Source organism: Bos taurus, chromosome Y, assembly GCF_002263795.3.
Source record: "Bos taurus isolate L1 Dominette 01449 registration number 42190680 breed Hereford chromosome Y, ARS-UCD2.0, whole genome shotgun sequence".
Taxonomy (NCBI): Eukaryota; Metazoa; Chordata; class Mammalia; order Artiodactyla; family Bovidae; genus Bos; species Bos taurus.
The window spans coordinates 9610050-9677143 of NC_082638.1; the positions used below are offsets into that span (position 1 = coordinate 9610050).

General features: G+C 60.1%; 6 protein-coding genes across 6 annotated transcripts; all 6 read left to right on the forward strand.

Moving 5' to 3' along the window:
• Positions 1 to 2149: 2149 nt before the first annotated feature.
• LOC132344598 (testis-specific Y-encoded protein 1-like) lies at positions 2150 to 4390 on the forward strand. Its single transcript, XM_059884264.1, has 6 exons — positions 2150 to 2273; positions 2356 to 2771; positions 3583 to 3660; positions 3844 to 3955; positions 4051 to 4196; positions 4313 to 4390. Exons 1-6 carry the CDS (start codon positions 2150 to 2152, stop codon positions 4388 to 4390), a joined length of 954 nt encoding a protein of 317 aa, XP_059740247.1.
• Positions 4391 to 17202: 12812 nt separating this feature from the next.
• LOC132344599 (testis-specific Y-encoded protein 1-like) lies at positions 17203 to 19437 on the forward strand. The gene is made up of 6 exons (XM_059884265.1): positions 17203 to 17326; positions 17409 to 17824; positions 18630 to 18707; positions 18891 to 19002; positions 19098 to 19243; positions 19360 to 19437. Exons 1-6 carry the CDS (start codon positions 17203 to 17205, stop codon positions 19435 to 19437), a joined length of 954 nt encoding a protein of 317 aa, XP_059740248.1.
• Positions 19438 to 24724: 5287 nt separating this feature from the next.
• On the forward strand, positions 24725 to 26959 carry LOC132344600 (testis-specific Y-encoded protein 1-like). The gene is made up of 6 exons (XM_059884266.1): positions 24725 to 24848; positions 24931 to 25346; positions 26152 to 26229; positions 26413 to 26524; positions 26620 to 26765; positions 26882 to 26959. The coding sequence occupies exons 1-6, from the start codon at positions 24725 to 24727 to the stop codon at positions 26957 to 26959; spliced, it is 954 nt and encodes a 317-aa protein (XP_059740249.1).
• Positions 26960 to 32246: 5287 nt separating this feature from the next.
• Positions 32247 to 34481, forward strand: LOC132344601 (testis-specific Y-encoded protein 1-like). Its single transcript, XM_059884267.1, has 6 exons — positions 32247 to 32370; positions 32453 to 32868; positions 33674 to 33751; positions 33935 to 34046; positions 34142 to 34287; positions 34404 to 34481. The coding sequence occupies exons 1-6, from the start codon at positions 32247 to 32249 to the stop codon at positions 34479 to 34481; spliced, it is 954 nt and encodes a 317-aa protein (XP_059740250.1).
• A 12820-nt stretch (positions 34482 to 47301) lies between these two features.
• Positions 47302 to 49520, forward strand: LOC132344602 (testis-specific Y-encoded protein 1-like). The gene is made up of 6 exons (XM_059884268.1): positions 47302 to 47425; positions 47508 to 47923; positions 48713 to 48790; positions 48974 to 49085; positions 49181 to 49326; positions 49443 to 49520. The coding sequence occupies exons 1-6, from the start codon at positions 47302 to 47304 to the stop codon at positions 49518 to 49520; spliced, it is 954 nt and encodes a 317-aa protein (XP_059740251.1).
• A 5294-nt stretch (positions 49521 to 54814) lies between these two features.
• LOC132344603 (testis-specific Y-encoded protein 1-like) lies at positions 54815 to 57033 on the forward strand. The gene is made up of 6 exons (XM_059884269.1): positions 54815 to 54938; positions 55021 to 55436; positions 56226 to 56303; positions 56487 to 56598; positions 56694 to 56839; positions 56956 to 57033. Exons 1-6 carry the CDS (start codon positions 54815 to 54817, stop codon positions 57031 to 57033), a joined length of 954 nt encoding a protein of 317 aa, XP_059740252.1.
• Positions 57034 to 67094: the final 10061 nt, after the last annotated feature.

Sequence of the window (67094 nt, forward strand, 5' to 3'; positions counted from 1 at the left end):
CCACATCCCGGTCCCTGCACTGAAGCAGGCTGGGTGCTTCCCATGTTCAAGCCCCGACAAGCACTCCTGAGCCCACATCTCGGGCCCTGCACCGACCCAGTCTGGGTCCTGCCCTTGTTCAAGCCGCTGAACAAATACCCCTGAGCCGGCTTCTCTGTCCCTGCCGTGAACCAGGCCAAGAGCTGCACGTGTTGAAGCCACTGACCAACACTTCTGGGCCTGCATCTGATTCTCAGGCTGGTTCCTGGCCTGAGGTAAGCCCCCAGCAAACAGTATTGAGCCCACAGCTGGCTCCCTGCTCCTGAACTCAACTAAGGTGTGCCCTCCCCTTGTTCAACCACCCTCCCCCCCCCACCCCCCAGGAAACACCACTGTGCCCGCATCTCACTCGCTGCATTGAACCAGGCTGGGTCCTGCGCTTGTTCAAACCCCCGACAAATCCTCCTGAGCCCACCCCTCGGTCCCTGCACTGAACCAGGCTGGATCCTCCCTTTGTTCAAGCCCCTGACAAACACACCTGACACCACCTCTCGGTCCCGTCATCGAGCCAGGCTGGGTCCTGCCCATGATCAAGCAGCCGATAAACACTCCTTGGAGCACATCTCGGTCCCTGCACTGATCCAGGCTGGATCCTGCCCTTGTTCATCCCGACAGACACTCCCGAGGCCACAGCACAGTCCCTGCCATGACCCAGGCTGGGTCCTGCCTTTGTTCAAGCCCCCGACAAACACTCTTGAGCCCACATCTCGGTCCATGCAACTGAATCGGGTCGGCCCTGCCCATGCCCAAGCTCTTTGTAGAACGCATATATCGTGTGTCAGGACTATAGGATGGCTGGTTTAGCTTGATCCTCTTGCTGCTCCAGGCCCCACAGGCTTGGGCCACAGGGCAGGCTGGGATGTGTTCTCACATGGAGAACAGAACCACTTTGAAAGGGCCTCCATAGGGTCGATGGCAGCCGTGCATGTCTCCGACACCGGTGAGTCGTGGGACTTAACGGGGAGCTGTCCTTAGCGTCTCCCTGGCCGGCATTCGCACAAGGTTCAGGGGGGGGTCCCTCATGCCAGCAGAGCGGGCCTCGTTTCTCCCTCTGCGCACAGTGTGGCCACGGCACCTCAGGCTTGTGCAGCTTTCACGTCGGCCCAGCGAGGGAGGGAGGGTCGCCCGTCCCCTTCTGCGCTTCAGCAGTGACCGCCCACTGTTGGCTTTCAAGGTCGAGAAAGCACTCTCCGAACGTGTGGACTAAAACCCTCTGAATTCCCACCGGTGAAACTCACTCAGGACGAGAAGGGCTTGCCTTCACGCCAAGGATAAGCGTCTCTTCTGAGCGCTGGTGTCCACAGAGTTGCAGACGGCAACAGCACTACTTAGAGAGACGGAGACACACAGACACCAGCGCCTGCTACACACGCGGAAGGATTGCCCAACACAGTGCTATGCCAGAAGCAAAGATACAGAGACACAGAGCGAGCGCTGTACACTAAGGCGCTGGTGTTCCCGAACAGTGGAGATCCACTGTAGCACTGTAGGTGGGGTTCTTCCCTACTCCCCTAGCATCCGGACAGCAGCAGGCTCTCTGTCCCTTGAAGAAAAGTATCCAGCCCCTTGGCACCCCTGCGTATCCCTTGGATACTCAAGGAGAGCTCTCAGTTATTGCCAGTCCCAGGGGACACAGGAGTGTGCGGTTCGGACGGCGGACCAGGAACCCGTGCTTGGAATTTCCAGAGCCAGGTCAATGACAGCGCCTGGGGCTAGCCCGGCCACATGCAAAACCCTGTCCCTCCCTGGAGCAGAATCTGGCCACGTGGGGGCGCTGGAGCAGCACAGGAACCCCGGAAGATGCCCTCCGGTCTGGGGGCGTGTCCATAAGAGTGCCGCCCACTACCCTGTCGGCCATTGGTCTAGATTTGGGCCAGCAGTCTGTGCATGGCTCACAGCCTAGGCCCCCGCCTGTTCGCCGGATCTCCTAGGGCCCGTTCACCCCGTCCTGCGTTTCTGGCACCCCTTTCTTCGGCCTCACGCCAACACCCCCACACAGCAGCCCCCGCCTTCTGACAATCCCCCTCACTCCCCGCCCCCAAAAGAGCTAGTCGGTCCCACAGGTTTACTGCAGCCTGGGCCGCCATTACGCCCCACTTGCTGTGCTCTTATGTCGCGTCCCTTCGCCTCTGCCCCAGCTCGGGGTCACCGCCAAGGCCAAGAGGAACGTGAGAGGCGGTCAGAGGAAGGCGGGAGCGTCCCGGGACCCCGCACCTTCCAAGCTGTGAGCCCAGGTACTCAGGGGGCAGGGCCCCGCCCCCACCCCGCAGCCTGCCGTCGTGATGCAGTGCGCAGCTGGGACCTTGTCACCAGCAGTTGTCACGCCAGGCCAAGAGGCCACCCTCTTCAGGGTGGAGGCGGTGGAGGAGGGCGAGGCCCTGGTGGACGGAGACGTGGCGGGGATCGGGCGGGAGTTCCAGCTGCTTGCGGAAGACATCGTGGAGGAGGTGGAGGTTGTGGCGGATGAGGAGCAGGAACAGCGGCCCTCCCAGGAGCTAGAGGAGAAGACGGTGGAGGAGCAGGGCCAGGAAAGGCCCGGAGGCCCTTGTGAGCGCCAGGAGCTGGATGCCCTGCAGGCACTGGCCGCCCTGCAGGTAGAACTGAGCTCTGAGCGTGAGCAAAACCGCAGGGCTTACGTTCAGTTCATGCGCAAGAACCATCAGAGGAGGAAGCGTCACTTGGCTCGGAGGAGCGCCATCATCCAGGGCATCCCTGGCTTCTGGGCCAAAGCTGTATCCTTTGCGCTGCTCCTTGGGGTCCGCTGCTCAGGAGGACGAGGAAGGGGAGAAGGGGCAGGAGCAGGCGGAGGGGGTGGAGGCGAGGGCACAGGAAGGGCGCCGGAGGCCACTGAAGGAAATGCGGTCCTGGGCAATTGGCAGGCTCCAAAGGCACAGCCGAGTAGGGCCTGGGCAGGGCCACAGGTGGACGTGTCGCAGCCATGCCTTTGAGTGTCTCCTTCAGGCCTGCATCTGAGGAGGCGCAGCCCCCGAGGCCTCTAAGTCAACATTGACCAGAGACGGTACACAAGAGCAGCGTTCGCAGACAGTTATTGGTGTAAATGTGGGTGATCCCGGCACATTGCTGGGGCATGTGAGTCATTCACACACACACGCACACACGCACACACGCACACGCACACGCACACGCACACACACACACACGTACACATAAACACACACACACATACCCAAGAAGCCCTTTACTTTCAGACACGGTTTGTCACAAGGACTGCAAGTCTGACCGTATAAGCAGTGACAGGCCACTACCCAGCATACACAGGTCTGGAGGAGCAGAGTAGCGGTCAGAAACAGCCCCTGCTTGGGGAATGCAGATGCACACCATCCCAAGGGGCCCAGAGCCATGAGCGTGTCTGATGGTATGGCAGGTCCTGAGGATATCAGCAGTGGCCGGGCAAGAGGCAGTGCCCGCCAAGCTCCTTGCAGATGCGTGTTCCAGTATCCTTGTTCCACCCCAGACTAGGGCTGATGCTCCTGGCTCTTCTTGGCCGGCATGTGGCCTGAATGGCTCCTTGACCTAAAGCAGATTATGAGCCACCCTCAAGTCTCCGTCCTGATCAGCGACCAAGATCAAGACTTTCTCGGCTACATGATGGACTTGAAGGTCAGTGAGGGAGACTGAGGAAGGGTGGGTATGGGACCTGGCGGGGAGTGGGAGGAACGTGTTAGCCATGTTCCTGTGCTGTGAGACTTTGGAGAGGCATCGGGGAAGCTGATCATGCCTGCCTTGGAGGCAAGCTGAGGCCCCTAGAAGCTTGCACCTTTTCCCTCCTCGCTATCCTGGCAGGTGCAGGTGCGGAGCCATCCGCCGTCCCGCTGCAAGCTGGTCTTTTCCTTTCGGGACAACCCCTACTTCTTGAACTCGGTGATCATTAAGGAGTATTACCTTGACATCACTGGTAAAAGGTGGCTCCCGGGGTGATGAGTGTGGGTGTGCAAGCGTGTGGATGATGCACCTGCGGTGTCCACCCCAGTCTCCCCTGTCTGTCTGCAGGGTACAGGGCACGTCGATCCACTCCAGTCCACTGGTTCTGGGACTTTGGACGGGGAGCCCCCAGCCGCAGGCTGGACACCAGGAGCCTTAACTTTCTCAACTGGCTGTCAGGCCACAACGGCCCAGAATCGAACAGGATTGCTGAGGTGGGGTTGCTTTGGGCTTGCACACAGTTGGTGGTTGATGTTGGAGTTCTTGGCTGCTCATGGGAGGGTTGGGAGCCTGGTCAGCCCCTGGCTGACCTTGCTCGTGTTGCCTGCAGATCATCAGCGAAGACGTGTGGGACGATCCCCTGAAGTACTACTTCAGGGAGGAAGGTTCGTCCATGAGAGACAACTGACAGAAACACATGTGGTGATGGGGTCTGGAGGTAGGCCCCGTAGGGACAGCCGAATAGTAGCTGGGACACAGTACTTTCTTTCGCAAATGGGGATGCTCAGGCTCATGCAAACTGGCTGCAGAGCCAGAGCCTGAGTCAAGCATGCAGCAGGTGACTTGCTGAGACTGGGGGCTGGGGGGGACTCGGTGTGTCCGAGAGCGCAGTAAGTCCCCCTCCAGTCAGCTGTGGTGGCAGCGCGAGAGTCCTAGGTGATACGACTAGAGGCAGGGTGAATTAAGTGCCTGTGTCAGAATCATCTGTCCTTGGGTCCTGCCATTCCCCCGGCGTCCTTCCTCTCACTGAGTTTGAGAATGCCTGGGCCCTTCACTTCCGCCCCTTAACCTAGGATGGCCTGTCATTGAAAGGGCGTCCTGTCCAGGGCCCCAGTGCACCTGTGCGCTGACTTTGGGATCTTGTGTGAATTTCCACATCCAATACTCTGATCTCACCAGCACCACACCTGCTGAGCTTGAAGTTGCTTCAGGGAAAATCCGGACGTCTCTGGGAGGAGGTGGACAGGGAGCCCCAAGGGCAGGACATGGTGCCTAGTGACACCATCTCCGTCATTGCTGGACACGGGTCTTCGGCTCCTGAAACCCCTGTGTTCCCTGTTTGCGTCCGTGTCCACGTGCCAAGCATGTGTGTGTGTACACGCGTGTGCTTGTGTCACCTGTCTTTATGCGGGGGTGTGTGTGTGTGTCCGGCCCAGGGCGGACGCAGAGATGAAGGCGACGGGAGAGGAGGTGACGAGCGACCAGAAGAGGAGGCACGAGGCGTCCCCAGGCTGACGGAGGTTGGTCACCGACTCTCCGCATGACCGTATCCGGGATGGGAATGAGGAAAAGATGGCCAGTGATACCTGCGGACCATGGCTCGAGAAATCCGCAATTAGACCAAATCCAAAACACGCTCGCCACTTCTAACTTGTGGTTGTGTGTGCTTGGACCAGGGAGAGGGAAGTGCATGGTCTGAGGATTCCGCGAGGGCAAATCAGGTGGGGCGGGGCTTTGAAACCGCTGCCTGAGGAGCCCTCAGTCCATGGGGACGTGGGCCGGCCTCTGGAAATGGTGGGCGAGGGTACGGCTGGACCCGGGGTGGAGAGGAGGCCAAGTTCCTGTAGAGAAGAGCAGAGACCCGAAGGAGAAAGAGGCACAGATTGCCTGCTGCACTGGGGACTTGTTCCACACACGGAAGAAGGAGACCCGGGAGGGCCCTGGGCCAGTGCTGCCCAGGATCGGCCCATCGGCCCGCACGCTGTCTCCACGAGGGTGGCACACACTGGCATGATGCGAAACACAACGCAAGATGTGCTAAGCTAGGCTGTCCGTGCAAAACCCCAGGCACGCGAGGAGAGACAGGGTGTGAGCGTGGCAGACGTCCAGGCATTTCCAGCCTCCTCGGCAGGGCAGAAAGGCGAGGGAGGCGCAGGTGTGGGTGTACGTGTGCGTCCCTCTGCCGGAGTGTGCCTGTGAGGGAGGGAAGAGGGAGGAAGCAAGGACGGTGGGCTACTTGCATGTGCCAAGGGACCTCGGGAGAATGGCAGACAGGGAAGCCCCTGGGGGCGGTTGAGAGCCTGCTGGTGGATTTCAGGGCCCAGGGGCTAGGCATTAGCGGCCCTGCCAAAGACACCCCATGGGTCGTGCTCCAAGTCCTGACGTGAATTCCTTCCTTCCTCTGGGGTCTTGCCCCCGGCTGTGACGGGGCGGCCAGAGGGGCTCAGGGGTGCGTCTGCCCCAGACGGAGGTTTCTGGCAGTGTCGCTGGAGCAGAATCTCTGATTCTGTCGTAGGGCATCTGCACCAGATGACACTCAGAGGCACCCTGCCTTCCAGGTGACCGTCTTGGATGTCCCCGGGCCCAAGCGGGGACTGGCTTCCTTGGCATGTGGGCTGTGTAGGCAACAGGGATGCCTGACTGTCGGGAATTCTAGCTGGGCCTAATGAGAGCAACTGAAAGAGAGTCTTGGCATTTAGCAAAGCAGTGAGGCCCGGGTGGTACAAGGCCTCTTGGTGCCTTTGAGGTAGCAAAGCTGCTTTCTGCCCAGGGAGGCATGAGCTGTGGGCCCAGACAGGGCCGGGTGCCCAGGGCAGCATCGGTTCAGGGACTGAGTGCGTCTGGGTAGTGTTAAAGAGAAGGGACGGCGTGTAGGGTTGCCGCCTTACCTTTACGGCCTCAGGTTCCGTGCCTTGTATCGGAAGAGTGCCTGTATCCACGTGCTCCTTCTTCACAAGATTGGATCAGACCCAGGCCTGTCACAGTCTCTTGGGGCCCTTGCAGGCCCGGGCGTCTCTTTGGCCTTTTCCTGCTACAGGGAGACAGGGAGACAGGTGCACTCAGCAAGCTACACAGGTGGGAAGCACAGGGGCCTCACTCGGAGTGTTGTGGGCCCTGACGGCTGGTGGGCTAGCAACAGGGCCACGCCATTGACAAGGAACGACCTAGATAGATGCACACGGAGAAAGCGGTTCTCCAAGTCAGCGGAGGCCAGCGCTCCTTGTTTTCTGGTTCCCTGAGGGAAGGCACAGACAATGGATCCGGCCAACGTGACTGGTACTGTGAAGCTGTCCAAGGTGATGGGAGAAGGCAGAACACAGGCGCCTGTCACTCAGCTGGCCACAGCGAGCAAATCCTGGGTCCTGCCCTTGCCCAACCCCCCGACAAATACTCCTGAGCGCACATCTCGGTTCCTGCACCGAACCAGGCCAGGTCCTGCACTTCTTCAAGCCCCCGACCGACACTCCTGGGCCAGCATCGGACTCTCAGGCTTGTTCCTGGCCTTAGTCAAGCCCCCGGAACACATTCCTGAGCCCACAACGCGCTCTGTACCCCTGAACTATGGTGTGTCCTCCCCTTGTTCAAGCCCCCAGGAAACACTACTGAGCCCGCATCTCACTCGCTGCATTGAACCTGGCTGGCTCCTTGTCTTGTTCAAGCCCCCGACAGATACTCCGGAACCCACATCTCGGTCCCTGCACTGATCCCGGCTGGGTGCTGCCCTTGTTCCCGACCCCGACAAATACTCCTGAGCCCACATCTCGGGCCCTGCACTGAATCGGGTGGGCCCTGCCCATCTTCCAGCCCCGACAAACTCTCCTGAGCCCACATCCCGGTCCCTGCACTGAAGCAGGCTGGGTGCTTCCCATGTTCAAGCCCCGACAAGCACTCCTGAGCCCACATCTCGGGCCCTGCACCGACCCAGTCTGGGTCCTGCCCTTGTTCAAGCCGCTGAACAAATACCCCTGAGCCGGCTTCTCTGTCCCTGCCGTGAACCAGGCCAAGAGCTGCACGTGTTGAAGCCACTGACCAACACTTCTGGGCCTGCATCTGATTCTCAGGCTGGTTCCTGGCCTGAGGTAAGCCCCCAGCAAACAGTATTGAGCCCACAGCTGGCTCCCTGCTCCTGAACTCAACTAAGGTGTGCCCTCCCCTTGTTCAACCACCCTCCCCCCCCCACCCCCCAGGAAACACCACTGTGCCCGCATCTCACTCGCTGCATTGAACCAGGCTGGGTCCTGCGCTTGTTCAAACCCCCGACAAATCCTCCTGAGCCCACCCCTCGGTCCCTGCACTGAACCAGGCTGGATCCTCCCTTTGTTCAAGCCCCTGACAAACACACCTGACACCACCTCTCGGTCCCGTCATCGAGCCAGGCTGGGTCCTGCCCATGATCAAGCAGCCGATAAACACTCCTTGGAGCACATCTCGGTCCCTGCACTGATCCAGGCTGGATCCTGCCCTTGTTCATCCCGACAGACACTCCCGAGGCCACAGCACAGTCCCTGCCATGACCCAGGCTGGGTCCTGCCTTTGTTCAAGCCCCCGAGAAACACTCTTTAACCCACATCTCGGTCCATGCAACTGAATCGGGTCGGCCCTGCCCATGCCCAAGCTCTTTGTAGAACGCATATATCGTGTGTCAGGACTATAGGATGGCTGGTTTAGCTTGATCCTCTTGCTGCTCCAGGCCCCACAGGCTTGGGCCACAGGGCAGGCTAGGATGTGTTCTCACATGGAGAACAGAACCACTTTGAAAGGGCCTCCATAGGGTCGATGGCAGCCGTGCATGTCTCCGACACCGGTGAGTCGTGGGACTTAACGGGGAGCTGTCCTTAGCGTCTCCCTGGCCGGCATTCGCACAAGGTTCAGGGGGGGTCCCTCATGCCAGCAGAGCGGGCCTCGTTTCTCCCTCTGCGCACAGTGTGGCCACGGCACCTCAGGCTTGTGCAGCTTTCACGTCGGCCCAGCAAGGGAGGGAGGGTCGCCCGTCCCCTTCTGCGCTTCAGCAGTGACCGCCCACTGTTGGCTTTCAAGGTCGAGAAAGCACTCTCCGAACGTGTGGACTAAAACCCTCTGAACTCCCACCGGTGAAACTCACTCAGGACGAGAAGGGCTTGCCTTCACGCCAAGGATAAGCGTCTCTTCTGAGCGCTGGTGTCCACAGAGTTGCAGACGGCAACAGCACTACTTAGAGAGACGGAGACACACAGACACCAGCGCCTGCTACACACGCGGAAGGATTGCCCAACACAGTGCTATGCCAGAAGCAAAGATACAGAGACACAGAGCGAGCGCTGTACACTAAGGCGCTGGTGTTCCCGAACAGTGGAGATCCACTGTAGCACTGTAGGTGGGGTTCTTCCCTACTCCCCTAGCATCCGGACAGCAGCAGGCTCTCTGTCCCTTGAAGAAAAGTATCCAGCCCCTTGGCACCCCTGCGTATCCCTTGGATACTCAGGGAGAGCTCTCAGTTATTGCCAGTCCCAGGGGACACAGGAGTGTGCGGTTCGGATGGCGGAGCAGGAACCCGTGCTTGGAATTTCCAGAGCCAGGTCAATGACAGCGCCTGGGGCTAGCCCGGCCACATGCAAAACCCTGTCCCTCCCTGGAGCAGAATCTGGCCACGTGGGGGCGCTGGAGCAGCACAGGAACCCCGGAAGATGCCCTCCGGTCTGGGGGCGTGTCCATAAGAGTGCCGCCCACTACCCTGTCGGCCATTGGTCTAGATTTGGGCCAGCAGTCTGTGCATGGCTCACAGCCTAGGCCCCCGCCTGTTCGCCGGATCTCCTAGGGCCCGTTCACCCCGTCCTGCGTTTCTGGCACCCCTTTCTTCGGCCTCACGCCAACACCCCCACACAGCAGCCCCCGCCTTCTGACAATCCCCCTCACTCCCCGCCCCCAAAAGAGCTAGTCGGTCCCACAGGTTTACTGCAGCCTGGGCCGCCATTACGCCCCACTTGTTGTGCTCTTATGTCGCGTCCCTTCGCCTCTGCCCCAGCTCGGGGTCACCGCCAAGGCCAAGAGGAACGTGAGAGGCGGTCAGAGGAAGGCGGGAGCGTCCCGGGACCCCGCACCTTCCAAGTTGTGAGCCCAGGTACTCAGGGGGCAGGGCCCCGCCCCCACCCCCCCTCCCCCACCCCGCAGCCTGCCGTCGTGATGCAGTGCGCAGCTGGGACCTTGTCACCAGCAGTTGTCACGCCAGGCCAAGAGGCCACCCTCTTCAGGGTGGAGGCGGTGGAGGAGGGCGAGGCCCTGGTGGACGGAGACGTGGCGGGGATCGGGCGGGAGTTCCAGCTGCTTGCGGAAGACATCGTGGAGGAGGTGGAGGTTGTGGCGGATGAGGAGCAGGAACAGCAGCCCTCCCAGGAGCTAGAGGAGAAGACGGTGGAGGAGCAGGGCCAGGAAAGGCCCGGAGGCCCTTGTGAGCGCCAGGAGCTGGATGCCCTGCAGGCACTGGCCGCCCTGCAGGTAGAACTGAGCTCTGAGCGTGAGCAAAACCGCAGGGCTTACGTTCAGTTCATGCGCAAGAACCATCAGAGGAGGAAGCGTCACTTGGCTCGGAGGAGCACCATCATCCAGGGCATCCCTGGCTTCTGGGCCAAAGCTGTATCCTTTGCGCTGCTCCTTGGGGTCCGCTGCTCAGGAGGACGAGGAAGGGGAGAAGGGGCAGGAGCAGGCGGAGGGGGTGGAGGCGAGGGCACAGGAAGGGCGCCGGAGGCCACTGAAGGAAATGCGGTCCTGGGCAATTGGCAGGCTCCAAAGGCACAGCCGAGTAGGGCCTGGGCAGGGCCACAGGTGGACGTGTCGCAGCCATGCCTTTGAGTGTCTCCTTCAGGCCTGCATCTGAGGAGGCGCAGCCCCCGAGGCCTCTAAGTCAACATTGACCAGAGACGGTACACAAGAGCAGCGTTCGCAGACAGTTATTGGTGTAAATGTGGGTGATCCCGGCACATTGCTGGGGCATGTGAGTCATTCACACACACACGCACACACGCACACGCACACGCACACACACACACACGTACACATAAACACACACACACATACCCAAGAAGCCCTTTACTTTCAGACACGGTTTGTCACAAGGACTGCAAGTCTGCCCGTATAAGCAGTGACAGGCCGCTACCCAGCATACACAGGTCTGGAGGAGCAGAGTAGCGGTCAGAAACAGCCCCTGCTTGGGGAATGCAGATGCACACCATCCCAAGGGGCCCAGAGCCATGAGCGTGTCTGATGGTATGGCAGGTCCTGAGGATATCAGCAGTGGCCGGGCAAGAGGCAGTGCCCGCCAAGCTCCTTGCAGATGCGTGTTCCAGTATCCTTGTTCCACCCCAGACTAGGGCTGATGCTCCTGGCTCTTCTTGGCCGGCATGTGGCCTGAATGGCTCCTTGACCTAAAGCAGATTATGAGCCACCCTCAAGTCTCCGTCCTGATCAGCGACCAAGATCAAGACTTTCTCGGCTACATGATGGACTTGAAGGTCAGTGAGGGAGACTGAGGAAGGGTGGGTATGGGACCTGGCGGGGAGTGGGAGGAACGTGTTAGCCATGTTCCTGTGCTGTGAGACTTTGGAGAGGCATCGGGGAAGCTGATCATGCCTGCCTTGGAGGCAAGCTGAGGCCCCTAGAAGCTTGCACCTTTTCCCTCCTCGCTATCCTGGCAGGTGCAGGTGCGGAGCCATCCGCCGTCCCGCTGCAAGCTGGTCTTTTCCTTTCGGGACAACCCCTACTTCTTGAACTCGGTGATCATTAAGGAGTATTACCTTGACATCACTGGTAAAAGGTGGCTCCCGGGGTGATGAGTGTGGGTGTGCAAGCGTGTGGATGATGCACCTGCGGTGTCCACCCCATCTCCCCTGTCTGTCTGCAGGGTACAGGGCACGTCGATCCACTCCAGTCCACTGGTTCTGGGACTTTGGACGGGGAGCCCCCAGCCGCAGGCTGGACACCAGGAGCCTTAACTTTCTCAACTGGCTGTCAGGCCACAACGGCCCAGAATCGAACAGGATTGCTGAGGTGGGGTTGCTTTGGGCTTGCACACAGTTGGTGGTTGATGTTGGAGTTCTTGGCTGCTCATGGGAGGGTTGGGAGCCTGGTCAGCCCCTGGCTGACCTTGCTCGTGTTGCCTGCAGATCATCAGCGAAGACGTGTGGGACGATCCCCTGAAGTACTACCTCAGGGAGGAAGGTTCGTCCATGAGAGACAACTGACAGAAACACATGTGGTGATGGGGTCTGGAGGTAGGCCCCGTAGGGACAGCCGAATAGTAGCTGGGACACAGTACTTTCTTTCGCAAATGGGGATGCTCAGGCTCATGCAAACTGGCTGCAGAGCCAGAGCCTGAGTCAAGCATGCAGCAGGTGACTTGCTGAGACTGGGGGCTGGGGGGGACTCGGTGTGTCCGAGAGCGCAGTAAGTCCCCCTCCAGTCAGCTGTGGTGGCAGCGCGAGAGTCCTAGGTGATACGACTAGAGGCAGGGTGAATTAAGTGCCTGTGTCAGAATCATCTGTCCTTGGGTCCTGCCATTCCCCCGGCGTCCTTCCTCTCACTGAGTTTGAGAATGCCTGGGCCCTTCACTTCCGCCCCTTAACCTAGGATGGCCTGTCATTGAAAGGGCGTCCTGTCCAGGGCCCCAGTGCACCTGTGCGCTGACTTTGGGATCTTGTGTGAATTTCCACATCCAATACTCTGATCTCACCAGCACCACACCTGCTGAGCTTGAAGTTGCTTCAGGGAAAATCCGGACGTCTCTGGGAGGAGGTGGACAGGGAGCCCCAAGGGCAGGACATGGTGCCTAGTGACACCATCTCCGTCATTGCTGGACACGGGTCTTCGGCTCCTGAAACCCCTGTGTTCCCTGTTTGCGTCCGTGTCCACGTGCCAAGCATGTGTGTGTGTACACGCGTGTGCTTGTGTCACCTGTCTTTATGCGGGGGTGTGTGTGTGTGTCCGGCCCAGGGCGGACGCAGAGATGAAGGCGACGGGAGAGGAGGTGACGAGCGACCAGAAGAGGAGGCACGAGGCGTCCCCAGGCTGACGGAGGTTGGTCACCGACTCTCCGCATGACCGTATCCGGGATGGGAATGAGGAAAAGATGGCCAGTGATACCTGCGGACCGTGGCTCGAGAAATCCGCAATTAGACCAAATCCAAAACACGCTCGCCACTTCTAACTTGTGGTTGTGTGTGCTTGGACCAGGGAGAGGGAAGTGCATGGTCTGAGGATTCCGCGAGGGCAAATCAGGTGGGGCGGGGCTTTGAAACCGCTGCCTGAGGAGCCCTCAGTCCATGGGGACGTGGGCCGGCCTCTGGAAATGGTGGGCGAGGGTACGGCTGGACCCGGGGTGGAGAGGAGGCCAAGTTCCTGTAGAGAAGAGCAGAGACCCGAAGGAGAAAGAGGCACAGATTGCCTGCTGCACTGGGGACTTGTTCCACACACGGAAGAAGGAGACCCGGGAGGGCCCTGGGCCAGTGCTGCCCAGGATCGGCCCATCGGCCCGCACGCTGTCTCCACGAGGGTGGCACACACTGGCATGATGCGAAACACAACGCAAGATGTGCTAAGCTAGGCTGTCCGTGCAAAACCCCAGGCACGCGAGGAGAGACAGGGTGTGAGCGTGGCAGACGTCCAGGCATTTCCAGCCTCCTCGGCAGGGCAGAAAGGCGAGGGAGGTGCAGGTGTGGGGGTACGTGTGCGTCCCTCTGCCGGAGTGTGCCTGTGAGGGAGGGAAGAGGGAGGAAGCAAGGACGGTGGGCTACTTGCATGTGCCAAGGGACCTCGGGAGAATGGCAGACAGGGAAGCCCCTGGGGGCGGTTGAGAGCCTGCTGGTGGATTTCAGGGCCCAGGGGCTAGGCATTAGCGGCCCTGCCAAAGACACCCCATGGGTCGTGCTCCAAGTCCTGACGTGAATTCCTTCCTTCCTCTGGGGTCTTGCCCCCGGCTGTGACGGGGCGGCCAGAGGGGCTCAGGGGTGCGTCTGCCCCAGACGGAGGTTTCTGGCAGTGTCGCTGGAGCAGAATCTCTGATTCTGTCGTAGGGCATCTGCACCAGATGACACTCAGAGGCACCCTGCCTTCCAGGTGACCGTCTTGGATGTCCCCGGGCCCAAGCGGGGACTGGCTTCCTTGGCATGTGGGCTGTGTAGGCAAGCAGGGATGCCTGACTGTCGAGAATTCTAGCTGGGCCTAATGAGAGCAACTGAAAGAGAGTCTTGGCATTTAGCAAAGCAGTGAGGCCCGGGTGGTACAAGGCCTCTTGGTGCCTTTGAGGTAGCAAAGCTGCTTTCTGCCCAGGGAGGCATGAGCTGTGGGCCCAGACAGGGCCGGGTGCCCAGGGCAGCATCGGTTCAGGGACTGAGTGCGTCTGGGTAGTGTTAAAGAGAAGGGACGGCGTGTAGGGTTGCCGCCTTACCTTTACGGCCTCAGGTTCCGTGCCTTGTATCGGAAGAGTGCCTGTATCCACGTGCTCCTTCTTCACAAGACTGGATCAGACCCAGGCCTGTCACAGTCTCTTGGGGCCCTTGCAGGCCCGGGCGTCTCTTTGGCCTTTTCCTGCTATAGGGAGACAGGGAGACAGGTGCACTCAGCAAGCTACACAGGTGGGAAGCACAGGGGCCTCACTCGGAGTGTTGTGGGCCCTGACGGCTGGTGGGCTAGCAACAGGGCCACGCCATTGACAAGGAACGACCTAGATAGATGCACACGGAGAAAGCGGTTCTCCAAGTCAGCGGAGGCCAGCGCTCCTTGTTTTCTGGTTCCCTGAGGGAAGGCACAGACAATGGATCCGGCCAACGTGACTGGTACTGTGAAGCTGTCCAAGGTGATGGGAGAAGGCAGAACACAGGCGCCTGTCACTCAGCTGGCCACAGCGAGCAAATCCTGGGTCCTGCCCTTGCCCAAACCCCCGACAAATACTCCTGAGCGCACATCTCGGTTCCTGCACCGAACCAGGCCAGGTCCTGCACTTCTTCAAGCCCCCGACCGACACTCCTGGGCCAGCATCGGACTCTCAGGCTTGTTCCTGGCCTTAGTCAAGCCCCCGGAACACATTCCTGAGCCCACAACGCGCTCTGTACCCCTGAACTACGGTGTGTCCTCCCCTTGTTCAAGCCCCCAGGAAACACTACTGAGCCCGCATCTCACTCGCTGCATTGAACCTGGCTGGCTCCTTGTCTTGTTCAAGCCCCCGACAGATACTCCGGAACCCACATCTCGGTCCCTGCACTGATCCCGGCTGGGTGCTGCCCTTGTTCCCGACCCCGACAAATACTCCTGAGCCCACATCTCGGGCCCTGCACTGAATCGGGTGGGCCCTGCCCATCTTCCAGCCCCGACAAACTCTCCTGAGCCCACATCCCGGTCCCTGCACTGAAGCAGGCTGGGTGCTTCCCATGTTCAAGCCCCGACAAGCACTCCTGAGCCCACATCTCGGGCCCTGCACCGACCCAGTCTGGGTCCTGCCCTTGTTCAAGCCGCTGAACAAATACCCCTGAGCCGGCTTCTCTGTCCCTGCCGTGAACCAGGCCAAGAGCTGCACGTGTTGAAGCCACTGACCAACACTTCTGGGCCTGCATCTGATTCTCAGGCTGGTTCCTGGCCTGAGGTAAGCCCCCAGCAAACAGTATTGAGCCCACAGCTGGCTCCCTGCTCCTGAACTCAACTAAGGTGTGCCCTCCCCTTGTTCAACCACCCTCCCCCCCCCACCCCCCAGGAAACACCACTGTGCCCGCATCTCACTCGCTGCATTGAACCAGGCTGGGTCCTGCGCTTGTTCAAACCCCCGACAAATCCTCCTGAGCCCACCCCTCGGTCCCTGCACTGAACCAGGCTGGATCCTCCCTTTGTTCAAGCCCCTGACAAACACACCTGACACCACCTCTCGGTCCCGTCATCGAGCCAGGCTGGGTCCTGCCCATGATCAAGCAGCCGATAAACACTCCTTGGAGCACATCTCGGTCCCTGCACTGATCCAGGCTGGATCCTGCCCTTGTTCATCCCGACAGACACTCCCGAGGCCACAGCACAGTCCCTGCCATGACCCAGGCTGGGTCCTGCCTTTGTTCAAGCCCCCGACAAACACTCTTGAGCCCACATCTCGGTCCATGCAACTGAATCGGGTCGGCCCTGCCCATGCCCAAGCTCTTTGTAGAACGCATATATCGTGTGTCAGGACTATAGGATGGCTGGTTTAGCTTGATCCTCTTGCTGCTCCAGGCCCCACAGGCTTGGGCCACAGGGCAGGCTGGGATGTGTTCTCACATGGAGAACAGAACCACTTTGAAAGGGCCTCCATAGGGTCGATGGCAGCCGTGCATGTCTCCGACACCGGTGAGTCGTGGGACTTAACGGGGAGCTGTCCTTAGCGTCTCCCTGGCCGGCATTCGCACAAGGTTCAGGGGGGGGTCCCTCATGCCAGCAGAGCGGGCCTCGTTTCTCCCTCTGCGCACAGTGTGGCCACGGCACCTCAGGCTTGTGCAGCTTTCACGTCGGCCCAGCGAGGGAGGGAGGGTCGCCCGTCCCCTTCTGCGCTTCAGCAGTGACCGCCCACTGTTGGCTTTCAAGGTCGAGAAAGCACTCTTCGAACGTGTGGACTAAAACCCTCTGAATTCCCACCGGTGAAACTCACTCAGGACGAGAAGGGCTTGCCTTCACGCCAAGGATAAGCGTCTCTTCTGAGCGCTGGTGTCCACAGAGTTGCAGACGGCAACAGCACTACTTAGAGAGACGGAGACACACAGACACCAGCGCCTGCTACACACGCGGAAGGATTGCCCAACACAGTGCTATGCCAGAAGCAAAGATACAGAGACACAGAGCGAGCGCTGTACACTAAGGCGCTGGTGTTCCCGAACAGTGGAGATCCACTGTAGCACTGTAGGTGGGGTTCTTCCCTACTCCCCTAGCATCCGGACAGCAGCAGGCTCTCTGTCCCTTGAAGAAAAGTATCCAGCCCCTTGGCACCCCTGCGTATCCCTTGGATACTCAAGGAGAGCTCTCAGTTATTGCCAGTCCCAGGGGACACAGGAGTGTGCGGTTCGGACGGCGGACCAGGAACCCGTGCTTGGAATTTCCAGAGCCAGGTCAATGACAGCGCCTGGGGCTAGCCCGGCCACATGCAAAACCCTGTCCCTCCCTGGAGCAGAATCTGGCCACGTGGGGGCGCTGGAGCAGCACAGGAACCCCGGAAGATGCCCTCCGGTCTGGGGGCGTGTCCATAAGAGTGCCGCCCACTACCCTGTCGGCCATTGGTCTAGATTTGGGCCAGCAGTCTGTGCATGGCTCACAGCCTAGGCCCCCGCCTGTTCGCCGGATCTCCTAGGGCCCGTTCACCCCGTCCTGCGTTTCTGGCACCCCTTTCTTCGGCCTCACGCCAACACCCCCACACAGCAGCCCCCGCCTTCTGACAATCCCCCTCACTCCCCGCCCCCAAAAGAGCTAGTCGGTCCCACAGGTTTACTGCAGCCTGGGCCGCCATTACGCCCCACTTGTTGTGCTCTTATGTCGCGTCCCTTCGCCTCTGCCCCAGCTCGGGGTCACCGCCAAGGCCAAGAGGAACGTGAGAGGCGGTCAGAGGAAGGCGGGAGCGTCCCGGGACCCCGCACCTTCCAAGCTGTGAGCCCAGGTACTCAGGGGGCAGGGCCCCGCCCCCACCCCGCAGCCTGCCGTCGTGATGCAGTGCGCAGCTGGGACCTTGTCACCAGCAGTTGTCACGCCAGGCCAAGAGGCCACCCTCTTCAGGGTGGAGGCGGTGGAGGAGGGCGAGGCCCTGGTGGACGGAGACGTGGCGGGGATCGGGCGGGAGTTCCAGCTGCTTGCGGAAGACATCGTGGAGGAGGTGGAGGTTGTGGCGGATGAGGAGCAGGAACAGCGGCCCTCCCAGGAGCTAGAGGAGAAGACGGTGGAGGAGCAGGGCCAGGAAAGGCCCGGAGGCCCTTGTGAGCGCCAGGAGCTGGATGCCCTGCAGGCACTGGCCGCCCTGCAGGTAGAACTGAGCTCTGAGCGTGAGCAAAACCGCAGGGCTTACGTTCAGTTCATGCGCAAGAACCATCAGAGGAGGAAGCGTCACTTGGCTCGGAGGAGCACCATCATCCAGGGCATCCCTGGCTTCTGGGCCAAAGCTGTATCCTTTGCGCTGCTCCTTGGGGTCCGCTGCTCAGGAGGACGAGGAAGGGGAGAAGGGGCAGGAGCAGGCGGAGGGGGTGGAGGCGAGGGCACAGGAAGGGCGCCGGAGGCCACTGAAGGAAATGCGGTCCTGGGCAATTGGCAGGCTCCAAAGGCACAGCCGAGTAGGGCCTGGGCAGGGCCACAGGTGGACGTGTCGCAGCCATGCCTTTGAGTGTCTCCTTCAGGCCTGCATCTGAGGAGGCGCAGCCCCCGAGGCCTCTAAGTCAACATTGACCAGAGACGGTACACAAGAGCAGCGTTCGCAGACAGTTATTGGTGTAAATGTGGGTGATCCCGGCACATTGCTGGGGCATGTGAGTCATTCACACACACACGCACACACGCACACACGCACACGCACACGCACACACACACACACGTACACATAAACACACACACACATACCCAAGAAGCCCTTTACTTTCAGACACGGTTTGTCACAAGGACTGCAAGTCTGACCGTATAAGCAGTGACAGGCCACTACCCAGCATACACAGGTCTGGAGGAGCAGAGTAGCGGTCAGAAACAGCCCCTGCTTGGGGAATGCAGATGCACACCATCCCAAGGGGCCCAGAGCCATGAGCGTGTCTGATGGTATGGCAGGTCCTGAGGATATCAGCAGTGGCCGGGCAAGAGGCAGTGCCCGCCAAGCTCCTTGCAGATGCGTGTTCCAGTATCCTTGTTCCACCCCAGACTAGGGCTGATGCTCCTGGCTCTTCTTGGCCGGCATGTGGCCTGAATGGCTCCTTGACCTAAAGCAGATTATGAGCCACCCTCAAGTCTCCGTCCTGATCAGCGACCAAGATCAAGACTTTCTCGGCTACATGATGGACTTGAAGGTCAGTGAGGGAGACTGAGGAAGGGTGGGTATGGGACCTGGCGGGGAGTGGGAGGAACGTGTTAGCCATGTTCCTGTGCTGTGAGACTTTGGAGAGGCATCGGGGAAGCTGATCATGCCTGCCTTGGAGGCAAGCTGAGGCCCCTAGAAGCTTGCACCTTTTCCCTCCTCGCTATCCTGGCAGGTGCAGGTGCGGAGCCATCCGCCGTCCCGCTGCAAGCTGGTCTTTTCCTTTCGGGACAACCCCTACTTCTTGAACTCGGTGATCATTAAGGAGTATTACCTTGACATCACTGGTAAAAGGTGGCTCCCGGGGTGATGAGTGTGGGTGTGCAAGCGTGTGGATGATGCACCTGCGGTGTCCACCCCAGTCTCCCCTGTCTGTCTGCAGGGTACAGGGCACGTCGATCCACTCCAGTTCACTGGTTCTGGGACTTTGGACGGGGAGCCCCCAGCCGCAGGCTGGACACCAGGAGCCTTAACTTTCTCAACTGGCTGTCAGGCCACAACGGCCCAGAATCGAACAGGATTGCTGAGGTGGGGTTGCTTTGGGCTTGCACACAGTTGGTGGTTGATGTTGGAGTTCTTGGCTGCTCATGGGAGGGTTGGGAGCCTGGTCAGCCCCTGGCTGACCTTGCTCGTGTTGCCTGCAGATCATCAGCGAAGACGTGTGGGACGATCCCCTGAAGTACTACCTCAGGGAGGAAGGTTCGTCCATGAGAGACAACTGACAGAAACACATGTGGTGATGGGGTCTGGAGGTAGGCCCCGTAGGGACAGCCGAATAGTAGCTGGGACACAGTACTTTCTTTCGCAAATGGGGATGCTCAGGCTCATGCAAACTGGCTGCAGAGCCAGAGCCTGAGTCAAGCATGCAGCAGGTGACTTGCTGAGACTGGGGGCTGGGGGGGACTCGGTGTGTCCGAGAGCGCAGTAAGTCCCCCTCCAGTCAGCTGTGGTGGCAGCGCGAGAGTCCTAGGTGATACGACTAGAGGCAGGGTGAATTAAGTGCCTGTGTCAGAATCATCTGTCCTTGGGTCCTGCCATTCCCCCGGCGTCCTTCCTCTCACTGAGTTTGAGAATGCCTGGGCCCTTCACTTCCGCCCCTTAACCTAGGATGGCCTGTCATTGAAAGGGCGTCCTGTCCAGGGCCCCAGTGCACCTGTGCGCTGACTTTGGGATCTTGTGTGAATTTCCACATCCAATACTCTGATCTCACCAGCACCACACCTGCTGAGCTTGAAGTTGCTTCAGGGAAAATCCGGACGTCTCTGGGAGGAGGTGGACAGGGAGCCCCAAGGGCAGGACATGGTGCCTAGTGACACCATCTCCGTCATTGCTGGACACGGGTCTTCGGCTCCTGAAACCCCTGTGTTCCCTGTTTGCGTCCGTGTCCACGTGCCAAGCATGTGTGTGTGTACACGCGTGTGCTTGTGTCACCTGTCTTTATGCGGGGGTGTGTGTGTGTGTCCGGCCCAGGGCGGACGCAGAGATGAAGGCGACGGGAGAGGAGGTGACGAGCGACCAGAAGAGGAGGCACGAGGCGTCCCCAGGCTGACGGAGGTTGGTCACCGACTCTCCGCATGACCGTATCCGGGATGGGAATGAGGAAAAGATGGCCAGTGATACCTGCGGACCGTGGCTCGAGAAATCCGCAATTAGACCAAATCCAAAACACGCTCGCCACTTCTAACTTGTGGTTGTGTGTGCTTGGACCAGGGAGAGGGAAGTGCATGGTCTGAGGATTCCGCGAGGGCAAATCAGGTGGGGCGGGGCTTTGAAACCGCTGCCTGAGGAGCCCTCAGTCCATGGGGACGTGGGCCGGCCTCTGGAAATGGTGGGCGAGGGTACGGCTGGACCCGGGGTGGAGAGGAGGCCAAGTTCCTGTAGAGAAGAGCAGAGACCCGAAGGAGAAAGAGGCACAGATTGCCTGCTGCACTGGGGACTTGTTCCACACACGGAAGAAGGAGACCCGGGAGGGCCCTGGGCCAGTGCTGCCCAGGATCGGCCCATCGGCCCGCACGCTGTCTCCACGAGGGTGGCACACACTGGCATGATGCGAAACACAACGCAAGATGTGCTAAGCTAGGCTGTCCGTGCAAAACCCCAGGCACGCGAGGAGAGACAGGGTGTGAGCGTGGCAGACGTCCAGGCATTTCCAGCCTCCTCGGCAGGGCAGAAAGGCGAGGGAGGTGCAGGTGTGGGGGTACGTGTGCGTCCCTCTGCCGGAGTGTGCCTGTGAGGGAGGGAAGAGGGAGGAAGCAAGGACGGTGGGCTACTTGCATGTGCCAAGGGACCTCGGGAGAATGGCAGACAGGGAAGCCCCTGGGGGCGGTTGAGAGCCTGCTGGTGGATTTCAGGGCCCAGGGGCTAGGCATTAGCGGCCCTGCCAAAGACACCCCATGGGTCGTGCTCCAAGTCCTGACGTGAATTCCTTCCTTCCTCTGGGGTCTTGCCCCCGGCTGTGACGGGGCGGCCAGAGGGGCTCAGGGGTGCGTCTGCCCCAGACGGAGGTTTCTGGCAGTGTCGCTGGAGCAGAATCTCTGATTCTGTCGTAGGGCATCTGCACCAGATGACACTCAGAGGCACCCTGCCTTCCAGGTGACCGTCTTGGATGTCCCCGGGCCCAAGCGGGGACTGGCTTCCTTGGCATGTGGGCTGTGTAGGCAAGCAGGGATGCCTGACTGTCGAGAATTCTAGCTGGGCCTAATGAGAGCAACTGAAAGAGAGTCTTGGCATTTAGCAAAGCAGTGAGGCCCGGGTGGTACAAGGCCTCTTGGTGCCTTTGAGGTAGCAAAGCTGCTTTCTGCCCAGGGAGGCATGAGCTGTGGGCCCAGACAGGGCCGGGTGCCCAGGGCAGCATCGGTTCAGGGACTGAGTGCGTCTGGGTAGTGTTAAAGAGAAGGGACGGCGTGTAGGGTTGCCGCCTTACCTTTACGGCCTCAGGTTCCGTGCCTTGTATCGGAAGAGTGCCTGTATCCACGTGCTCCTTCTTCACAAGACTGGATCAGACCCAGGCCTGTCACAGTCTCTTGGGGCCCTTGCAGGCCCGGGCGTCTCTTTGGCCTTTTCCTGCTATAGGGAGACAGGGAGACAGGTGCACTCAGCAAGCTACACAGGTGGGAAGCACAGGGGCCTCACTCGGAGTGTTGTGGGCCCTGACGGCTGGTGGGCTAGCAACAGGGCCACGCCATTGACAAGGAACGACCTAGATAGATGCACACGGAGAAAGCGGTTCTCCAAGTCAGCGGAGGCCAGCGCTCCTTGTTTTCTGGTTCCCTGAGGGAAGGCACAGACAATGGATCCGGCCAACGTGACTGGTACTGTGAAGCTGTCCAAGGTGATGGGAGAAGGCAGAACACAGGCGCCTGTCACTCAGCTGGCCACAGCGAGCAAATCCTGGGTCCTGCCCTTGCCCAAACCCCCGACAAATACTCCTGAGCGCACATCTCGGTTCCTGCACCGAACCAGGCCAGGTCCTGCACTTCTTCAAGCCCCCGACCGACACTCCTGGGCCAGCATCGGACTCTCAGGCTTGTTCCTGGCCTTAGTCAAGCCCCCGGAACACATTCCTGAGCCCACAACGCGCTCTGTACCCCTGAACTACGGTGTGTCCTCCCCTTGTTCAAGCCCCCAGGAAACACTACTGAGCCCGCATCTCACTCGCTGCATTGAACCTGGCTGGCTCCTTGTCTTGTTCAAGCCCCCGACAGATACTCCGGAACCCACATCTCGGTCCCTGCACTGATCCCGGCTGGGTGCTGCCCTTGTTCCCGACCCCGACAAATACTCCTGAGCCCACATCTCGGGCCCTGCACTGAATCGGGTGGGCCCTGCCCATCTTCCAGCCCCGACAAACTCTCCTGAGCCCACATCCCGGTCCCTGCACTGAAGCAGGCTGGGTGCTTCCCATGTTCAAGCCCCGACAAGCACTCCTGAGCCCACATCTCGGGCCCTGCACCGACCCAGTCTGGGTCCTGCCCTTGTTCAAGCCGCTGAACAAATACCCCTGAGCCGGCTTCTCTGTCCCTGCCGTGAACCAGGCCAAGAGCTGCACGTGTTGAAGCCACTGACCAACACTTCTGGGCCTGCATCTGATTCTCAGGCTGGTTCCTGGCCTGAGGTAAGCCCCCAGCAAACAGTATTGAGCCCACAGCTGGCTCCCTGCTCCTGAACTCAACTAAGGTGTGCCCTCCCCTTGTTCAACCACCCTCCCCCCCCCACCCCCCAGGAAACACCACTGTGCCCGCATCTCACTCGCTGCATTGAACCAGGCTGGGTCCTGCGCTTGTTCAAACCCCCGACAAATCCTCCTGAGCCCACCCCTCGGTCCCTGCACTGAACCAGGCTGGATCCTCCCTTTGTTCAAGCCCCTGACAAACACACCTGACACCACCTCTCGGTCCCGTCATCGAGCCAGGCTGGGTCCTGCCCATGATCAAGCAGCCGATAAACACTCCTTGGAGCACATCTCGGTCCCTGCACTGATCCAGGCTGGATCCTGCCCTTGTTCATCCCGACAGACACTCCCGAGGCCACAGCACAGTCCCTGCCATGACCCAGGCTGGGTCCTGCCTTTGTTCAAGCCCCCGACAAACACTCTTGAGCCCACATCTCGGTCCATGCAACTGAATCGGGTCGGCCCTGCCCATGCCCAAGCTCTTTGTAGAACGCATATATCGTGTGTCAGGACTATAGGATGGCTGGTTTAGCTTGATCCTCTTGCTGCTCCAGGCCCCACAGGCTTGGGCCACAGGGCAGGCTGGGATGTGTTCTCACATGGAGAACAGAACCACTTTGAAAGGGCCTCCATAGGGTCGATGGCAGCCGTGCATGTCTCCGACACCGGTGAGTCGTGGGACTTAACGGGGAGCTGTCCTTAGCGTCTCCCTGGCCGGCATTCGCACAAGGTTCAGGGGGGGGTCCCTCATGCCAGCAGAGCGGGCCTCGTTTCTCCCTCTGCGCACAGTGTGGCCACGGCACCTCAGGCTTGTGCAGCTTTCACGTCGGCCCAGCGAGGGAGGGAGGGTCGCCCGTCCCCTTCTGCGCTTCAGCAGTGACCGCCCACTGTTGGCTTTCAAGGTCGAGAAAGCACTCTTCGAACGTGTGGACTAAAACCCTCTGAATTCCCACCGGTGAAACTCACTCAGGACGAGAAGGGCTTGCCTTCACGCCAAGGATAAGCGTCTCTTCTGAGCGCTGGTGTCCACAGAGTTGCAGACGGCAACAGCACTACTTAGAGAGACGGAGACACACAGACACCAGCGCCTGCTACACACGCGGAAGGATTGCCCAACACAGTGCTATGCCAGAAGCAAAGATACAGAGACACAGAGCGAGCGCTGTACACTAAGGCGCTGGTGTTCCCGAACAGTGGAGATCCACTGTAGCACTGTAGGTGGGGTTCTTCCCTACTCCCCTAGCATCCGGACAGCAGCAGGCTCTCTGTCCCTTGAAGAAAAGTATCCAGCCCCTTGGCACCCCTGCGTATCCCTTGGATACTCAAGGAGAGCTCTCAGTTATTGCCAGTCCCAGGGGACACAGGAGTGTGCGGTTCGGACGGCGGACCAGGAACCCGTGCTTGGAATTTCCAGAGCCAGGTCAATGACAGCGCCTGGGGCTAGCCCGGCCACATGCAAAACCCTGTCCCTCCCTGGAGCAGAATCTGGCCACGTGGGGGCGCTGGAGCAGCACAGGAACCCCGGAAGATGCCCTCCGGTCTGGGGGCGTGTCCATAAGAGTGCCGCCCACTACCCTGTCGGCCATTGGTCTAGATTTGGGCCAGCAGTCTGTGCATGGCTCACAGCCTAGGCCCCCGCCTGTTCGCCGGATCTCCTAGGGCCCGTTCACCCCGTCCTGCGTTTCTGGCACCCCTTTCTTCGGCCTCACGCCAACACCCCCACACAGCAGCCCCCGCCTTCTGACAATCCCCCTCACTCCCCGCCCCCAAAAGAGCTAGTCGGTCCCACAGGTTTACTGCAGCCTGGGCCGCCATTACGCCCCACTTGTTGTGCTCTTATGTCGCGTCCCTTCGCCTCTGCCCCAGCTCGGGGTCACCGCCAAGGCCAAGAGGAACGTGAGAGGCGGTCAGAGGAAGGCGGGAGCGTCCCGGGACCCCGCACCTTCCAAGCTGTGAGCCCAGGTACTCAGGGGGCAGGGCCCCGCCCCCACCCCGCAGCCTGCCGTCGTGATGCAGTGCGCAGCTGGGACCTTGTCACCAGCAGTTGTCACGCCAGGCCAAGAGGCCACCCTCTTCAGGGTGGAGGCGGTGGAGGAGGGCGAGGCCCTGGTGGACGGAGACGTGGCGGGGATCGGGCGGGAGTTCCAGCTGCTTGCGGAAGACATCGTGGAGGAGGTGGAGGTTGTGGCGGATGAGGAGCAGGAACAGCGGCCCTCCCAGGAGCTAGAGGAGAAGACGGTGGAGGAGCAGGGCCAGGAAAGGCCCGGAGGCCCTTGTGAGCGCCAGGAGCTGGATGCCCTGCAGGCACTGGCCGCCCTGCAGGTAGAACTGAGCTCTGAGCGTGAGCAAAACCGCAGGGCTTACGTTCAGTTCATGCGCAAGAACCATCAGAGGAGGAAGCGTCACTTGGCTCGGAGGAGCACCATCATCCAGGGCATCCCTGGCTTCTGGGCCAAAGCTGTATCCTTTGCGCTGCTCCTTGGGGTCCGCTGCTCAGGAGGACGAGGAAGGGGAGAAGGGGCAGGAGCAGGCGGAGGGGGTGGAGGCGAGGGCACAGGAAGGGCGCCGGAGGCCACTGAAGGAAATGCGGTCCTGGGCAATTGGCAGGCTCCAAAGGCACAGCCGAGTAGGGCCTGGGCAGGGCCACAGGTGGACGTGTCGCAGCCATGCCTTTGAGTGTCTCCTTCAGGCCTGCATCTGAGGAGGCGCAGCCCCCGAGGCCTCTAAGTCAACATTGACCAGAGACGGTACACAAGAGCAGCGTTCGCAGACAGTTATTGGTGTAAATGTGGGTGATCCCGGCACATTGCTGGGGCATGTGAGTCATTCACACACACACGCACACACGCACACACGCACACGCACACGCACACACACACACACGTACACATAAACACACACACACATACCCAAGAAGCCCTTTACTTTCAGACACGGTTTGTCACAAGGACTGCAAGTCTGACCGTATAAGCAGTGACAGGCCACTACCCAGCATACACAGGTCTGGAGGAGCAGAGTAGCGGTCAGAAACAGCCCCTGCTTGGGGAATGCAGATGCACACCATCCCAAGGGGCCCAGAGCCATGAGCGTGTCTGATGGTATGGCAGGTCCTGAGGATATCAGCAGTGGCCGGGCAAGAGGCAGTGCCCGCCAAGCTCCTTGCAGATGCGTGTTCCAGTATCCTTGTTCCACCCCAGACTAGGGCTGATGCTCCTGGCTCTTCTTGGCCGGCATGTGGCCTGAATGGCTCCTTGACCTAAAGCAGATTATGAGCCACCCTCAAGTCTCCGTCCTGATCAGCGACCAAGATCAAGACTTTCTCGGCTACATGATGGACTTGAAGGTCAGTGAGGGAGACTGAGGAAGGGTGGGTATGGGACCTGGCGGGGAGTGGGAGGAACGTGTTAGCCATGTTCCTGTGCTGTGAGACTTTGGAGAGGCATCGGGGAAGCTGATCATGCCTGCCTTGGAGGCAAGCTGAGGCCCCTAGAAGCTTGCACCTTTTCCCTCCTCGCTATCCTGGCAGGTGCAGGTGCGGAGCCATCCGCCGTCCCGCTGCAAGCTGGTCTTTTCCTTTCGGGACAACCCCTACTTCTTGAACTCGGTGATCATTAAGGAGTATTACCTTGACATCACTGGTAAAAGGTGGCTCCCGGGGTGATGAGTGTGGGTGTGCAAGCGTGTGGATGATGCACCTGCGGTGTCCACCCCAGTCTCCCCTGTCTGTCTGCAGGGTACAGGGCACGTCGATCCACTCCAGTTCACTGGTTCTGGGACTTTGGACGGGGAGCCCCCAGCCGCAGGCTGGACACCAGGAGCCTTAACTTTCTCAACTGGCTGTCAGGCCACAACGGCCCAGAATCGAACAGGATTGCTGAGGTGGGGTTGCTTTGGGCTTGCACACAGTTGGTGGTTGATGTTGGAGTTCTTGGCTGCTCATGGGAGGGTTGGGAGCCTGGTCAGCCCCTGGCTGACCTTGCTCGTGTTGCCTGCAGATCATCAGCGAAGACGTGTGGGACGATCCCCTGAAGTACTACCTCAGGGAGGAAGGTTCGTCCATGAGAGACAACTGACAGAAACACATGTGGTGATGGGGTCTGGAGGTAGGCCCCGTAGGGACAGCCGAATAGTAGCTGGGACACAGTACTTTCTTTCGCAAATGGGGATGCTCAGGCTCATGCAAACTGGCTGCAGAGCCAGAGCCTGAGTCAAGCATGCAGCAGGTGACTTGCTGAGACTGGGGGCTGGGGGGGACTCGGTGTGTCCGAGAGCGCAGTAAGTCCCCCTCCAGTCAGCTGTGGTGGCAGCGCGAGAGTCCTAGGTGATACGACTAGAGGCAGGGTGAATTAAGTGCCTGTGTCAGAATCATCTGTCCTTGGGTCCTGCCATTCCCCCGGCGTCCTTCCTCTCACTGAGTTTGAGAATGCCTGGGCCCTTCACTTCCGCCCCTTAACCTAGGATGGCCTGTCATTGAAAGGGCGTCCTGTCCAGGGCCCCAGTGCACCTGTGCGCTGACTTTGGGATCTTGTGTGAATTTCCACATCCAATACTCTGATCTCACCAGCACCACACCTGCTGAGCTTGAAGTTGCTTCAGGGAAAATCCGGACGTCTCTGGGAGGAGGTGGACAGGGAGCCCCAAGGGCAGGACATGGTGCCTAGTGACACCATCTCCGTCATTGCTGGACACGGGTCTTCGGCTCCTGAAACCCCTGTGTTCCCTGTTTGCGTCCGTGTCCACGTGCCAAGCATGTGTGTGTGTACACGCGTGTGCTTGTGTCACCTGTCTTTATGCGGGGGTGTGTGTGTGTGTCCGGCCCAGGGCGGACGCAGAGATGAAGGCGACGGGAGAGGAGGTGACGAGCGACCAGAAGAGGAGGCACGAGGCGTCCCCAGGCTGACGGAGGTTGGTCACCGACTCTCCGCATGACCGTATCCGGGATGGGAATGAGGAAAAGATGGCCAGTGATACCTGCGGACCGTGGCTCGAGAAATCCGCAATTAGACCAAATCCAAAACACGCTCGCCACTTCTAACTTGTGGTTGTGTGTGCTTGGACCAGGGAGAGGGAAGTGCATGGTCTGAGGATTCCGCGAGGGCAAATCAGGTGGGGCGGGGCTTTGAAACCGCTGCCTGAGGAGCCCTCAGTCCATGGGGACGTGGGCCGGCCTCTGGAAATGGTGGGCGAGGGTACGGCTGGACCCGGGGTGGAGAGGAGGCCAAGTTCCTGTAGAGAAGAGCAGAGACCCGAAGGAGAAAGAGGCACAGATTGCCTGCTGCACTGGGGACTTGTTCCACACACGGAAGAAGGAGACCCGGGAGGGCCCTGGGCCAGTGCTGCCCAGGATCGGCCCATCGGCCCGCACGCTGTCTCCACGAGGGTGGCACACACTGGCATGATGTGAAACACAACGCAAGATGTGCTAAGCTAGGCTGTCCGTGCAAAACCCCAGGCACGCGAGGAGAGACAGGGTGTGAGCGTGGCAGACGTCCAGGCATTTCCAGCCTCCTCGGCAGGGCAGAAAGGCGAGGGAGGTGCAGGTGTGGGGGTACGTGTGCGTCCCTCTGCCGGAGTGTGCCTGTGAGGGAGGGAAGAGGGAGGAAGCAAGGACGGTGGGCTACTTGCATGTGCCAAGGGACCTCGGGAGAATGGCAGACAGGGAAGCCCCTGGGGGCGGTTGAGAGCCTGCTGGTGGATTTCAGGGCCCAGGGGCTAGGCATTAGCGGCCCTGCCAAAGACACCCCATGGGTCGTGCTCCAAGTCCTGACGTGAATTCCTTCCTTCCTCTGGGGTCTTGCCCCCGGCTGTGACGGGGCGGCCAGAGGGGCTCAGGGGTGCGTCTGCCCCAGACGGAGGTTTCTGGCAGTGTCGCTGGAGCAGAATCTCTGATTCTGTCGTAGGGCATCTGCACCAGATGACACTCAGAGGCACCCTGCCTTCCAGGTGACCGTCTTGGATGTCCCCGGGCCCAAGCGGGGACTGGCTTCCTTGGCATGTGGGCTGTGTAGGCAAGCAGGGATGCCTGACTGTCGAGAATTCTAGCTGGGCCTAATGAGAGCAACTGAAAGAGAGTCTTGGCATTTAGCAAAGCAGTGAGGCCCGGGTGGTACAAGGCCTCTTGGTGCCTTTGAGGTAGCAAAGCTGCTTTCTGCCCAGGGAGGCATGAGCTGTGGGCCCAGACAGGGCCGGGTGCCCAGGGCAGCATCGGTTCAGGGACTGAGTGCGTCTGGGTAGTGTTAAAGAGAAGGGACGGCGTGTAGGGTTGCCGCCTTACCTTTACGGCCTCAGGTTCCGTGCCTTGTATCGGAAGAGTGCCTGTATCCACGTGCTCCTTCTTCACAAGACTGGATCAGACCCAGGCCTGTCACAGTCTCTTGGGGCCCTTGCAGGCCCGGGCGTCTCTTTGGCCTTTTCCTGCTATAGGGAGACAGGGAGACAGGTGCACTCAGCAAGCTACACAGGTGGGAAGCACAGGGGCCTCACTCGGAGTGTTGTGGGCCCTGACGGCTGGTGGGCTAGCAACAGGGCCACGCCATTGACAAGGAACGACCTAGATAGATGCACACGGAGAAAGCGGTTCTCCAAGTCAGCGGAGGCCAGCGCTCCTTGTTTTCTGGTTCCCTGAGGGAAGGCACAGACAATGGATCCGGCCAACGTGACTGGTACTGTGAAGCTGTCCAAGGTGATGGGAGAAGGCAGAACACAGGCGCCTGTCACTCAGCTGGCCACAGCGAGCAAATCCTGGGTCCTGCCCTTGCCCAAACCCCCGACAAATACTCCTGAGCGCACATCTCGGTTCCTGCACCGAACCAGGCCAGGTCCTGCACTTCTTCAAGCCCCCGACCGACACTCCTGGGCCAGCATCGGACTCTCAGGCTTGTTCCTGGCCTTAGTCAAGCCCCCGGAACACATTCCTGAGCCCACAACGCGCTCTGTACCCCTGAACTACGGTGTGTCCTCCCCTTGTTCAAGCCCCCAGGAAACACTACTGAGCCCGCATCTCACTCGCTGCATTGAACCTGGCTGGCTCCTTGTCTTGTTCAAGCCCCCGACAGATACTCCGGAACCCACATCTCGGTCCCTGCACTGATCCCGGCTGGGTGCTGCCCTTGTTCCCGACCCCGACAAATACTCCTGAGCCCACATCTCGGGCCCTGCACTGAATCGGGTGGGCCCTGCCCATCTTCCAGCCCCGACAAACTCTCCTGAGCCCACATCCCGGTCCCTGCACTGAAGCAGGCTGGGTGCTTCCCATGTTCAAGCCCCGACAAGCACTCCTGAGCCCACATCTCGGGCCCTGCACCGACCCAGTCTGGGTCCTGCCCTTGTTCAAGCCGCTGAACAAATACCCCTGAGCCGGCTTCTCTGTCCCTGCCGTGAACCAGGCCAAGAGCTGCACGTGTTGAAGCCACTGACCAACACTTCTGGGCCTGCATCTGATTCTCAGGCTGGTTCCTGGCCTGAGGTAAGCCCCCAGCAAACAGTATTGAGCCCACAGCTGGCTCCCTGCTCCTGAACTCAACTAAGGTGTGCCCTCCCCTTGTTCAACCACCCTCCCCCCCCCACCCCCCAGGAAACACCACTGTGCCCGCATCTCACTCGCTGCATTGAACCAGGCTGGGTCCTGCGCTTGTTCAAACCCCCGACAAATCCTCCTGAGCCCACCCCTCGGTCCCTGCACTGAACCAGGCTGGATCCTCCCTTTGTTCAAGCCCCTGACAAACACACCTGACACCACCTCTCGGTCCCGTCATCGAGCCAGGCTGGGCCCTGCCCATGATCAAGCAGCCGATAAACACTCCTTGGAGCACATCTCGGTCCCTGCACTGATCCAGGCTGGATCCTGCCCTTGTTCATCCCGACAGACACTCCCGAGGCCACAGCACAGTCCCTGCCATGACCCAGGCTGGGTCCTGCCTTTGTTCAAGCCCCCGACAAACACTCTTGAGCCCACATCTCGGTCCATGCAACTGAATCGGGTCGGCCCTGCCCATGCCCAAGCTCTTTGTAGAACGCATATATCGTGTGTCAGGACTATAGGATGGCTGGTTTAGCTTGATCCTCTTGCTGCTCCAGGCCCCACAGGCTTGGGCCACAGGGCAGGCTGGGATGTGTTCTCACATGGAGAACAGAACCACTTTGAAAGGGCCTCCATAGGGTCGATGGCAGCCGTGCATGTCTCCGACACCGGTGAGTCGTGGGACTTAACGGGGAGCTGTCCTTAGCGTCTCCCTGGCCGGCATTCGCACAAGGTTCAGGGGGGGGTCCCTCATGCCAGCAGAGCGGGCCTCGTTTCTCCCTCTGCGCACAGTGTGGCCACGGCACCTCAGGCTTGTGCAGCTTTCACGTCGGCCCAGCGAGGGAGGGAGGGTCGCCCGTCCCCTTCTGCGCTTCAGCAGTGACCGCCCACTGTTGGCTTTCAAGGTCGAGAAAGCACTCTTCGAACGTGTGGACTAAAACCCTCTGAATTCCCACCGGTGAAACTCACTCAGGACGAGAAGGGCTTGCCTTCACGCCAAGGATAAGCGTCTCTTCTGAGCGCTGGTGTCCACAGAGTTGCAGACGGCAACAGCACTACTTAGAGAGACGGAGACACACAGACACCAGCGCCTGCTACACACGCGGAAGGATTGCCCAACACAGTGCTATGCCAGAAGCAAAGATACAGAGACACAGAGCGAGCGCTGTACACTAAGGCGCTGGTGTTCCCGAACAGTGGAGATCCACTGTAGCACTGTAGGTGGGGTTCTTCCCTACTCCCCTAGCATCCGGACAGCAGCAGGCTCTCTGTCCCTTGAAGAAAAGTATCCAGCCCCTTGGCACCCCTGCGTATCCCTTGGATACTCAAGGAGAGCTCTCAGTTATTGCCAGTCCCAGGGGACACAGGAGTGTGCGGTTCGGACGGCGGACCAGGAACCCGTGCTTGGAATTTCCAGAGCCAGGTCAATGATAGCGCCTGGGGCTAGCCCGGCCACATGCAAAACCCTGTCCCTCCCTGGAGCAGAATCTGGCCACGTGGGGGCGCTGGAGCAGCACAGGAACCCCGGAAGATGCCCTCCGGTCTGGGGGCGTGTCCATAAGAGTGCCGCCCACTACCCTGTCGGCCATTGGTCTAGATTTGGGCCAGCAGTCTGTGCATGGCTCACAGCCTAGGCCCCCGCCTGTTCGCCGGATCTCCTAGGGCCCGTTCACCCCGTCCTGCGTTTCTGGCACCCCTTTCTTCGGCCTCACGCCAACACCCCCACACAGCAGCCCCCGCCTTCTGACAATCCCCCTCACTCCCCGCCCCCAAAAGAGCTAGTCGGTCCCACAGGTTTACTGCAGCCTGGGCCGCCATTACGCCCCACTTGTTGTGCTCTTATGTCGCGTCCCTTCGCCTCTGCCCCAGCTCGGGGTCACCGCCAAGGCCAAGAGGAACGTGAGAGGCGGTCAGAGGAAGGCGGGAGCGTCCCGGGACCCCGCACCTTCCAAGCTGTGAGCCCAGGTACTCAGGGGGCAGGGCCCCGCCCCCACCCCGCAGCCTGCCGTCGTGATGCAGTGCGCAGCTGGGACCTTGTCACCAGCAGTTGTCACGCCAGGCCAAGAGGCCACCCTCTTCAGGGTGGAGGCGGTGGAGGAGGGCGAGGCCCTGGTGGACGGAGACGTGGCGGGGATCGGGCGGGAGTTCCAGCTGCTTGCGGAAGACATCGTGGAGGAGGTGGAGGTTGTGGCGGATGAGGAGCAGGAACAGCGGCCCTCCCAGGAGCTAGAGGAGAAGACGGTGGAGGAGCAGGGCCAGGAAAGGCCCGGAGGCCCTTGTGAGCGCCAGGAGCTGGATGCCCTGCAGGCACTGGCCGCCCTGCAGGTAGAACTGAGCTCTGAGCGTGAGCAAAACCGCAGGGCTTACGTTCAGTTCATGCGCAAGAACCATCAGAGGAGGAAGCGTCACTTGGCTCGGAGGAGCGCCATCATCCAGGGCATCCCTGGCTTCTGGGCCAAAGCTGTATCCTTTGCGCTGCTCCTTGGGGTCCGCTGCTCAGGAGGACGAGGAAGGGGAGAAGGGGCAGGAGCAGGCGGAGGGGGTGGAGGCGAGGGCACAGGAAGGGCGCCGGAGGCCACTGAAGGAAATGCGGTCCTGGGCAATTGGCAGGCTCCAAAGGCACAGCCGAGTAGGGCCTGGGCAGGGCCACAGGTGGACGTGTCGCAGCCATGCCTTTGAGTGTCTCCTTCAGGCCTGCATCTGAGGAGGCGCAGCCCCCGAGGCCTCTAAGTCAACATTGACCAGAGACGGTACACAAGAGCAGCGTTCGCAGACAGTTATTGGTGTAAATGTGGGTGATCCCGGCACATTGCTGGGGCATGTGAGTCATTCACACACACACGCACACACGCACACACGCACACGCACACGCACACACACACACACGTACACATAAACACACACACACATACCCAAGAAGCCCTTTACTTTCAGACACGGTTTGTCACAAGGACTGCAAGTCTGACCGTATAAGCAGTGACAGGCCACTACCCAGCATACACAGGTCTGGAGGAGCAGAGTAGCGGTCAGAAACAGCCCCTGCTTGGGGAATGCAGATGCACACCATCCCAAGGGGCCCAGAGCCATGAGCGTGTCTGATGGTATGGCAGGTCCTGAGGATATCAGCAGTGGCCGGGCAAGAGGCAGTGCCCGCCAAGCTCCTTGCAGATGCGTGTTCCAGTATCCTTGTTCCACCCCAGACTAGGGCTGATGCTCCTGGCTCTTCTTGGCCGGCATGTGGCCTGAATGGCTCCTTGACCTAAAGCAGATTATGAGCCACCCTCAAGTCTCCGTCCTGATCAGCGACCAAGATCAAGACTTTCTCGGCTACATGATGGACTTGAAGGTCAGTGAGGGAGACTGAGGAAGGGTGGGTATGGGACCTGGCGGGGAGTGGGAGGAACGTGTTAGCCATGTTCCTGTGCTGTGAGACTTTGGAGAGGCATCGGGGAAGCTGATCATGCCTGCCTTGGAGGCAAGCTGAGGCCCCTAGAAGCTTGCACCTTTTCCCTCCTCGCTATCCTGGCAGGTGCAGGTGCGGAGCCATCCGCCGTCCCGCTGCAAGCTGGTCTTTTCCTTTCGGGACAACCCCTACTTCTTGAACTCGGTGATCATTAAGGAGTATTACCTTGACATCACTGGTAAAAGGTGGCTCCCGGGGTGATGAGTGTGGGTGTGCAAGCGTGTGGATGATGCACCTGCGGTGTCCACCCCAGTCTCCCCTGTCTGTCTGCAGGGTACAGGGCACGTCGATCCACTCCAGTCCACTGGTTCTGGGACTTTGGACGGGGAGCCCCCAGCCGCAGGCTGGACACCAGGAGCCTTAACTTTCTCAACTGGCTGTCAGGCCACAACGGCCCAGAATCGAACAGGATTGCTGAGGTGGGGTTGCTTTGGGCTTGCACACAGTTGGTGGTTGATGTTGGAGTTCTTGGCTGCTCATGGGAGGGTTGGGAGCCTGGTCAGCCCCTGGCTGACCTTGCTCGTGTTGCCTGCAGATCATCAGCGAAGACGTGTGGGACGATCCCCTGAAGTACTACCTCAGGGAGGAAGGTTCGTCCATGAGAGACAACTGACAGAAACACATGTGGTGATGGGGTCTGGAGGTAGGCCCCGTAGGGACAGCCGAATAGTAGCTGGGACACAGTACTTTCTTTCGCAAATGGGGATGCTCAGGCTCATGCAAACTGGCTGCAGAGCCAGAGCCTGAGTCAAGCATGCAGCAGGTGACTTGCTGAGACTGGGGGCTGGGGGGGACTCGGTGTGTCCGAGAGCGCAGTAAGTCCCCCTCCAGTCAGCTGTGGTGGCAGCGCGAGAGTCCTAGGTGATACGACTAGAGGCAGGGTGAATTAAGTGCCTGTGTCAGAATCATCTGTCCTTGGGTCCTGCCATTCCCCCGGCGTCCTTCCTCTCACTGAGTTTGAGAATGCCTGGGCCCTTCACTTCCGCCCCTTAACCTAGGATGGCCTGTCATTGAAAGGGCGTCCTGTCCAGGGCCCCAGTGCACCTGTGCGCTGACTTTGGGATCTTGTGTGAATTTCCACATCCAATACTCTGATCTCACCAGCACCACACCTGCTGAGCTTGAAGTTGCTTCAGGGAAAATCCGGACGTCTCTGGGAGGAGGTGGACAGGGAGCCCCAAGGGCAGGACATGGTGCCTAGTGACACCATCTCCGTCATTGCTGGACACGGGTCTTCGGCTCCTGAAACCCCTGTGTTCCCTGTTTGCGTCCGTGTCCACGTGCCAAGCATGTGTGTGTGTACACGCGTGTGCTTGTGTCACCTGTCTTTATGCGGGGGTGTGTGTGTGTGTCCGGCCCAGGGCGGACGCAGAGATGAAGGCGACGGGAGAGGAGGTGACGAGCGACCAGAAGAGGAGGCACGAGGCGTCCCCAGGCTGACGGAGGTTGGTCACCGACTCTCCGCATGACCGTATCCGGGATGGGAATGAGGAAAAGATGGCCAGTGATACCTGCGGACCATGGCTCGAGAAATCCGCAATTAGACCAAATCCAAAACACGCTCGCCACTTCTAACTTGTGGTTGTGTGTGCTTGGACCAGGGAGAGGGAAGTGCATGGTCTGAGGATTCCGCGAGGGCAAATCAGGTGGGGCGGGGCTTTGAAACCGCTGCCTGAGGAGCCCTCAGTCCATGGGGACGTGGGCCGGCCTCTGGAAATGGTGGGCGAGGGTACGGCTGGACCCGGGGTGGAGAGGAGGCCAAGTTCCTGTAGAGAAGAGCAGAGACCCGAAGGAGAAAGAGGCACAGATTGCCTGCTGCACTGGGGACTTGTTCCACACACGGAAGAAGGAGACCCGGGAGGGCCCTGGGCCAGTGCTGCCCAGGATCGGCCCATCGGCCCGCACGCTGTCTCCACGAGGGTGGCACACACTGGCATGATGCGAAACACAACGCAAGATGTGCTAAGCTAGGCTGTCCGTGCAAAACCACAGGCACGCGAGGAGAGACAGAGTGTGAGCGTGGCAGACGTCCAGGCATTTCCAGCCTCCTCGGCAGGGCAGAAAGGCGAGGGAGGCGCAGGTGTGGGTGTACGTGTGCGTCCCTCTGCCGGAGTGTGCCTGTGAGGGAGGGAAGAGGGAGGAAGCAAGGACGGTGGGCTACTTGCATGTGCCAAGGGACCTCGGGAGAATGGCAGACAGGGAAGCCCCTGGGGGCGGTTGAGAGCCTGCTGGTGGATTTCAGGGCCCAGGGGCTAGGCATTAGCGGCCCTGCCAAAGACACCCCATGGGTCGTGCTCCAAGTCCTGACGTGAATTCCTTCCTTCCTCTGGGGTCTTGCCCCCGGCTGTGACGGGGCGGCCAGAGGGGCTCAGGGGTGCGTCTGCCCCAGACGGAGGTTTCTGGCAGTGTCGCTGGAGCAGAATCTCTGATTCTGTCGTAGGGCATCTGCACCAGATGACACTCAGAGGCACCCTGCCTTCCAGGTGACCGTCTTGGATGTCCCCGGGCCCAAGCGGGGACTGGCTTCCTTGGCATGTGGGCTGTGTAGGCAACAGGGATGCCTGACTGTCGGGAATTCTAGCTGGGCCTAATGAGAGCAACTGAAAGAGAGTCTTGGCATTTAGCAAAGCAGTGAGGCCCGGGTGGTACAAGGCCTCTTGGTGCCTTTGAGGTAGCAAAGCTGCTTTCTGCCCAGGGAGGCATGAGCTGTGGGCCCAGACAGGGCCGGGTGCCCAGGGCAGCATCGGTTCAGGGACTGAGTGCGTCTGGGTAGTGTTAAAGAGAAGGGACGGCGTGTAGGGTTGCCGCCTTACCTTTACGGCCTCAGGTTCCGTGCCTTGTATCGGAAGAGTGCCTGTATCCACGTGCTCCTTCTTCACAAGATTGGATCAGACCCAGGCCTGTCACAGTCTCTTGGGGCCCTTGCAGGCCCGGGCGTCTCTTTGGCCTTTTCCTGCTACAGGGAGACAGGGAGACAGGTGCACTCAGCAAGCTACACAGGTGGGAAGCACAGGGGCCTCACTCGGAGTGTTGTGGGCCCTGACGGCTGGTGGGCTAGCAACAGGGCCACGCCATTGACAAGGAACGACCTAGATAGATGCACACGGAGAAAGCGGTTCTCCAAGTCAGCGGAGGCCAGCGCTCCTTGTTTTCTGGTTCCCTGAGGGAAGGCACAGACAATGGATCCGGCCAACGTGACTGGTACTGTGAAGCTGTCCAAGGTGATGGGAGAAGGCAGAACACAGGCGCCTGTCACTCAGCTGGCCACAGCGAGCAAATCCTGGGTCCTGCCCTTGCCCAACCCCCCGACAAATACTCCTGAGCGCACATCTCGGTTCCTGCACCGAACCAGGCCAGGTCCTGCACTTCTTCAAGCCCCCGACCGACACTCCTGGGCCAGCATCGGACTCTCAGGCTTGTTCCTGGCCTTAGTCAAGCCCCCGGAACACATTCCTGAGCCCACAACGCGCTCTGTACCCCTGAACTATGGTGTGTCCTCCCCTTGTTCAAGCCCCCAGGAAACACTACTGAGCCCGCATCTCACTCGCTGCATTGAACCTGGCTGGCTCCTTGTCTTGTTCAAGCCCCCGACAGATACTCCGGAACCCACATCTCGGTCCCTGCACTGATCCCGGCTGGGTGCTGCCCTTGTTCCCGACCCCGACAAATACTCCTGAGCCCACATCTCGGGCCCTGCACTGAATCGGGTGGGCCCTGCCCATCTTCCAGCCCCGACAAACTCTCCTGAGCCCACATCCCGGTCCCTGCACTGAAGCAGGCTGGGTGCTTCCCATGTTCAAGCCCCGACAAGCACTCCTGAGCCCACATCTCGGGCCCTGCACCGACCCAGTCTGGGTCCTGCCCTTGTTCAAGCCGCTGAACAAATACCCCTGAGCCGGCTTCTCTGTCCCTGCCGTGAACCAGGCCAAGAGCTGCACGTGTTGAAGCCACTGACCAACACTTCTGGGCCTGCATCTGATTCTCAGGCTGGTTCCTGGCCTGAGGTAAGCCCCCAGCAAACAGTATTGAGCCCACAGCTGGCTCCCTGCTCCTGAACTCAACTAAGGTGTGCCCTCCCCTTGTTCAACCACCCTCCCCCCCCCACCCCCCAGGAAACACCACTGTGCCCGCATCTCACTCGCTGCATTGAACCAGGCTGGGTCCTGCGCTTGTTCAAACCCCCGACAAATCCTCCTGAGCCCACCCCTCGGTCCCTGCACTGAACCAGGCTGGATCCTCCCTTTGTTCAAGCCCCTGACAAACACACCTGACACCACCTCTCGGTCCCGTCATCGAGCCAGGCTGGGTCCTGCCCATGATCAAGCAGCCGATAAACACTCCTTGGAGCACATCTCGGTCCCTGCACTGATCCAGGCTGGATCCTGCCCTTGTTCATCCCGACAGACACTCCCGAGGCCACAGCACAGTCCCTGCCATGACCCAGGCTGGGTCCTGCCTTTGTTCAAGCCCCCGAGAAACACTCTTTAACCCACATCTCGGTCCATGCAACTGAATCGGGTCGGCCCTGCCCATGCCCAAGCTCTTTGTAGAACGCATATATCGTGTGTCAGGACTATAGGATGGCTGGTTTAGCTTGATCCTCTTGCTGCTCCAGGCCCCACAGGCTTGGGCCACAGGGCAGGCTGGGATGTGTTCTCACATGGAGAACAGAACCACTTTGAAAGGGCCTCCATAGGGTCGATGGCAGCCGTGCATGTCTCCGACACCGGTGAGTCGTGGGACTTAACGGGGAGCTGTCCTTAGCGTCTCCCTGGCCGGCATTCGCACAAGGTTCAGGGGGGGTCCCTCATGCCAGCAGAGCGGGCCTCGTTTCTCCCTCTGCGCACAGTGTGGCCACGGCACCTCAGGCTTGTGCAGCTTTCACGTCGGCCCAGCAAGGGAGGGAGGGTCGCCCGTCCCCTTCTGCGCTTCAGCAGTGACCGCCCACTGTTGGCTTTCAAGGTCGAGAAAGCACTCTCCGAACGTGTGGACTAAAACCCTCTGAACTCCCACCGGTGAAACTCACTCAGGACGAGAAGGGCTTGCCTTCACGCCAAGGATAAGCGTCTCTTCTGAGCGCTGGTGTCCACAGAGTTGCAGACGGCAACAGCACTACTTAGAGAGACGGAGACACACAGACACCAGCGCCTGCTACACACGCGGAAGGATTGCCCAACACAGTGCTATGCCAGAAGCAAAGATACAGAGACACAGAGCGAGCGCTGTACACTAAGGCGCTGGTGTTCCCGAACAGTGGAGATCCACTGTAGCACTGTAGGTGGGGTTCTTCCCTACTCCCCTAGCATCCGGACAGCAGCAGGCTCTCTGTCCCTTGAAGAAAAGTATCCAGCCCCTTGGCACCCCTGCGTATCCCTTGGATACTCAGGGAGAGCTCTCAGTTATTGCCAGTCCCAGGGGACACAGGAGTGTGCGGTTCGGATGGCGGAGCAGGAACCCGTGCTTGGAATTTCCAGAGCCAGGTCAATGACAGCGCCTGGGGCTAGCCCGGCCACATGCAAAACCCTGTCCCTCCCTGGAGCAGAATCTGGCCACGTGGGGGCGCTGGAGCAGCACAGGAACCCCGGAAGATGCCCTCCGGTCTGGGGGCGTGTCCATAAGAGTGCCGCCCACTACCCTGTCGGCCATTGGTCTAGATTTGGGCCAGCAGTCTGTGCATGGCTCACAGCCTAGGCCCCCGCCTGTTCGCCGGATCTCCTAGGGCCCGTTCACCCCGTCCTGCGTTTCTGGCACCCCTTTCTTCGGCCTCACGCCAACACCCCCACACAGCAGCCCCCGCCTTCTGACAATCCCCCTCACTCCCCGCCCCCAAAAGAGCTAGTCGGTCCCACAGGTTTACTGCAGCCTGGGCCGCCATTACGCCCCACTTGTTGTGCTCTTATGTCGCGTCCCTTCGCCTCTGCCCCAGCTCGGGGTCACCGCCAAGGCCAAGAGGAACGTGAGAGGCGGTCAGAGGAAGGCGGGAGCGTCCCGGGACCCCGCACCTTCCAAGCTGTGAGCCCAGGTACTCAGGGGGCAGGGCCCCGCCCCCACCCCCCCTCCCCCACCCCGCAGCCTGCCGTCGTGATGCAGTGCGCAGCTGGGACCTTGTCACCAGCAGTTGTCACGCCAGGCCAAGAGGCCACCCTCTTCAGGGTGGAGGCGGTGGAGGAGGGCGAGGCCCTGGTGGACGGAGACGTGGCGGGGATCGGGCGGGAGTTCCAGCTGCTTGCGGAAGACATCGTGGAGGAGGTGGAGGTTGTGGCGGATGAGGAGCAGGAACAGCAGCCCTCCCAGGAGCTAGAGGAGAAGACGGTGGAGGAGCAGGGCCAGGAAAGGCCCGGAGGCCCTTGTGAGCGCCAGGAGCTGGATGCCCTGCAGGCACTGGCCGCCCTGCAGGTAGAACTGAGCTCTGAGCGTGAGCAAAACCGCAGGGCTTACGTTCAGTTCATGCGCAAGAACCATCAGAGGAGGAAGCGTCACTTGGCTCGGAGGAGCGCCATCATCCAGGGCATCCCTGGCTTCTGGGCCAAAGCTGTATCCTTTGCGCTGCTCCTTGGGGTCCGCTGCTCAGGAGGACGAGGAAGGGGAGAAGGGGCAGGAGCAGGCGGAGGGGGTGGAGGCGAGGGCACAGGAAGGGCGCCGGAGGCCACTGAAGGAAATGCGGTCCTGGGCAATTGGCAGGCTCCAAAGGCACAGCCGAGTAGGGCCTGGGCAGGGCCACAGGTGGACGTGTCGCAGCCATGCCTTTGAGTGTCTCCTTCAGGCCTGCATCTGAGGAGGCGCAGCCCCCGAGGCCTCTAAGTCAACATTGACCAGAGACGGTACACAAGAGCAGCGTTCGCAGACAGTTATTGGTGTAAATGTGGGTGATCCCGGCACATTGCTGGGGCATGTGAGTCATTCACACACACACGCACACACGCACACGCACACGCACACACACACACACGTACACATAAACACACACACACATACCCAAGAAGCCCTTTACTTTCAGACACGGTTTGTCACAAGGACTGCAAGTCTGCCCGTATAAGCAGTGACAGGCCGCTACCCAGCATACACAGGTCTGGAGGAGCAGAGTAGCGGTCAGAAACAGCCCCTGCTTGGGGAATGCAGATGCACACCATCCCAAGGGGCCCAGAGCCATGAGCGTGTCTGATGGTATGGCAGGTCCTGAGGATATCAGCAGTGGCCGGGCAAGAGGCAGTGCCCGCCAAGCTCCTTGCAGATGCGTGTTCCAGTATCCTTGTTCCACCCCAGACTAGGGCTGATGCTCCTGGCTCTTCTTGGCCGGCATGTGGCCTGAATGGCTCCTTGACCTAAAGCAGATTATGAGCCACCCTCAAGTCTCCGTCCTGATCAGCGACCAAGATCAAGACTTTCTCGGCTACATGATGGACTTGAAGGTCAGTGAGGGAGACTGAGGAAGGGTGGGTATGGGACCTGGCGGGGAGTGGGAGGAACGTGTTAGCCATGTTCCTGTGCTGTGAGACTTTGGAGAGGCATCGGGGAAGCTGATCATGCCTGCCTTGGAGGCAAGCTGAGGCCCCTAGAAGCTTGCACCTTTTCCCTCCTCGCTATCCTGGCAGGTGCAGGTGCGGAGCCATCCGCCGTCCCGCTGCAAGCTGGTCTTTTCCTTTCGGGACAACCCCTACTTCTTGAACTCGGTGATCATTAAGGAGTATTACCTTGACATCACTGGTAAAAGGTGGCTCCCGGGGTGATGAGTGTGGGTGTGCAAGCGTGTGGATGATGCACCTGCGGTGTCCACCCCAGTCTCCCCTGTCTGTCTGCAGGGTACAGGGCACGTCGATCCACTCCAGTCCACTGGTTCTGGGACTTTGGACGGGGAGCCCCCAGCCGCAGGCTGGACACCAGGAGCCTTAACTTTCTCAACTGGCTGTCAGGCCACAACGGCCCAGAATCGAACAGGATTGCTGAGGTGGGGTTGCTTTGGGCTTGCACACAGTTTGTGGTTGATGTTGGAGTTCTTGGCTGCTCATGGGAGGGTTGGGAGCCTGGTCAGCCCCTGGCTGACCTTGCTCGTGTTGCCTGCAGATCATCAGCGAAGACGTGTGGGACGATCCCCTGAAGTACTACCTCAGGGAGGAAGGTTCGTCCATGAGAGACAACTGACAGAAACACATGTGGTGATGGGGTCTGGAGGTAGGCCCCGTAGGGACAGCCGAATAGTAGCTGGGACACAGTACTTCCTTTCGCAAATGGGGATGCTCAGGCTCATGCAAACTGGCTGCAGAGCCAGAGCCTGAGTCAAGCATGCAGCAGGTGACTTGCTGAGACTGGGGGCTGGGGGGGACTCGGTGTGTCCGAGAGCGCAGTAAGTCCCCCTCCAGTCAGCTGTGGTGGCAGCGCGAGAGTCCTAGGTGATACGACTAGAGGCAGGGTGAATTAAGTGCCTGTGTCAGAATCATCTGTCCTTGGGTCCTGCCATTCCCCCGGCGTCCTTCCTCTCACTGAGTTTGAGAATGCCTGGGCCCTTCACTTCCGCCCCTTAACCTAGGATGGCCTGTCATTGAAAGGGCGTCCTGTCCAGGGCCCCAGTGCACCTGTGCGCTGACTTTGGGATCTTGTGTGAATTTCCACATCCAATACTCTGATCTCACCAGCACCACACCTGCTGAGCTTGAAGTTGCTTCAGGGAAAATCCGGACGTCTCTGGGAGGAGGTGGACAGGGAGCCCCAAGGGCAGGACATGGTGCCTAGTGACACCATCTCCGTCATTGCTGGACACGGGTCTTCGGCTCCTGAAACCCCTGTGTTCCCTGTTTGCGTCCGTGTCCACGTGCCAAGCATGTGTGTGTGTACACGCGTGTGCTTGTGTCACCTGTCTTTATGCGGGGGTGTGTGTGTGTGTCCGGCCCAGGGCGGACGCAGAGATGAAGGCGACGGGAGAGGAGGTGACGAGCGACCAGAAGAGGAGGCACGAGGCGTCCCCAGGCTGACGGAGGTTGGTCACCGACTCTCCGCATGACCGTATCCGGGATGGGAATGAGGAAAAGATGGCCAGTGATACCTGCGGACCGTGGCTCGAGAAATCCGCAATTAGACCAAATCCAAAACACGCTCGCCACTTCTAACTTGTGGTTGTGTGTGCTTGGACCAGGGAGAGGGAAGTGCATGGTCTGAGGATTCCGCGAGGGCAAATCAGGTGGGGCGGGGCTTTGAAACCGCTGCCTGAGGAGCCCTCAGTCCATGGGGACGTGGGCCGGCCTCTGGAAATGGTGGGCGAGGGTACGGCTGGACCCGGGGTGGAGAGGAGGCCAAGTTCCTGTAGAGAAGAGCAGAGACCCGAAGGAGAAAGAGGCACAGATTGCCTGCTGCACTGGGGACTTGTTCCACACACGGAAGAAGGAGACCCGGGAGGGCCCTGGGCCAGTGCTGCCCAGGATCGGCCCATCGGCCCGCACGCTGTCTCCACGAGGGTGGCACACACTGGCATGATGCGAAACACAACGCAAGATGTGCTAAGCTAGGCTGTCCGTGCAAAACCCCAGGCACGCGAGGAGAGACAGGGTGTGAGCGTGGCAGACGTCCAGGCATTTCCAGCCTCCTCGGCAGGGCAGAAAGGCGAGGGAGGCGCAGGTGTGGGTGTACGTGTGCGTCCCTCTGCCGGAGTGTGCCTGTGAGGGAGGGAAGAGGGAGGAAGCAAGGACGGTGGGCTACTTGCATGTGCCAAGGGACCTCGGGAGAATGGCAGACAGGGAAGCCCCTGGGGGCGGTTGAGAGCCTGCTGGTGGATTTCAGGGCCCAGGGGCTAGGCATTAGCGGCCCTGCCAAAGACACCCCATGGGTCGTGCTCCAAGTCCTGACGTGAATTCCTTCCTTCCTCTGGGGTCTTGCCCCCGGCTGTGGGGGGCGGGGGGGGCGGCCAGAAGGGCTAAGGGGTGCGTCTGCCCCAGACGGAGGTTTCTGGCAGTGTCGCTGGAGCAGAATCTCTGATTCTGTCGTAGGGCATCTGCACCAGATGACACTCAGAGGCACCCTGCCTTCCAGGTGACCGTCTTGGATGTCCCCGGGCCCAAGCGGGGACTGGCTTCCTTGGCATGTGGGCTGTGTAGGCAAGCAGGGATGCCTGACTGTCGGGAATTCTAGCTGGGCCTAATGAGAGCAACTGAAAGAGAGTCTTGGCATTTAGCAAAGCAGTGAGGCCCGGGTGGTACAAGGCCTCTTGGTGCCTTTGAGGTAGCAAAGCTGCTTTCTGCCCAGGGAGGCATGAGCTGTGGGCCCAGACAGGGCCGGGTGCCCAGGGCAGCATCGGTTCAGGGACTGAGTGCGTCTGGGTAGTGTTAAAGAGAAGGGACGGCGTGTAGGGTTGCCGCCTTACCTTTACGGCCTCAGGTTCCGTGCCTTGTATCGGAAGAGTGCCTGTATCCACGTGCTCCTTCTTCACAAGATTGGATCAGACCCAGGCCTGTCACAGTCTCTTGGGGCCCTTGCAGGCCCGGGCGTCTCTTTGGCCTTTTCCTGCTACAGGGAGACAGGGAGACAGGTGCACTCAGCAAGCTACACAGGTGGGAAGCACAGGGGCCTCACTCGGAGTGTTGTGGGCCCTGACGGCTGGTGGGCTAGCAACAGGGCCACGCCATTGACAAGGAACGACCTAGATAGATGCACACGGAGAAAGCGGTTCTCCAAGTCAGCGGAGGCCAGCGCTCCTTGTTTTCTGGTTCCCTGAGGGAAGGCACAGACAATGGATCCGGCCAACGTGACTGGTACTGTGAAGCTGTCCAAGGTGATGGGAGAAGGCAGAACACAGGCGCCTGTCACTCAGCTGGCCACAGCGAGCAAATCCTGGGTCCTGCCCTTGCCCAAACCCCCGACAAATACTCCTGAGCGCACATCTCGGTTCCTGCACCGAACCAGGCCAGGTCCTGCACTTCTTCAAGCCCCCGACCGACACTCCTGGGCCAGCATCGGACTCTCAGGCTTGTTCCTGGCCTTAGTCAAGCCCCCGGAACACATTCCTGAGCCCACAACGCGCTCTGTACCCCTGAACTACGGTGTGTCCTCCCCTTGTTCAAGCCCCCAGGAAACACTACTGAGCCCGCATCTCACTCGCTGCATTGAACCTGGCTGGCTCCTTGTCTTGTTCAAGCCCCCGACAGATACTCCGGAACCCACATCTCGGTCCCTGCACTGATCCCGGCTGGGTGCTGCCCTTGTTCCCGACCCCGACAAATACTCCTGAGCCCACATCTCGGGCCCTGCACTGAATCGGGTGGGCCCTGCCCATCTTCCAGCCCCGACAAACTCTCCTGAGCCCACATCCCGGTCCCTGCACTGAAGCAGGCTGGGTGCTTCCCATGTTCAAGCCCCGACAAGCACTCCTGAGCCCACATCTCGGGCCCTGCACCGACCCAGTCTGGGTCCTGCCCTTGTTCAAGCCGCTGAACAAATACCCCTGAGCCGGCTTCTCTGTCCCTGCCGTGAACCAGGCCAAGAGCTGCACGTGTTGAAGCCACTGACCAACACTTCTGGGCCTGCCTCTGATTCTCAGGCTGGTTCCTGGCCTGAGGTAAGCCCCCAGCAAACAGTATTGAGCCCACAGCTGGCTCCCTGCTCCTGAACTCAACTAAGGTGTGCCCTCCCCTTGTTCAACCACCCTCCCCCCCCCACCCCCCAGGAAACACCACTGTGCCCGCATCTCACTCGCTGCATTGAACCAGGCTGGGTCCTGCGCTTGTTCAAACCCCCGACAAATCCTCCTGAGCCCACCCCTCGGTCCCTGCACTGAACCAGGCTGGATCCTCCCTTTGTTCAAGCCCCTGACAAACACACCTGACACCACCTCTCGGTCCCGTCATCGAGCCAGGCTGGGTCCTGCCCATGATCAAGCAGCCGATAAACACTCCTTGGAGCACATCTCGGTCCCTGCACTGATCCAGGCTGGATCCTGCCCTTGTTCATCCCGACAGACACTCCCGAGGCCACAGCACAGTCCCTGCCATGACCCAGGCTGGGTCCTGCCTTTGTTCAAGCCCCCGAGAAACACTCTTTAACCCACATCTCGGTCCATGCAACTGAATCGGGTCGGCCCTGCCCATGCCCAAGCTCTTTGTAGAACGCATATATCGTGTGTCAGGACTATAGGATGGCTGGTTTAGCTTGATCCTCTTGCTGCTCCAGGCCCCACAGGCTTGGGCCACAGGGCAGGCTAGGATGTGTTCTCACATGGAGAACAGAACCACTTTGAAAGGGCCTCCATAGGGTCGATGGCAGCCGTGCATGTCTCCGACACCGGTGAGTCGTGGGACTTAACGGGGAGCTGTCCTTAGCGTCTCCCTGGCCGGCATTCGCACAAGGTTCAGGGGGGGTCCCTCATGCCAGCAGAGCGGGCCTCGTTTCTCCCTCTGCGCACAGTGTGGCCACGGCACCTCAGGCTTGTGCAGCTTTCACGTCGGCCCAGCGAGGGAGGGAGGGTCGCCCGTCCCCTTCTGCGCTTCAGCAGTGACCGCCCACTGTTGGCTTTCAAGGTCGAGAAAGCACTCTCCGAACGTGTGGACTAAAACCCTCTGAACTCCCACCGGTGAAACTCACTCAGGACGAGAAGGGCTTGCCTTCACGCCAAGGATAAGCGTCTCTTCTGAGCGCTGGTGTCCACAGAGTTGCAGACGGCAACAGCACTACTTAGAGAGACGGAGACACACAGACACCAGCGCCTGCTACACACGCGGAAGGATTGCCCAACACAGTGCTATGCCAGAAGCAAAGATACAGAGACACAGAGCGAGCGCTGTACACTAAGGCGCTGGTGTTCCCGAACAGTGGAGATCCACTGTAGCACTGTAGGTGGGGTTCTTCCCTACTCCCCTAGCATCCGGACAGCAGCAGGCTCTCTGTCCCTTGAAGAAAAGTATCCAGCCCCTTGGCACCCCTGCGTATCCCTTGGATACTCAGGGAGAGCTCTCAGTTATTGCCAGTCCCAGGGGACACAGGAGTGTGCGGTTCGGATGGCGGAGCAGGAACCCGTGCTTGGAATTTCCAGAGCCAGGTCAATGACAGCGCCTGGGGCTAGCCCGGCCACATGCAAAACCCTGTCCCTCCCTGGAGCAGAATCTGGCCACGTGGGGGCGCTGGAGCAGCACAGGAACCCCGGAAGATGCCCTCCGGTCTGGGGGCGTGTCCATAAGAGTGCCGCCCACTACCCTGTCGGCCATTGGTCTAGATTTGGGCCAGCAGTCTGTGCATGGCTCACAGCCTAGGCCCCCGCCTGTTCGCCGGATCTCCTAGGGCCCGTTCACCCCGTCCTGCGTTTCTGGCACCCCTTTCTTCGGCCTCACGCCAACACCCCCACACAGCAGCCCCCGCCTTCTGACAATCCCCCTCACTCCCCGCCCCCAAAAGAGCTAGTCGGTCCCACAGGTTTACTGCAGCCTGGGCCGCCATTACGCCCCACTTGTTGTGCTCTTATGTCGCGTCCCTTCGCCTCTGCCCCAGCTCGGGGTCACCGCCAAGGCCAAGAGGAACGTGAGAGGCGGTCAGAGGAAGGCGGGAGCGTCCCGGGACCCCGCACCTTCCAAGCTGTGAGCCCAGGTACTCAGGGGGCAGGGCCCCGCCCCCACCCCGCAGCCTGCCGTCGTGATGCAGTGCGCAGCTGGGACCTTGTCACCAGCAGTTGTCACGCCAGGCCAAGAGGCCACCCTCTTCAGGGTGGAGGCGGTGGAGGAGGGCGAGGCCCTGGTGGACGGAGACGTGGCGGGGATCGGGCGGGAGTTCCAGCTGCTTGCGGAAGACATCGTGGAGGAGGTGGAGGTTGTGGCGGATGAGGAGCAGGAACAGCGGCCCTCCCAGGAGCTAGAGGAGAAGACGGTGGAGGAGCAGGGCCAGGAAAGGCCCGGAGGCCCTTGTGAGCGCCAGGAGCTGGATGCCCTGCAGGCACTGGCCGCCCTGCAGGTAGAACTGAGCTCTGAGCGTGAGCAAAACCGCAGGGCTTACGTTCAGTTCATGCGCAAGAACCATCAGAGGAGGAAGCGTCACTTGGCTCGGAGGAGCGCCATCATCCAGGGCATCCCTGGCTTCTGGGCCAAAGCTGTATCCTTTGCGCTGCTCCTTGGGGTCCGCTGCTCAGGAGGACGAGGAAGGGGAGAAGGGGCAGGAGCAGGCGGAGGGGGTGGAGGCGAGGGCACAGGAAGGGCGCCGGAGGCCACTGAAGGAAATGCGGTCCTGGGCAATTGGCAGGCTCCAAAGGCACAGCCGAGTAGGGCCTGGGCAGGGCCACAGGTGGACGTGTCGCAGCCATGCCTTTGAGTGTCTCCTTCAGGCCTGCATCTGAGGAGGCGCAGCCCCCGAGGCCTCTAAGTCAACATTGACCAGAGACGGTACACAAGAGCAGCGTTCGCAGACAGTTATTGGTGTAAATGTGGGTGATCCCGGCACATTGCTGGGGCATGTGAGTCATTCACACACACACGCACACGCACACGCAAACACACACACACGTACACATAAACACACACACACATACCCAAGAAGCCCTTTACTTTCAGACACGGTTTGTCACAAGGACTGCAAGTCTGCCCGTATAAGCAGTGACAGGCCGCTACCCAGCATACACAGGTCTGGAGGAGCAGAGTAGCGGTCAGAAACAGCCCCTGCTTGGGGAATGCAGATGCACACCATCCCAAGGGGCCCAGAGCCATGAGCGTGTCTGATGGTATGGCAGGTCCTGAGGATATCAGCAGTGGCCGGGCAAGAGGCAGTGCCCACCAAGCTCCTTGCAGATGCGTGTTCCAGTATCCTTGTTCCACCCCAGACTAGGGCTGATGCTCCTGGCTCTTCTTGGCCGGCATGTGGCCTGAATGGCTCCTTGACCTAAAGCAGATTATGAGCCACCCTCAAGTCTCCGTCCTGATCAGCGACCAAGATCAAGACTTTCTCGGCTACATGATGGACTTGAAGGTCAGTGAGGGAGACTGAGGAAGGGTGGGTATGGGACCTGGCGGGGAGTGGGAGGAACGTGTTAGCCATGTTCCTGTGCTGTGAGACTTTGGAGAGGCATCGGGGAAGCTGATCATGCCTGCCTTGGAGGCAAGCTGAGGCCCCTAGAAGCTTGCACCTTTTCCCTCCTCGCTATCCTGGCAGGTGCAGGTGCGGAGCCATCCGCCGTCCCGCTGCAAGCTGGTCTTTTCCTTTCGGGACAACCCCTACTTCTTGAACTCGGTGATCATTAAGGAGTATTACCTTGACATCACTGGTAAAAGGTGGCTCCCGGGGTGATGAGTGTGGGTGTGCAAGCGTGTGGATGATGCACCTGCGGTGTCCACCCCAGTCTCCCCTGTCTGTCTGCAGGGTACAGGGCACGTCGATCCACTCCAGTCCACTGGTTCTGGGACTTTGAACGGGGAGCCCCCAGCCGCAGGCTGGACACCAGGAGCCTTAACTTTCTCAACTGGCTGTCAGGCCACAACGGCCCAGAATCGAACAGGATTGCTGAGGTGGGGTTGCTTTGGGCTTGCACACAGTTGGTGGTTGATGTTGGAGTTCTTGGCTGCTCATGGGAGGGTTGGGAGCCTGGTCAGCCCCTGGCTGACCTTGCTCGTGTTGCCTGCAGATCATCAGCGAAGACGTGTGGGACGATCCCCTGAAGTACTACCTCAGGGAGGAAGGTTCGTCCATGAGAGACAACTGACAGAAACACATGTGGTGATGGGGTCTGGAGGTAGGCCCCGTAGGGACAGCCGAATAGTAGCTGGGACACAGTACTTCCTTTCGCAAATGGGGATGCTCAGGCTCATGCAAACTGGCTGCAGAGCCAGAGCCTGAGTCAAGCATGCAGCAGGTGACTTGCTGAGACTGGGGGCTGGGGGGGACTCGGTGTGTCCGAGAGCGCAGTAAGTCCCCCTCCAGTCAGCTGTGGTGGCAGCGCGAGAGTCCTAGGTGATACGACTAGAGGCAGGGTGAATTAAGTGCCTGTGTCAGAATCATCTGTCCTTGGGTCCTGCCATTCCCCCGGCGTCCTTCCTCTCACTGAGTTTGAGAATGCCTGGGCCCTTCACTTCCGCCCCTTAACCTAGGATGGCCTGTCATTGAAAGGGCGTCCTGTCCAGGGCCCCAGTGCACCTGTGCGCTGACTTTGGGATCTTGTGTGAATTTCCACATCCAATACTCTGATCTCACCAGCACCACACCTGCTGAGCTTGAAGTTGCTTCAGGGAAAATCCGGACGTCTCTGGGAGGAGGTGGACAGGGAGCCCCAAGGGCAGGACATGGTGCCTAGTGACACCATCTCCGTCATTGCTGGACACGGGTCTTCGGCTCCTGAAACCCCTGTGTTCCCTGTTTGCGTCCGTGTCCACGTGCCAAGCATGTGTGTGTGTACACGCGTGTGCTTGTGTCACCTGTCTTTATGCGGGGGTGTGTGTGTGTGTCCGGCCCAGGGCGGACGCAGAGATGAAGGCGACGGGAGAGGAGGTGACGAGCGACCAGAAGAGGAGGCACGAGGCGTCCCCAGGCTGACGGAGGTTGGTCACCGACTCTCCGCATGACCGTATCCGGGATGGGAATGAGGAAAAGATGGCCAGTGATACCTGCGGACCGTAGCTCGAGAAATCCGCAATTAGACCAAATCCAAAACACGCTCGCCACTTCTAACTTGTGGTTGTGTGTGCTTGGACCAGGGAGAGGGAAGTGCATGGTCTGAGGATTCCGCGAGGGCAAATCAGGTGGGGCGGGGCTTTGAAACCGCTGCCTGAGGAGCCCTCAGTCCATGGGGACGTGGGCCGGCCTCTGGAAATGGTGGGCGAGGGTACGGCTGGACCCGGGGTGGAGAGGAGGCCAAGTTCCTGTAGAGAAGAGCAGAGACCCGAAGGAGAAAGAGGCACAGATTGCCTGCTGCACTGGGGACTTGTTCCACACACGGAAGAAGGAGACCCGGGAGGGCCCTGGGCCAGTGCTGCCCAGGATCGGCCCATCGGCCCGCACGCTGTCTCCACGAGGGTGGCACACACTGGCATGATGCGAAACACAACGCAAGATGTGCTAAGCTAGGCTGTCCGTGCAAAACCCCAGGCACGCGAGGAGAGACAGGGTGTGAGCGTGGCAGACGTCCAGGCATTTCCAGCCTCCTCGGCAGGGCAGAAAGGCGAGGGAGGCGCAGGTGTGGGTGTACGTGTGCGTCCCTCTGCCGGAGTGTGCCTGTGAGGGAGGGAAGAGGGAGGAAGCAAGGACGGTGGGCTACTTGCATGTGCCAAGGGACCTCGGGAGAATGGCAGACAGGGAAGCCCCTGGGGGCGGTTGAGAGCCTGCTGGTGGATTTCAGGGCCCAGGGGCTAGGCATTAGCGGCCCTGCCAAAGACACCCCATGGGTCGTGCTCCAAGTCCTGACGTGAATTCCTTCCTTCCTCTGGGGTCTTGCCCCCGGCTGTGGGGGGCGGGGGGGGCGGCCAGAAGGGCTAAGGGGTGCGTCTGCCCCAGACGGAGGTTTCTGGCAGTGTCGCTGGAGCAGAATCTCTGATTCTGTCGTAGGGCATCTGCACCAGATGACACTCAGAGGCACCCTGCCTTCCAGGTGACCGTCTTGGATGTCCCCGGGCCCAAGCGGGGACTGGCTTCCTTGGCATGTGGGCTGTGTAGGCAACAGGGATGCCTGACTGTCGGGAATTCTAGCTGGGCCTAATGAGAGCAACTGAAAGAGAGTCTTGGCATTTAGCAAAGCAGTGAGGCCCGGGTGGTACAAGGCCTCTTGGTGCCTTTGAGGTAGCAAAGCTGCTTTCTGCCCAGGGAGGCATGAGCTGTGGGCCCAGACAGGGCCGGGTGCCCAGGGCAGCATCGGTTCAGGGACTGAGTGCGTCTGGGTAGTGTTAAAGAGAAGGGACGGCGTGTAGGGTTGCCGCCTTACCTTTACGGCCTCAGGTTCCGTGCCTTGTATCGGAAGAGTGCCTGTATCCACGTGCTCCTTCTTCACAAGATTGGATCAGACCCAGGCCTGTCACAGTCTCTTGGGGCCCTTGCAGGCCCGGGCGTCTCTTTGGCCTTTTCCTGCTACAGGGAGACAGGGAGACAGGTGCACTCAGCAAGCTACACAGGTGGGAAGCACAGGGGCCTCACTCGGAGTGTTGTGGGCCCTGACGGCTGGTGGGCTAGCAACAGGGCCACGCCATTGACAAGGAACGACCTAGATAGATGCACACGGAGAAAGCGGTTCTCCAAGTCAGCGGAGGCCAGCGCTCCTTGTTTTCTGGTTCCCTGAGGGAAGGCACAGACAATGGATCCGGCCAACGTGACTGGTACTGTGAAGCTGTCCAAGGTGATGGGAGAAGGCAGAACACAGGCGCCTGTCACTCAGCTGGCCACAGCGAGCAAATCCTGGGTCCTGCCCTTGCCCAAACCCCCGACAAATACTCCTGAGCGCACATCTCAGTTCCTGCACCGAACCAGGCCAGGTCCTGCACTTCTTCAAGCCCCCGACCGACACTCCTGGGCCAGCATCGGACTCTCAGGCTTGTTCCTGGCCTTAGTCAAGCCCCCGGAACACATTCCTGAGCCCACAACGCGCTCTGTACCCCTGAACTACGGTGTGTCCTCCCCTTGTTCAAGCCCCCAGGAAACACTACTGAGCCCGCATCTCACTCGCTGCATTGAACCTGGCTGGCTCCTTGTCTTGTTCAAGCCCCCGACAGATACTCCGGAACCCACATCTCGGTCCCTGCACTGATCCCGGCTGGGTGCTGCCCTTGTTCCCGACCCCGACAAATACTCCTGAGCCCACATCTCGGGCCCTGCACTGAATCGGGTGGGCCCTGCCCATCTTCCAGCCCCGACAAACTCTCCTGAGCCCACATCCCGGTCCCTGCACTGAAGCAGGCTGGGTGCTTCCCATGTTCAAGCCCCGACAAGCACTCCTGAGCCCACATCTCGGGCCCTGCACCGACCCAGTCTGGGTCCTGCCCTTGTTCAAGCCGCTGAACAAATACCCCTGAGCCGGCTTCTCTGTCCCTGCCGTGAACCAGGCCAAGAGCTGCACGTGTTGAAGCCACTGACCAACACTTCTGGGCCTGCCTCTGATTCTCAGGCTGGTTCCTGGCCTGAGGTAAGCCCCCAGCAAACAGTATTGAGCCCACAGCTGGCTCCCTGCTCCTGAACTCAACTAAGGTGTGCCCTCCCCTTGTTCAACCACCCTCCCCCCCCCCACCCCCCAGGAAACACCACTGTGCCCGCATCTCACTCGCTGCATTGAACCAGGCTGGGTCCTGCGCTTGTTCAAACCCCCGACAAATCCTCCTGAGCCCACCCCTCGGTCCCTGCACTGAACCAGGCTGGATCCTCCCTTTGTTCAAGCCCCTGACAAACACACCTGACACCACCTCTCGGTCCCGTCATCGAGCCAGGCTGGGTCCTGCCCATGATCAAGCAGCCGATAAACACTCCTTGGAGCACATCTCGGTCCCTGCACTGATCCAGGCTGGATCCTGCCCTTGTTCATCCCGACAGACACTCCCGAGGCCACAGCACAGTCCCTGCCATGACCCAGGCTGGGTCCTGCCTTTGTTCAAGCCCCCGAGAAACACTCTTTAACCCACATCTCGGTCCATGCAACTGAATCGGGTCGGCCCTGCCCATGCCCAAGCTCTTTGTAGAACGCATATATCGTGTGTCAGGACTATAGGATGGCTGGTTTAGCTTGATCCTCTTGCTGCTCCAGGCCCCACAGGCTTGGGCCACAGGGCAGGCTAGGATGTGTTCTCACATGGAGAACAGAACCACTTTGAAAGGGCCTCCATAGGGTCGATGGCAGCCGTGCATGTCTCCGACACCGGTGAGTCGTGGGACTTAACGGGGAGCTGTCCTTAGCGTCTCCCTGGCCGGCATTCGCACAAGGTTCAGGGGGGGTCCCTCATGCCAGCAGAGCGGGCCTCGTTTCTCCCTCTGCGCACAGTGTGGCCACGGCACCTCAGGCTTGTGCAGCTTTCACGTCGGCCCAGCGAGGGAGGGAGGGTCGCCCGTCCCCTTCTGCGCTTCAGCAGTGACCGCCCACTGTTGGCTTTCAAGGTCGAGAAAGCACTCTCCGAACGTGTGGACTAAAACCCTCTGAACTCCCACCGGTGAAACTCACTCAGGACGAGAAGGGCTTGCCTTCACGCCAAGGATAAGCGTCTCTTCTGAGCGCTGGTGTCCACAGAGTTGCAGACGGCAACAGCACTACTTAGAGAGACGGAGACACACAGACACCAGCGCCTGCTACACACGCGGAAGGATTGCCCAACACAGTGCTATGCCAGAAGCAAAGATACAGAGACACAGAGCGAGCGCTGTACACTAAGGCGCTGGTGTTCCCGAACAGTGGAGATCCACTGTAGCACTGTAGGTGGGGTTCTTCCCTACTCCCCTAGCATCCGGACAGCAGCAGGCTCTCTGTCCCTTGAAGAAAAGTATCCAGCCCCTTGGCACCCCTGCGTATCCCTTGGATACTCAGGGAGAGCTCTCAGTTATTGCCAGTCCCAGGGGACACAGGAGTGTGCGGTTCGGATGGCGGAGCAGGAACCCGTGCTTGGAATTTCCAGAGCCAGGTCAATGACAGCGCCTGGGGCTAGCCCGGCCACATGCAAAACCCTGTCCCTCCCTGGAGCAGAATCTGGCCACGTGGGGGCGCTGGAGCAGCACAGGAACCCCGGAAGATGCCCTCCGGTCTGGGGGCGTGTCCATAAGAGTGCCGCCCACTACCCTGTCGGCCATTGGTCTAGATTTGGGCCAGCAGTCTGTGCATGGCTCACAGCCTAGGCCCCCGCCTGTTCGCCGGATCTCCTAGGGCCCGTTCACCCCGTCCTGCGTTTCTGGCACCCCTTTCTTCGGCCTCACGCCAACACCCCCACACAGCAGCCCCCGCCTTCTGACAATCCCCCTCACTCCCCGCCCCCAAAAGAGCTAGTCGGTCCCACAGGTTTACTGCAGGCTGGGCCGCCATTACGCCCCACTTGTTGTGCTCTTATGTCGCGTCCCTTCGCCTCTGCCCCAGCTCGGGGTCACCGCCAAGGCCAAGAGGAACGTGAGAGGCGGTCAGAGGAAGGCGGGAGCGTCCCGGGACCCCGCACCTTCCAAGTTGTGAGCCCAGGTACTCAGGGGGCAGGGCCCCGCCCCCACCCCGCAGCCTGCCGTCGTGATGCAGTGCGCAGCTGGGACCTTGTCACCAGCAGTTGTCACGCCAGGCCAAGAGGCCACCCTCTTCAGGGTGGAGGCGGTGGAGGAGGGCGAGGCCCTGGTGGACGGAGACGTGGCGGGGATCGGGCGGGAGTTCCAGCTGCTTGCGGAAGACATCATGGAGGAGGTGGAGGTTGTGGCGGATGAGGAGCAGGAACAGCGGCCCTCCCAGGAGCTAGAGGAGAAGACGGTGGAGGAGCAGGGCCAGGAAAGGCCCGGAGGCCCTTGTGAGCGCCAGGAGCTGGATGCCCTGCAGGCACTGGCCGCCCTGCAGGTAGAACTGAGCTCTGAGCGTGAGCAAAACCGCAGGGCTTACGTTCAGTTCATGCGCAAGAACCATCAGAGGAGGAAGCGTCACTTGGCTCGGAGGAGCGCCATCATCCAGGGCATCCCTGGCTTCTGGGCCAAAGCTGTATCCTTTGCGCTGCTCCTTGGGGTCCGCTGCTCAGGAGGACGAGGAAGGGGAGAAGGGGCAGGAGCAGGCGGAGGGGGTGGAGGCGAGGGCACAGGAAGGGCGCCGGAGGCCACTGAAGGAAATGCGGTCCTGGGCAATTGGCAGGCTCCAAAGGCACAGCCGAGTAGGGCCTGGGCAGGGCCACAGGTGGACGTGTCGCAGCCATGCCTTTGAGTGTCTCCTTCAGGCCTGCATCTGAGGAGGCGCAGCCCCCGAGGCCTCTAAGTCAACATTGACCAGAGACGGTACACAAGAGCAGCGTTCGCAGACAGTTATTGGTGTAAATGTGGGTGATCCCGGCACATTGCTGGGGCATGTGAGTCATTCACACACACACGCACACGCACACGCAAACACACACACACGTACACATAAACACACACACACATACCCAAGAAGCCCTTTACTTTCAGACACGGTTTGTCACAAGGACTGCAAGTCTGCCCGTATAAGCAGTGACAGGCCGCTACCCAGCATACACAGGTCTGGAGGAGCAGAGTAGCGGTCAGAAACAGCCCCTGCTTGGGGAATGCAGATGCACACCATCCCAAGGGGCCCAGAGCCATGAGCGTGTCTGATGGTATGGCAGGTCCTGAGGATATCAGCAGTGGCCGGGCAAGAGGCAGTGCCCGCCAAGCTCCTTGCAGATGCGTGTTCCAGTATCCTTGTTCCACCCCAGACTAGGGCTGATGCTCCTGGCTCTTCTTGGCCGGCATGTGGCCTGAATGGCTCCTTGACCTAAAGCAGATTATGAGCCACCCTCAAGTCTCCGTCCTGATCAGCGACCAAGATCAAGACTTTCTCGGCTACATGATGGACTTGAAGGTCAGTGAGGGAGACTGAGGAAGGGTGGGTATGGGACCTGGCGGGGAGTGGGAGGAACGTGTTAGCCATGTTCCTGTGCTGTGAGACTTTGGAGAGGCATCGGGGAAGCTGATCATGCCTGCCTTGGAGGCAAGCTGAGGCCCCTAGAAGCTTGCACCTTTTCCCTCCTCGCTATCCTGGCAGGTGCAGGTGCGGAGCCATCCGCCGTCCCGCTGCAAGCTGGTCTTTTCCTTTCGGGACAACCCCTACTTCTTGAACTCGGTGATCATTAAGGAGTATTACCTTGACATCACTGGTAAAAGGTGGCTCCCGGGGTGATGAGTGTGGGTGTGCAAGCGTGTGGATGATGCACCTGCGGTGTCCACCCCAGTCTCCCCTGTCTGTCTGCAGGGTACAGGGCACGTCGATCCACTCCAGTCCACTGGTTCTGGGACTTTGGACGGGGAGCCCCCAGCCGCAGGCTGGACACCAGGAGCCTTAACTTTCTCAAATGGCTGTCAGGCCACAACGGCCCAGAATCGAACAGGATTGCTGAGGTGGGGTTGCTTTGGGCTTGCACACAGTTGGTGGTTGATGTTGGAGTTCTTGGCTGCTCATGGGAGGGTTGGGAGCCTGGTCAGCCCCTGGCTGACCTTGCTCGTGTTGCCTGCAGATCATCAGCGAAGACGTGTGGGACGATCCCCTGAAGTACTACCTCAGGGAGGAAGGTTCGTCCATGAGAGACAACTGACAGAAACACATGTGGTGATGGGGTCTGGAGGTAGGCCCCGTAGGGACAGCCGAATAGTAGCTGGGACACAGTACTTTCTTTCGCAAATGGGGATGCTCAGGCTCATGCAAACTGGCTGCAGAGCCAGAGCCTGAGTCAAGCATGCAGCAGGTGACTTGCTGAGACTGGGGGCTGGGGGGGACTCGGTGTGTCCGAGAGCGCAGTAAGTCCCCCTCCAGTCAGCTGTGGTGGCAGCGCGAGAGTCCTAGGTGATACGACTAGAGGCAGGGTGAATTAAGTGCCTGTGTCAGAATCATCTGTCCTTGGGTCCTGCCATTCCCCCGGCGTCCTTCCTCTCACTGAGTTTGAGAATGCCTGGGCCCTTCACTTCCGCCCCTTAACCTAGGATGGCCTGTCATTGAAAGGGCGTCCTGTCCAGGGCCCCAGTGCACCTGTGCGCTGACTTTGGGATCTTGTGTGAATTTCCACATCCAATACTCTGATCTCACCAGCACCACACCTGCTGAGCTTGAAGTTGCTTCAGGGAAAATCCGGACGTCTCTGGGAGGAGGTGGACAGGGAGCCCCAAGGGCAGGACATGGTGCCTAGTGACACCATCTCCGTCATTGCTGGACACGGGTCTTCGGCTCCTGAAACCCCTGTGTTCCCTGTTTGCGTCCGTGTCCACGTGCCAAGCATGTGTGTGTGTACACGCGTGTGCTTGTGTCACCTGTCTTTATGCGGGGGTGTGTGTGTGTGTCCGGCCCAGGGCGGACGCAGAGATGAAGGCGACGGGAGAGGAGGTGACGAGCGACCAGAAGAGGAGGCACGAGGCGTCCCCAGGCTGACGGAGGTTGGTCACCGACTCTCCGCATGACCGTATCCGGGATGGGAATGAGGAAAAGATGGCCAGTGATACCTGCGGACCGTGGCTCGAGAAATCCGCAATTAGACCAAATCCAAAACACGCTCGCCACTTCTAACTTGTGGTTGTGTGTGCTTGGACCAGGGAGAGGGAAGTGCATGGTCTGAGGATTCCGCGAGGGCAAATCAGGTGGGGCGGGGCTTTGAAACCGCTGCCTGAGGAGCCCTCAGTCCATGGGGACGTGGGCCGGCCTCTGGAAATGGTGGGCGAGGGTACGGCTGGACCCGGGGTGGAGAGGAGGCCAAGTTCCTGTAGAGAAGAGCAGAGACCCGAAGGAGAAAGAGGCACAGATTGCCTGCTGCACTGGGGACTTGTTCCACACACGGAAGAAGGAGACCCGGGAGGGCCCTGGGCCAGTGCTGCCCAGGATCGGCCCATCGGCCCGCACGCTGTCTCCACGAGGGTGGCACACACTGGCATGATGCGAAACACAACGCAAGATGTGCTAAGCTAGGCTGTCTGTGCAAAACCACAGGCACGCGAGGAGAGACAGGGTGTGAGCGTGGCAGACGTCCAGGCATTTCCAGCCTCCTCGGCAGGGCAGAAAGGCGAGGGAGGCGCAGGTGTGGGTGTACGTGTGCGTCCCTCTGCCGGAGTGTGCCTGTGAGGGAGGGAAGAGGGAGGAAGCAAGGACGGTGGGCTACTTGCATGTGCCAAGGGACCTCGGGAGAATGGCAGACAGGGAAGCCCCTGGGGGCGGTTGAGAGCCTGCTGGTGGATTTCAGGGCCCAGGGGCTAGGCATTAGCGGCCCTGCCAAAGACACCCCATGGGTCGTGCTCCAAGTCCTGACGTGAATTCCTTCCTTCCTCTGGGGTCTTGCCCCCGGCTGTGGGGGGCGGGGGGGGGGGGCCAGAGGGGCTAAGGGGCGCGTCTGCCCCAGACGGAGGTTTCTGGCAGCGTCGCTGGAGCAGAATCTCTGATTCTGTCGTAGGGCATCTGCACCAGATGACACTCAGAGGCACCCTGCCTTCCAGGTGACCGTCTTGGATGTCCCCGGGCCCAAGCGGGGACTGGCTTCCTTGGCATGTGGGCTGTGTAGGCAAGCAGGGATGCCTGACTGTCGGGAATTCTAGCTGGGCCTAATGAGAGCAACTGAAAGAGAGTCTTGGCATTTAGCAAAGCAGTGAGGCCCGGGTGGTACAAGGCCTCTTGGTGCCTTTGAGGTAGCAAAGCTGCTTTCTGCCCAGGGAGGCATGAGCTGTGGGCCCAGACAGGGCCGGGTGCCCAGGGCAGCATCGGTTCAGGGACTGAGTGCGTCTGGGTAGTGTTAAAGAGAAGGGACGGCGTGTAGGGTTGCCGCCTTACCTTTACGGCCTCAGGTTCCGTGCCTTGTATCGGAAGAGTGCCTGTATCCACGTGCTCCTTCTTCACAAGATTGGATCAGACCCAGGCCTGTCACAGTCTCTTGGGGCCCTTGCAGGCCCGGGCGTCTCTTTGGCCTTTTCCTGCTACAGGGAGACAGGGAGACAGGTGCACTCAGCAAGCTACACAGGTGGGAAGCACAGGGGCCTCACTCGGAGTGTTGTGGGCCCTGACGGCTGGTGGGCTAGCAACAGGGCCACGCCATTGACAAGGAACGACCTAGATAGATGCACACGGAGAAAGCGGTTCTCCAAGTCAGCGGAGGCCAGCGCTCCTTGTTTTCTGGTTCCCTGAGGGAAGGCACAGACAATGGATCCGGCCAACGTGACTGGTACTGTGAAGCTGTCCAAGGTGATGGGAGAAGGCAGAACACAGGCGCCTGTCACTCAGCTGGCCACAGCGAGCAAATCCTGGGTCCTGCCCTTGCCCAAACCCCCGACAAATACCCCTGAGCGCACATCTCGGTTCCCTGCACCGAACCAGGCCAGGTCCTGCACTTCTTCAAGCCCCCGACCGACACTCCTGGGCCAGCATTGGACTCTCAGGCTTGTTCCTGGCCTTAGTCAAGCCCCCGGAACACATTCCTGAGCCCACAACGCGCTCTGTACCCCTGAACTACGGTGTGTCCTCCCCTTGTTCAAGCCCCCAGGAAACACTACTGAGCCCGCATCTCACTCGCTGCATTGAACCTGGCTGGCTCCTTGTCTTGTTCAAGCCCCCGACAGATACTCCGGAACCCACATCTCGGTCCCTGCACTGATCCCGGCTGGGTGCTGCCCTTGTTCCCGACCCCGACAAATACTCCTGAGCCCACATCTCGGGCCCTGCACTGAATCGGGTGGGCCCTGCCCATCTTCCAGCCCCGACAAACTCTCCTGAGCCCACATCCCGGTCCCTGCACTGAAGCAGGCTGGGTGCTTCCCATGTTCAAGCCCCGACAAGCACTCCTGAGCCCACATCTCGGGCCCTGCACCGACCCAGTCTGGGTCCTGCCCTTGTTCAAGCCGCTGAACAAATACCCCTGAGCCGGCTTCTCTGTCCCTGCCGTGAACCAGGCCAGGAGCTGCACGTGTTGAAGCCACTGACCAACACTTCTGGGCCTGCCTCTGATTCTCAGGCTGGTTCCTGGCCTGAGGTAAGCCCCCAGCAAACAGTATTGAGCCCACAGCTGGCTCCCTGCTCCTGAACTCAACTAAGGTGTGTCCTCCCCTTGTTCAACCACACTCCCCCCCCCACCCCCCAGGAAACACCACTGTGCCCGCATCTCACTCGCTGCATTGAACCAGGCTGGGTCCTGCGCTTGTTCAACCCCCCGACAAATCCTCCTGAGCCCACCCCTCGGTCCCTGCACTGAACCAGGCTGGATCCTCCCTTTGTTCAAGCCCCTGACAAACACACCTGACACCACCTCTCGGTCCCGTCATCGAGCCAGGCTGGGTCCTGCCCATGATCAAGCAGCCGATAAACACTCCTTGGAGCACATCTCGGTCCCTGCACTGATCCAGGGTGGATCCTGCCCTTGTTCATCCCGACAGACACTCCCGAGGCCACAGCACAGTCCCTGCCATGACCCAGGCTGGGTCCTGCCTTTGTTCAAGCCCCCGACAAACACTCTTGAGCCCACATCTCGGTCCATGCAACTGAATCGGGTCGGCCCTGCCCATGCCCAAGCTCTTTGTAGAACGCATATATCGTGTGTCAGGACTATAGGATGGCTGGTTTAGCTTGATCCTCTTGCTGCTCCAGGCCCCACAGGCTTGGGCCACAGGGCAGGCTGGGATGTGTTCTCACATGGAGAACAGAACCACTTTGAAAGGGCCTCCATAGGGTCGATGGCAGCCGTGCATGTCTCCGACACCGGTGAGTCGTGGGACTTAACGGGGAGCTGTCCTTAGCGTCTCCCTGGCCGGCATTCGCACAAGGTTCAGGGGGGGTCCCTCATGCCAGCAGAGCGGGCCTCGTTTCTCCCTCTGCGCACAGTGTGGCCACGGCACCTCAGGCTTGTGCAGCTTTCACGTCGGCCCAGCGAGGGAGGGAGGGTCGCCCGTCCCCTTCTGCGCTTCAGCAGTGACCGCCCACTGTTGGCTTTCAAGGTCGAGAAAGCACTCTCTGAACGTGTGGACTAAAACCCTCTGAACTCCCACCGGTGAAACTCACTCAGGACGAGAAGGGCTTGCCTTCACGCCAAGGATAAGCGTCTCTTCTGAGCGCTGGTGTCCACAGAGTTGCAGACGGCAACAGCACTACTTAGAGAGACGGAGACACACAGACACCAGCGCCTGCTACACACGCGGAAGGATTGCCCAACACAGTGCTATGCCAGAAGCAAAGATACAGAGACACAGAGCGAGCGCTGTACACTAAGGCGCTGGTGTTCCCGAACAGTGGAGATCCACTGTAGCACTGTAGGTGGGGTTCTTCCCTACTCCCCTAGCATCCGGACAGCAGCAGGCTCTCTGTCCCTTGAAGAAAAGTATCCAGCCCCTTGGCACCCCTGCGTATCCCTTGGATACTCAGGGAGAGCTCTCAGTTATTGCCAGTCCCAGGGGACACAGGAGTGTGCGGTTCGGATGGCGGAGCAGGAACCCGTGCTTGGAATTTCCAGAGCCAGGTCAATGACAGCGCCTGGGGCTAGCCCGGCCACATGCAAAACCCTGTCCCTCCCTGGAGCAGAATCTGGCCACGTGGGGGCGCTGGAGCAGCACAGGAACCCCGGAAGATGCCCTCCGGTCTGGGGGCGTGTCCATAAGAGTGCCGCCCACTACCCTGTCGGCCATTGGTCTAGATTTGGGCCAGCAGTCTGTGCATGGCTCATAGCCTAGGCCCCCGCCTGTTCGCCGGATCTCCTAGGGCCCGTTCACCCCGTCCTGCGTTTCTGGCACCCCTTTCTTCGGCCTCACGCCAACACCCCCACACAGCAGCCCCCGCCTTCTGACAATCCCCCTCACTCCCCGCCCCCAAAAGAGCTAGTCGGTCCCACAGGTTTACTGCAGCCTGGGCCGCCATTACGCCCCACTTGTTGTGCTCTTATGTCGCGTCCCTTCGCCTCTGCCCCAGCTCGGGGTCACCGCCAAGGCCAAGAGGAACGTGAGAGGCGGTCAGAGGAAGGCGGGAGCGTCCCGGGACCCCGCACCTTCCAAGTTGTGAGCCCAGGTACTCAGGGGGCAGGGCCCCGCCCCCACCCCCCCTCCCCCACCCCGCAGCCTGCCGTCGTGATGCAGTGCGCAGCTGGGACCTTGTCACCAGCAGTTGTCACGCCAGGCCAAGAGGCCACCCTCTTCAGGGTGGAGGCGGTGGAGGAGGGCGAGGCCCTGGTGGACGGAGACGTGGCGGGGATCGGGCAGGAGTTCCAGCTGCTTGCGGAAGACATCGTGGAGGAGGTGGAGGTTGTGGCGGATGAGGAGCAGGAACAGCGGCCCTCCCAGGAGCTAGAGGAGAAGACGGTGGAGGAGCAGGGCCAGGAAAGGCCCGGAGGCCCTTGTGAGCGCCAGGAGCTGGATGCCCTGCAGGCACTGGCCGCCCTGCAGGTAGAACTGAGCTCTGAGCGTGAGCAAAACCGCAGGGCTTACGTTCAGTTCATGCGCAAGAACCATCAGAGGAGGAAGCGTCACTTGGCTCGGAGGAGCGCCATCATCCAGGGCATCCCTGGCTTCTGGGCCAAAGCTGTATCCTTTGCGCTGCTCCTTGGGGTCCGCTGCTCAGGCGGACGAGGAAGGGGAGAAGGGGCAGGAGCAGGCGGAGGGGGTGGAGGCGAGGGCACAGGAAGGGCGCCGGAGGCCACTGAAGGAAATGCGGTCCTGGGCAATTGGCAGGCTCCAAAGGCACAGCCGAGTAGGGCCTGGGCAGGGCCACAGGTGGACGTGTCGCAGCCATGCCTTTGAGTGTCTCCTTCAGGCCTGCATCTGAGGAGGCGCAGCCCCCGAGGCCTCTAAGTCAACATTGACCAGAGACGGTACACAAGAGCAGCGTTCGCAGACAGTTATTGGTGTAAATGTGGGTGATCCCGGCACATTGCTGGGGCATGTGAGTCATTCACACACACACGCACACACGCACACGCACACGCACACACACACACACGTACACATAAACACACACACACATACCCAAGAAGCCCTTTACTTTCAGACACGGTTTGTCACAAGGACTGCAAGTCTGACCGTATAAGCAGTGACAGGCCACTACCCAGCATACACAGGTCTGGAGGAGCAGAGTAGCGGTCAGAAACAGCCCCTGCTTGGGGAATGCAGATGCACACCATCCCAAGGGGCCCAGAGCCATGAGCGTGTCTGATGGTATGGCAGGTCCTGAGGATATCAGCAGTGGCCGGGCAAGAGGCAGTGCCCGCCAAGCTCCTTGCAGATGCGTGTTCCAGTATCCTTGTTCCACCCCAGACTAGGGCTGATGCTCCTGGCTCTTCTTGGCCGGCATGTGGCCTGAATGGCTCCTTGACCTAAAGCAGATTATGAGCCACCCTCAAGTCTCCGTCCTGATCAGCGACCAAGATCAAGACTTTCTCGGCTACATGATGGACTTGAAGGTCAGTGAGGGAGACTGAGGAAGGGTGGGTATGGGACCTGGCGGGGAGTGGGAGGAACGTGTTAGCCATGTTCCTGTGCTGTGAGACTTTGGAGAGGCATCGGGGAAGCTGATCATGCCTGCCTTGGAGGCAAGCTGAGGCCCCTAGAAGCTTGCACCTTTTCCCTCCTCGCTATCCTGGCAGGTGCAGGTGCGGAGCCATCCGCCGTCCCGCTGCAAGCTGATCTTTTCCTTTCGGGACAACCCCTACTTCTTGAACTCGGTGATCATTAAGGAGTATTACCTTGACATCACTGGTAAAAGGTGGCTCCCGGGGTGATGAGTGTGGGTGTGCAAGCGTGTGGATGATGCACCTGCGGTGTCCACCCCAGTCTCCCCTGTCTGTCTGCAGGGTACAGGGCACGTCGATCCACTCCAGTCCACTGGTTCTGGGACTTTGAACGGGGAGCCCCCAGCCGCAGGCTGGACACCAGGAGCCTTAACTTTCTCAACTGGCTGTCAGGCCACAACGGCCCAGAATCGAACAGGATTGCTGAGGTGGGGTTGCTTTGGGCTTGCACACAGTTGGTGGTTGATGTTGGAGTTCTTGGCTGCTCATGGGAGGGTTGGGAGCCTGGTCAGCCCCTGGCTGACCTTGCTCGTGTTGCCTGCAGATCATCAGCGAAGACGTGTGGGACGATCCCCTGAAGTACTACCTCAGGGAGGAAGGTTCGTCCGTGAGAGACAACTGACAGAAACACATGTGGTGATGGGGTCTGGAGGTAGGCCCCGTAGGGACAGCCGAATAGTAGCTGGGGCACAGTACTTTCTTTCGCAAGTGGGGATGCTCAGGCTCATGCAAACTGGCTGCAGAGCCAGAGCCTGAGTCAAGCATGCAGCAGGTGACTTGCTGAGACTGGGGGCTGGGGGGGACTCGGTGTGTCCGAGAGCGCAGTAAGTCCCCCTCCAGTCAGCTGTGGTGGCAGCGCGAGAGTCCTAGGTGATACGACTAGAGGCAGGGTGAATTAAGTGCCTGTGTCAGAATCATCTGTCCTTGGGTCCTGCCATTCCCCCGGCGTCCTTCCTCTCACTGAGTTTGAGAATGCCTGGGCCCTTCACTTCCGCCCCTTAACCTAGGATGGCCTGTCACTGAAAGGGCGTCCTGTCCAGGGTCCCAGTGCACCTGTGCGCTGACTTTGGGATCTTGTGTGAATTTCCACATCCAATACTCTGATCTCACCAGCACCACACCTGCTGAGCTTGAAGTTGCTTCAGGGAAAATCCGGACGTCTCTGGGAGGAGGTGGACAGGGAGCCCCAAGGGCAGGACATGGTGCCTAGTGACACCATCTCCGTCATTGCTGGACACGGGTCTTCGGCTCCTGAAACCCCTGTGTTCCCTGTTTGCGTCCGTGTCCACGTGCCAAGCATGTGTGTGTGTACACGCGTGTGCTTGTGTCACCTGTCTTTATGCGGGGGTGTGTGTGTGTGTCCGGCCCAGGGCGGACGCAGAGATGAAGGCGACGGGAGAGGAGGTGACGAGCGACCAGAAGAGGAGGCACGAGGCGTCCCCAGGCTGACGGAGGCTGGTCACCGACTCTCCGCATGACCGTATCCGGGATGGGAATGAGGAAAAGATGGCCAGTGATACCTCGGACCAGCGGACCGTGGCTCGAGAAATCCGCAATTAGACCAAATCCAAAACACGCTCGCCACTTCTAACTTGTGGTTGTGTGTGCTTGGACCAGGGAGAGGGAAGTGCATGGTCTGAGGATTCCGCGAGGGCAAATCAGGTGGGGCGGGGCTTTGAAACCGCTGCCTGAGGAGCCCTCAGTCCATGGGGACGTGGGCCGGCCTCTGGAAATGGTGGGCGAGGGTACGGCTGGACCCGGGGTGGAGAGGAGGCCAAGTTCCTGTAGAGAAGAGCAGAGACCCGAAGGAGAAAGAGGCACAGATTGCCTGCTGCACTGGGGACTTGTTCCACACACGGAAGAAGGAGACCCGGGAGGGCCCTGGGCCAGTGCTGCCCAGGATCGGCCCATCGGCCCGCACGCTGTCTCCACGAGGGTGGCACACACTGGCATGATGCGAAACACAACGCAAGATGTGCTAAGCTAGGCTGTCCGTGCAAAACCCCAGGCACGCGAGGAGAGACAGGGTGTGAGCGTGGCAGACGTCCAGGCATTTCCAGCCTCCTCGGCAGGGCAGAAAGGCGAGGGAGGCGCAGGTGTGGGTGTACGTGTGCGTCCCTCTGCCGGAGTGTGCCTGTGAGGGAGGGAAGAGGGAGGAAGCAAGGACGGTGGGCTACTTGCATGTGCCAAGGGACCTCGGGAGAATGGCAGACAGGGAAGCCCCTGGGGGCGGTTGAGAGCCTGCTGGTGGATTTCAGGGCCCAGGGGCTAGGCATTAGCGGCCCTGCCAAAGACACCCCATGGGTCGTGCTCCAAGTCCTGACGTGAATTCCTTCCTTCCTCTGGGGTCTTGCCCCCGGCTGTGGGGGTGGGGGGGGGGCCAGAGGGGCTAAGGGGCGCGTCTGCCCCAGACGGAGGTTTCTGGCAGCGTCGCTGGAGCAGAATCTCTGATTCTGTCGTAGGGCATCTGCACCAGATGACACTCAGAGGCACCCTGCCTTCCAGGTGACCGTCTTGGATGTCCCCGGGCCCAAGCGGGGACTGGCTTCCTTGGCATGTGGGCTGTGTAGGCAAGTAGGGATGCCTGACTGTCGGGAATTCTAGCTGGGCCTAATGAGAGCAACTGAAAGAGAGTCTTGGCATTTAGCAAAGCAGTGAGGCCCGGGTGGTACAAGGCCTCTTGGTGCCTTTGAGGTAGCAAAGCTGCTTTCTGCCCAGGGAGGCATGAGCTGTGGGCCCAGACAGGGCCGGGTGCCCAGGGCAGCATCGGTTCAGGGACTGAGTGCGTCTGGGTAGTGTTAAAGAGAAGGGACGGCGTGTAGGGTTGCCGCCTTACCTTTACGGCCTCAGGTTCCGTGCCTTGTGTCGGAAGAGTGCCTGTATCCACGTGCTCCTTCTTCACAAGATTGGATCAGACCCAGGCCTGTCACAGTCTCTTGGGGCCCTTGCAGGCCCGGGCGTCTCTTTGGCCTTTTCCTGCTACAGGGAGACAGGGAGACAGGTGCACTCAGCAAGCTACACAGGTGGGAAGCACAGGGGCCTCAGTCGGAGTGTTGTGGGCCCTGACGGCTGGTGGGCTAGCAACAGGGCCACGCCATTGACAAGGAACGACCTAGATAGATGCACACGGAGAAAGCGGTTCTCCA

Coding starts and splice junctions, on each gene's coding strand:
- LOC132344598 (XM_059884264.1), top strand. CDS start 2,150: ATGTCGCGTCCCTTCGCCTCTGCCCCAGCTCGGGGTCACCGCCAAGGC. Junction 2,274..2,355: donor CTTCCAAGCTGTGAGCCCAG/GTACTCAGGGGG, acceptor TGTCACCAGCAG/TTGTCACGCCAGGCCAAGAG. Junction 3,956..4,050: donor GTATTACCTTGACATCACTG/GTAAAAGGTGGC, acceptor GTCTGTCTGCAG/GGTACAGGGCACGTCGATCC.
- LOC132344599 (XM_059884265.1), top strand. CDS start 17,203: ATGTCGCGTCCCTTCGCCTCTGCCCCAGCTCGGGGTCACCGCCAAGGC. Junction 18,708..18,890: donor GCTACATGATGGACTTGAAG/GTCAGTGAGGGA, acceptor CTATCCTGGCAG/GTGCAGGTGCGGAGCCATCC. Junction 19,003..19,097: donor GTATTACCTTGACATCACTG/GTAAAAGGTGGC, acceptor GTCTGTCTGCAG/GGTACAGGGCACGTCGATCC.
- LOC132344600 (XM_059884266.1), top strand. CDS start 24,725: ATGTCGCGTCCCTTCGCCTCTGCCCCAGCTCGGGGTCACCGCCAAGGC. Junction 25,347..26,151: donor CTGGCTTCTGGGCCAAAGCT/GTATCCTTTGCG, acceptor GACCTAAAGCAG/ATTATGAGCCACCCTCAAGT. Junction 26,525..26,619: donor GTATTACCTTGACATCACTG/GTAAAAGGTGGC, acceptor GTCTGTCTGCAG/GGTACAGGGCACGTCGATCC.
- LOC132344601 (XM_059884267.1), top strand. CDS start 32,247: ATGTCGCGTCCCTTCGCCTCTGCCCCAGCTCGGGGTCACCGCCAAGGC. Junction 32,371..32,452: donor CTTCCAAGCTGTGAGCCCAG/GTACTCAGGGGG, acceptor TGTCACCAGCAG/TTGTCACGCCAGGCCAAGAG. Junction 33,752..33,934: donor GCTACATGATGGACTTGAAG/GTCAGTGAGGGA, acceptor CTATCCTGGCAG/GTGCAGGTGCGGAGCCATCC.
- LOC132344602 (XM_059884268.1), top strand. CDS start 47,302: ATGTCGCGTCCCTTCGCCTCTGCCCCAGCTCGGGGTCACCGCCAAGGC. Junction 47,426..47,507: donor CTTCCAAGCTGTGAGCCCAG/GTACTCAGGGGG, acceptor TGTCACCAGCAG/TTGTCACGCCAGGCCAAGAG. Junction 47,924..48,712: donor CTGGCTTCTGGGCCAAAGCT/GTATCCTTTGCG, acceptor GACCTAAAGCAG/ATTATGAGCCACCCTCAAGT.
- LOC132344603 (XM_059884269.1), top strand. CDS start 54,815: ATGTCGCGTCCCTTCGCCTCTGCCCCAGCTCGGGGTCACCGCCAAGGC. Junction 55,437..56,225: donor CTGGCTTCTGGGCCAAAGCT/GTATCCTTTGCG, acceptor GACCTAAAGCAG/ATTATGAGCCACCCTCAAGT. Junction 56,840..56,955: donor AATCGAACAGGATTGCTGAG/GTGGGGTTGCTT, acceptor TGTTGCCTGCAG/ATCATCAGCGAAGACGTGTG.